The following is a 71114-nucleotide window of genomic DNA, read 5'->3' on the forward strand; positions in this document are numbered from 1 at the left end:
ACCAGGCTCCTGGCCCTCCCCTTACTTCATCCTTCCCAACTTAATAAGGACCATGGCTTATTAGCTCTTCTCCTCCAGCTCCCCTTGTTCTGGGTCCACACATGTGAGACTAAAAATACCCACGGCTCCTATTAGAGGCTCTGCCCCCAGGGAAAGGCAAGGCTGGAGTCCACGCTGAGACTGAAAACTGGCTCCCTTGTGCCCCCTGGGATCCAGGCCACTGGGCCTGTCCTGCTTGGGGCAGATGGCCAACAGCCTCCTCCCAACAGTGCCCAGGGGTCTCCAGTAATAATCAAAGGGCTGTTCTGACTTTACATGTCTTTTTGTTCAGATACTCCAAAGCCGTTTTCTGGGTGCCTCCCTGCCACCCCATCAGACAGCCTCCCACCACCAGCTGTGCCGGCTCTTCCCCAGGGACATGTATCACTGGGAACAGAGTCTGGGCCCCAATAGAGGGGGGGCCCAAGTTCCAACTGCTGCTGGGAAAGACACCTGTGCCTTTTCTGCTAAAAGGCACAGAATGAGAAGTGGGGGAGGCTTGGTGTGAGCGCTGGCTCGCCTAGAAGCCAGCAGTGGTGCACTGGGGAAATCATATGAACAGATTTCTTTCTCCTCTGTTTCTTTGTCAGTCAAACGGCAAAAAGGAGTCAGCCCAGCCTTGGGTTAGAGCGAGGACGACATGAGTTCACAGAAGTAAAATGCAGAATTCTGCACGGAAGAAGGCGACGCGGGTGGACGAACTTTGAAGCTGGAAGTAGGTGTGAGGTCGCCTCCCTTCCTTCAGAGAGAGAAGCGGCTCGAGGAACACGCAGGGGGCATTTCAATAGCTCGGCAATAAACACTTGGTGAAGCTGAAGAGGTAATCTCTCCATGGGCTTTCATGTGCCACTGGATACCTCTCTTGGCATGGCCTGAGATATTTTGGAAGTGGTGGTGAGAGACAAATTGATTTTCATCATGTCCATCCACAGGAAAAGGCCAAGAACGCCAGCGAGTATGAAGACTACAAACTTTAAACTACCTGGAACTTGGATGTGGTTCTTCCCACAGGCGCACATCATTATACGCAAGAAGAGGGGGTGGGAATGAGCCACACACAGAAAAATAGGAACAGGCGATGAGGGTGCCGTGGACAGAAATACTGACCCAGGGAATGGCTGACGGGCCACTGGGGAGAGACAGACGGGAAGGCTTGAGGATGGAAACAGAAATGTCACAGTTCTGGCTCCCGAGTGGGGTGGGGTGGGGGCGGCTGCGTGGGACTGCGCAGCGCTGTGGGAACCCAACTCTCCCCAGATCCGCGCTCCAGATGGTTCGGTCAGCAGCGGGGGAGGGGCCGTTAGCGTTGCTTGTCCCCGTTTAACCTCCTCCTCCATCCCCTGAAGGTCTGAGGAAAGCCCAGAAGATCAAACTACCATCTCTGGACGGCGGGTACCCTCCAGGCTAAAGGGAGAAGGCTCGCCGGCTGGGAGCACTCACTCTGCCCCATCTGATACAAACATTTATTGAGCACCTTCTGTGTGCAAGACACACAGGAGGGACTCGGGAATGAGGAAGACTATGACCCGGCCCTCAGAGGCCATGACTTCACCAGACTTTGGTAGTTTGGAAGAGTATTCTTTTTTTTCAAACTAATAGTTAAATGCTTGTGCCATTTCAGTAGGAAAAAAGAAACTAAGAATACAAACCACATGAGGTTTAATGATTTAACACCCATACACACATACATTTATATAAAAAATATTGTTCTATCCCAGTGGTAATTTAAAGATGAAAATTAGTTACCACGCATAGATTATATCATGGCCAAGTTTCACTCAATGACAGTATTCACCTCTTGTCGCAGTCTACCGCAAGGTGAACACACACAGCCAGGGACATTGTAAACAGGCACGATGGCTCTGGAAAGTGATTGGACAATATATCTATCTCAAGCCTTAAAATAGTCATAACCTTTGACTCAGTAATTTCACTACCTAGAATCTACTCTAAAGAAATAATCAGAAATGTGGTCAAAGGTGTAAGGTATAAGCACAAAGATATTTATCAACATATTATTTATAAAAGTCGAAGATGCAAAGCAAACTAGAAGTTCAACAACAAGAAAATAGAAAAGTAGATTATGGCACATAGGTATAGTGGGTAATGAAGCAGCCTTTTAAATTGGGTTTTTGAATACTTTTTAGTAAATTATTCATTACGTGTGAATAATATGTATTTTTTGGTGTTGAGACCAAAAAAGTCATGAGACCAAACTTTATGTGATGTGATCCCAGTTTTATTTTTTAAATAAGTATACACACACATTCTGGAGGAGGGCATGGCAATCCACTCTAGTATTCTTGCCTGGAGAATCTCATGAACAGAGGAGCCTGGCGGGCTACAGTCCGTGGGGTTGCAAAGAGTCGGGCATGACTGAAGCAACTTAGCAACACACACATGCACACACACACATTATATGTGTATGTGTATATATGGGTATACACACGCATTTGTTGTATATGTTATAATAATTAAATGTTGTAGTCTAAAGAAATGCTAAATAACAATGTTTAAAAGTGATTATCCCTAGGTGATAGAATTGGGTGGTTTTATTTTCTTCTTTATATAGTGCTGGCATTTCCTAAATTTTTAATAATGAGCAAGAGTTTAGAGAGCCCCTTGGACTGCAAGGAGATCCAACCAGTCCATCCTAAAGGAAATCAGTCCTGAATATTCATTGGAAGGACTAATGCTGAAGCTGAAACTCCAATACTTTGGCCACCTAATGCAAAAGAACTGACTCATTTGAAAAGACTTTGATGCTGGGAAAGATTGAAGGCAGGAGGAGAAAGGGACAACAGAGGATTAGATGGTTGGTTGGCATCATCGACTCAATGGATATGAGTTTAGGTAAACTCCGGGAGCTGGTGATGGACAGGGAGGCCTGGCGTGCTGCAGTCCATGGGGTCACAGAGTCAGACACGACTGAGAACGTGAACTGAACTGAACTGAAGAGTTTAGAAGGATGGCTTGTTTCACGGACACCCCCATGGGGCTCTGCAGGAGAGGAGGCCCCGCTCACCTGCAGTGTCACATGTGTGTGGGGAGTGAGCTGGAGTGGAGGCCCCTCGTTCCTCCACCAGTGCCTGGCCCCTGCTAGTGCTCCCACTCTGAGCCCAGGCGCACCTTACCTGGGCACTCAGCACCACACTCCCAGATACTGCTTTCCTCCCACAGCCCAAGGGCGGGACGCAGTGATCTCACAGTGTCATCCCCTTACCTAGCACCCTCTCCAGACACCCACTACCCATCAGGCCCACCCCCTCCTTGTTCTCTTGTCCCTGCTGACATTGGTCCTCATGGCTCAGCTGGGCAGCAGGAGCCTCACCTAGCACAGGTCTCCCCTTTCTGATCCCTTCTGCTCTTGGGCTCCCCTCTGAGCCCTCTTCCCTATACCACAGCATCAACCAGACCGTCCTGGTTTCACTTCCAGAAAGGTGTCATTTCTTTCACCTCCAGCCCTTCCCTCATCCTCTACCCATCCCCCCCCCCCCCCCAGGCTGCTCCTCAGCCTGGAAAGTCCTCGTCCTTCTTCTGGGGCTCTGCCTACTCATTCACTCCCAAGAACCATGTTCTGAGGTCAGCTTCACTTCATAGCGTTCCTGGACCCTCTTCTCTAGGAGGACTGGTACTCCCTCCTTATATGCTTACTGTTTCACTTAATCATAATGGCATTTCACATAGTAGGTCTCAAGAACAAGATGCTGCCTGCGCTGGGCAGCATCCCCATGGCAAACCCAGCAGAAATGCAAAGTCTTCTTTACAGTTTAACTATCCTCGCCACAGCATACCTCAACAACTCTGCAGATGGCCTGCCTCTGCCTCCCTCTCCATCCTTCACTGCTCCTGGAGGCTGCAGAATGCTCCCAACCACCAACTTTTATCTACTGCCAGTGCCACCAGTTCTCCCCTAAGATGCCACAGAGCCTAAGAAATCCATCCCCAAAGGCTCAACTCGGGGCTTGAGCTCAGAGAATTTTTCCAAGAGCCTCAACAGATGTCTTGGGCCCCTGGCTCAAGGTGTTTTCGTCAAGACAGTTGAAAGCATCTCCCCTGCAGGCTGATGACCCTGCGCTTCCCCTCTCTAGGATGGTAGGCAGTCTTAACTCATAGACATGTGATGGTCACAGGGGTGGGGATTGTTTCAGCACATGAGCTTTGGAGTCATACAGGGTAGGGTGTTAAGGGTTAGGGCATCATTGCTATATATGTGACATTGTGGGACACTGTATAGGGCTCCTTTGGTCTCTAAGCCTCAGTTTTCTCATCCATAAAATGGATATGATACAGAGGCACTTTCCACTGGATTCACAGAGTGTTCACAGAGTACAGGGGGTGGGAAGGAAGGAGAGTTGTGTTGAACCACACTCTGCTGCACAGATCTGATGTCAGTTCTGCAAAAAATGGATTCTGTGGCTCACTGAGTTTCTCTGCAATGGCAGAATAGCAACTGAGAACAGTGACACAGGAGGGAAGGCAACTTTCTGCTCCATGAGAGAGTCAAAGATGCCTCCAATTTCTTCTGTTCTTCCCCTTCCCAAGTGTGGAAACACATCCACAAGAACCTCCTCAGACCAGAAACCAGACTGGAGTCTGACCAGAATGCAGGCAGCTGCTGTAGGTTTAATTAAGCTATTGCTAAGCATTTTATTTCACTTAATCCCAGCAACACCCTCACCCATTTGACAGATGAGGAAAACTGAAGATCAGAGAGGTTAAGTATGTTGCCCAAGGTCACCTTGCTAGGAGGTAGTATGGAAACATACATTTTCTTGACATAACTGCTCCAGTGGGAATTGACAGCTTTTCTAAATTTGATGAGCATGAGACCAGAGCTGGGGAAATCTTCCAAGTTCTGTTAACCATTGGAATGGACACAAAGAGAAGCATCAGAGAGCTGACATTCTTTAGGAGCTCCAGGAGCTAGAGTGACCAGGAAGGCTTCCTGGTGGAGGTGAAGGCTGGTGTCAGGCCTTGAAGGATGGTGAGACTGTACTTGACAGGGAGGTCCAAAGAGGTCTTTTAGGAAGAAGTGAAAGCAAAAATAAACACTTAGAAATGGAAACAAACCACGCCAGGCTGGTCAAGACTCCTGGAGAAACTCACATCTGCTGTAGAAAAAGTTTCTGGGAAAGATGTCTTATCCCCCATGTAATGGTTTGCCCGTCTCCAGGGAAGAGAGAGTGTTAAGAGGTGGGGACCTGGTCTCCGCTCTTCACTGAGTCATCCCACTCTGTGTGCCCCTTCTCCACTGTACCAATGGAGGAAAGCATGTTATGTCTACAGATTGCCTGCTAAGAGCCTTTCAAGGGTTGGCTTGCCTATTAGGTCTCTATAGAAAAGGGGAAAACTTGCCTCTTGGAATACCTAGAGAGGTAAGAGTTGGGTGGTCCCTGGAGAACTATTATTTCTGAGGAAAAACAATATTATGAGTTGGAGCACATTCTCTTCTGGCAAGAGCAAGCCTCCTCCCATCCACCATCCCCCACCATCTTGCAAAATCAGCTTAAGGCTCAGAACCATTCAGCTAATGAAGTCCCCCTTCAAGAAAGGGGTGAGAACAGTGTAGGTGACAACTGGACATGTCTGGGTATTAAACATGACAAGGATAAAGGCGAAATGCAGTCATTTGACTGCTCTTTGACTTTTGGAATCCTGAAATTTCCAACTCATTGTGATTCAAATAATTAAAGTTCTGACCTACAATGGAGATATCCCCTGGCTTGTCAGATCCTAAGACAAGGGTGTGGACTAATTAGTTGGGTCAAAATACAGAGGTCCTTGAATCCCATGTTGTTCAAGATGGTGGCAGGATGGAGGGGCTAGAATGTGGAGCAAAGCCAGGAAGCAGACGAGCCAGATGTGCTTGGGGAGCAGTGACATGGTTGTGGCTGCAGCATGTATGGGTTGGCAGGAGAAGAGGAAGGCAGGGGTCTGCAGAAGGGGGTTGGACCAGGGTATCAATCACAGGCTGTGTCTGTTCTTTGTTCCTCTGGTTGTGGGACCAACTGGAGGGGGATTTTAAGCATAGAGATAGACCCTCTGCCTGATAACTCATGGCCTCAGTCTTCACTCCTGCTTTCCCTTCCCCTTTCAAGATACATCCAAATGCCCTCACCCACACCATCTTCCCTTTGATGTCTCCCTCTCGGCCCAAAACTAATGAGGCTCTAGATAGAGGTATGGGTCACCAGAGACCAGGGATAGGGGAAGGGTGGGGTGAGGAAGGCACCCCATCTCACCTCTTCTTTCTGCTCCAGCTCCTGGAAGGAAGTAGTTCTGTGGGCCTCAGAAAGCCAGCTGCTGGACTGGGGGCTGTGGGTGGGAGCCTCTGCAGAGTGGGTCCAGGCTTTGGGCAGCATCAAGATCCAGGAGCAGCAGCATCTCCCAAAGCAGTCAAGGCAACGTGGCCTCTATTTTCACGGGTTTGTGCCAGTGTTTTCACTGCATTTTTGTTCCCCAAGAAACATACGTCAATGTCTAGAAATGTTCTGGGTGTCTCAAGTGGGATGCGGGTGCTCCTGGCATCTAGTAGGTAAATCTCAGGGATGCTGCCAAATACCCTACAATGCACAGGACATCCCCCTACAGCAAAGAGTTCTCTTGCCCCAGATGTGCATCAAACCATGGGGGAGAAGCCCTATCCCAAAGAATCTGTCCTCAGGTAACGTAGAGAAGCAGGGGGCCTAACACCATCTTCCTGGAGCTCAGACTGGCCACCCCCCCCCAACCCACCTCCAGGTCATCAGCCCCTTCTATAAGGCAAGTTATGGTGGAAGGCAAGTCACTGTGAGTGAGTTCCTAAAGGTGACACTCCCAGCAGGCAAGTGAGTGTGGGAATGAGAATGCAATGTCTGGTGAGGGGGCTTCAGCTCCCTGCCCTCCCCAGCCAGCCCCATTCAGGTGCTGTCCAGGAGCTTCTGCTGGGATCTGCACCCTCAAAGAACTTAGCCCCAAGGATGGAGTGACGCTGAATAAACCATAGTTCTTACTTCCCTGGTCATCTGACTCAGCCAGCCTCCCAGCCGTGTGTGTGTGTGTGTGTGTGTGTGTGTGTGTGTGTGTGTGTGTGTGTGTGTGTGTGTCTGTGAACGTGAACACATACACACAGGACAGGGAAGGACAGGGTTCCCTGTATAAGGAAACTGCCTTGGGAATCGCCACCTTTACTGGTTCCATGCTGAGCCCTCTCAAGCCTCCAATCAGTACTGCTGGAAGTCAGTGACTGCTCCTTTCATTGGGTGCCCAGTGGGCAAGGGGGCGGCAGTGATGCAACGAGGTGCCGGCATTGTGAGCCACAGTCAACAGGGAAAGAGTTTCATGAGTCTGAGGTTCAGCTGTGTGACCCCAGCTCTACTACTGACTTGCCACGTCACCTGTCCCTTTCCTCATCCTTAGAGTGAGGGAAGAATGACAGCTCCCACTTGAAGACCACTTACGATGCATCAGGCACTTCACCTGCACGTCACTGTCACAGCAGCCTGGTGAGGGTCTGAATTATGCCCATGGCACAGGTGACCAAATGCAGGGGAAGTGGCTTTTCCAAGGGAACAGGGGCAGCAAGTGTAGAACCCAGGCCTGTGCTGTCGAGTCTGCCTCCAAGAGGTGGGGGAGCTTCCAGGGGCCATGGTGCAAGGTGGGGTCACTCAACTCCACAGCAAAGAGGGTCCCAGAGCAAAGGCCTCCAGCTGCATGGTATTTCTTAATGGTGGAAAGTCAAGTTAGGGTCTGGCCCCAGGCGGGTAGGCCCACAGTGCCAAAGGCTACCAAGTAGATGCGCTGTAAACACTCCTGAGTCCCAGAGCCAAAGCCCGGCGGTGCTACTGGCTGGGCAGGCCCGGCCTCGCTAAAAATAGACGGGCCTTCAGGTCCAGCTCCCTGACTGCGGCCCAGGCAGGCTGCTCCCTGTACCCAGCCTCCTCCTCTCCCCCTCCCCTCTGCCAACAGGGCTAGAGCCAGGCTTCTAGAAGGTACAGAGATGTTAAGACTTTCACTTCAGGCCAGAGAGGACGGTTAGGCTGATGTCCAGTGGGCAAGTTCCAAGTTCTTGTGGGGCCATAATGGGGCAGGGGTCCTGACCTCAACATCCTACACATCTCCTTCTAACGGAGGGAGCTGTCGACCTCCAAGCCCACTCGGGGAAAGAGTGGCGCCAAGGGCAAAACTCGGCCAATTTCGCCGCATCTTGCAATGGAATCTGAAGCCCCCTTGCCGTTTCTCTTTTACTGCACTGATTCTCCCCGTTGACAGCACTGCGCGGTTTCTGTGTTTGCTGCGGCTTTCTGAGGTCTTCTGCGGACTATCTCGGGGAGGCCCCGGGGATTGCGGGATGAGGCAGTGGCCGGGAGGCAAGGGGCGCGGGGAGGGAGGCTCCGGAGCGCGGACGGCCAGGGATTTCCTTTCAAAGGTGACTTAGAGCCGCTTCATAAGGGTAGCGCCCTCCCGGGCGGGCCCTAATGGCGAGTTTGGCAGAGTCAGCGAAACGCAGCGCCGCGGCCGGGCGGCGGGGAGCGCCCTCTCCCGCGCCCTCGCGGTCTCCCGCGCAGGGCAGCGGCACGCACGGGCCATTTGCAGCGCAGGCAGGCTCGCGAGCGGCCGCCGCGCACCGGCCGGAGCGGGGGGCACCATGGAGCTGAAGAAGGACAGCAACGCTGTGTCCATCGACATGCTGCTGATCGTGCACTCGGAGAAGCGGCGCGCCGCTCAGGGCGCGCACTCTGACCGGCCGGCGGACCCGGGCGCGCCGCCGCAGCGCAGAGGAGGTAAACCGCGCTCGGGCCGGCCCGGCCCCCGGTCCCTCGACCTCCTCGCCCCAGGGCCTGCCCGCCGGGGGGCGCCCCAGGCGCCCCCGGGACGAGGTCAGCGAGGCCGAACTGCTCCCCAAAGCTGGCTGCGCCTCCGCGCTGCGGCTCTGGCGTCCTGTGGCAACGCGTAGCCCCGTGATTGCCCCGGGTTGACTCCCCGTGCATGCCTGCGGTGCTTCCGTCACCCCGGGAGCCAGTTTCCTCTTGGTCACTCTCTGAAGGGTGCAGATCAGGTTGGAAGATGCCCTGGAGGAAAAGGACCAGAGCCTCAGGCCTGAATCCTGCGTGCCCGAGGCCTGCTCCCCACGGGCCACATTGCAGGGCGCAGGGGACCCCGGGGAATTCGTGTACTGAGTCAGAAATTTTGAGATGGGGCCCTCCCTTGGTGTCCTTGCACAAATCATGGCCTCACTTCTTGAGCCCTCTCCCAGCTTCCAACAGTAGAAGGCGTGCAAGGTGTGAAAGGCACACAAGCTGGGGTGGCTGCTCTCCCCACTTTGGCTTAGCTATGATCCTAATTGTCCTGTAGACTTTCCGGGGAAGGAGATACTGGTAAAATAAAGCGACTGTTCCCAGAGTGGTTGTGGAAAGCAGGACCCTGGCCCCTGTACTCTCCAGAGAACAGGAAACAATGTGAGAAGGTGGAAAGGGATATTATTAGAGGTTAAATCGGCCCCTCAGACATCTGGGAGCCCCGAGTCCCCGTCTCTGAGGAAGCCCTCAGGAGCTCTTGAGGAGCCTGGAGTGCGGTGCCCTAGACGGACTGTGCCCTGGCTCTTTGGAAGTGAAGTTTCACAGCCCTCAAGGTAAAACTTCTGCCTCCCGTCTCCCTTCCAGCTCCAGTGCTCCTCGAAGTCTGTCCCCAACTCTTCTGTCCCCACAGCCCCTGTGCACATTGAATACGTGCCTTCCACCCACCCTGCGGTAGCAGCGGAGCCATGGATGGCTCTGCCCCCCACCCCCACCCCAGGCCACGCAGGCTGCAGCTGCCCCTTAGCTCCTGGTGATGTCCAGGGGAGGCAGGCAGGGGAGAGAAAAGAGATGGTGGAGAGCCGAGAATGTCGACAGGCACCCAGTCTCCAGAGGGATTTGAGGCCTAGCAGTTGTTTGGGTTGGTTGGTTCTGGTGTTCTCAGAGCTGCCCCTGGGAGAAGGGGACACGGCCTGCGTAGGGTATTTGTACTGAGGAAATTGACAGAGGCCGCCGGGCCTTCCTTGACAGAAATGTGGCTGCCCACTATTGCATGGACTGTGGTCCAGAGGGCCAGAGGCCCCCCACAAGGCACAGCTCCAGGTCAGCCCATGGGTCCCCACCTCCCTCTGCTGCTCTGATCACATTTCTCCAAAAGGTTCTGACACTAGAAAGAGGGTGGAGAACATAGAGAAGGCCCTGAGACACCAGCGATGCGGACTGCTCAGTGAAGGGTCCAACACCGGGTACAAACCCTACGTGACGCCAGACCAATGCACTTCACACTCATGATCACGACTCAGAGAAAGAAGACCCCTGTTTCCTGAGCCTTCTCTGCTGATATGTTGCTCCAAATATTTTCCTGATGGAAGTTTCTTCCAAATATTATAGAAGCAGAGAGACCGTGTCATTTATTGACAATCAGACAGTTATGAGCTGGAGCAGAGGGAGAGCACATGGTCTCCAAGGCCCGCTGGACAGTAGTGATGTCAGGAGACCCCTAGCTAAGCCAGCACATGGGCTTGCTTCTCAGGGCAAGCCAAGGAGGAGAAATGCTGAACAAGACCAGCTTGTTCCAAGGCCTCCTGCTGGTGCACAAAAATCCAAAACACACCCCTCCCCCTCTTCCAAGTGTGTCATGTCCTCTGGTCTGCTCCGCTCCAGGGCCTGCCAGGCAGGGAATCCTCCCGGCTCTACAAAGGAGGGTCTGTGCTCTCTGTCAGAAGAGCGAAGCTTGGTTACTTTCATGGGCAGAGGACCGACTGAGGGTGTGAGCAGGTGGCTTTCTGCTGTGTCCTTGTGGCAGAAAAGATTAAGAGGGACAAGGAGGCACGGAGTGTGTGCACCAGATATTGGGCTGCAAGGTAGCAGAGATGCCTTTTCCTTTTCTGCAGGGCCCTAGCATTTTCCAAGCCATTTCCTTAGAGCCACGCTTCTCCGAAACACTCCTGAAAGCCCTCAGCTCCTGTTGCATATTCTCCATAGAGGAGGTAGCCTAAAGCTGCCTGCACCAGGTCTGAAAAAGCTTCAATATCTCAGGATTTCTCCCCAGAGTCAATGGGACATGTGCTTTCCACTCCCTGGGTGTCAGTGAGGGTTCTGAGTGGTAGGTCCCAGATGCTGACTATGGAGGGCTCTACAGAAGAGAAGGGTGTCAAGAAAGGATTGGGGACGCTCAGAGTGGTGGAAAGGGCTGGAGATTCATATTGGAGGCTGAGCTTCCAGGAACGTGGCCATAGGCTGCAGAGCAGGACTGGCCTGGTGAGGAGGCCTCTGCTGCCACCAAGGAGCCCTCGATGCTCCTTCCACGCCAGCAACTTGATTTTATTGCAGCTGCTTGCACTGCCAGAATATATGACAGTTCTGTGCCAGGAACTTGACCTTGTGGCCACCACTTCCAGCCGCCGCCAGAAAGAGAGAGAGAGAACCACTTCCATTCCCTTCCCTGTTGCCTCACCAGGTCCCGAGATAGAGTGAGACACAGGTACATCTCAGCGGATGCCTCGGCCACTCAGGGTTCTTGCTCTAGCTGCAAGTGGCTGGGAGAGCAGGCAACCGTCACTCTCAGTTCCCATAAAGATCTATCACTTTCCATCTTTGCCCACTCCCCACCCTACCTTAGGACTCTCAAAGTGGAAGAAGGTTCGCCACGCACAGAAATAGGCAGGCAAAATGAATGTCTTCTAGCAGATGAAGACTCTAGCAGGTGTCTTCACAATAATGCTTCCATACTCATGCAGTGGAAACGTGGGCGTGACAAAGAGGCATCTCCATTGTGAAAATTCTCCCTGAATGATCCTGATAACCAACCACCGCCCCTGAAAACTACCATGGTAATGTTTTCTTTAATGTTTTAAATGTAGAGGGTTGCATTCATTCCTCTGAGCTCTTCTCATTTGCGGGCAGCCTCTCTCAGATCCCTAAAGAGCCACATTCCACCTTTAGCTCAGGTCCATTCCCAACTGGTGCACTTGGTCTGAGTCTCCTTCCACAGAGGGCCTCATGCTGGTCTTTGTCACTTCACAGGACTTCAAGGCGTCGGGAACGGAATCCGGAGATGGCAGAAACTAGAAGGAAATGATCTCTGTGGTAAATTCTCTCATCTTCATTTTATTTTCTTTCCAATCTCTTGAATTCAGCATATTGAAAAATGTCTATGAATGTTGGGTTTCACTTGTTTGATGACTGGCCTAGATGTCTAACCACTCAGACAGTGGCTGCTTGTGTGACTCAGCCAGGCCTCTGGGGCCACCATGACCCTGGAAGATTCCCCTTGGCATCAGGTCCCCCAGTTTCCTGGAGGCTGTTGAGGGGGCAATGCTATCAACTTGAGCACCCACTTGTTCACTGGCTGAGCTATAAAGAAAACCTTGGCATCGTTTGGGATAGTGGATTTGGATGTGTCCCCAGGGGAGGGGCTTCCCAGGTTATGCAGGGCATCCATCTTTTAAAAATATTTCTAAACAGGGAAGACAGTGGCCTGCCTTGGGTGGTGTTACTCAAGGCCTGGAAAGATGCCAGTCCAGGGTTCTTTGGCTCCTGGCCTGGAACCCAGAATACAATAAGATCTGAGAAAAATACCAGCTTCCAAAGCCACTTCTGTATGGTGCCAGGTGTCAGTCACCCTGCAAGCCCAGGATTTCTCTGGCAGTGCCATGCATGGACCATTCCACTGGGCCTTATTCTGGCCCTTCTGGATTCGTAAGCCCAGCCTCCATGGACAAATACTATGGAACTGCACTGGGGGCATGTGAGAATTCTAGCAAGAATAAGACCTCCACTCCCAGAGCCCCAGTAGGGGACTTAGTCAGACCCCAGCTATCTGAGCCCCAGGATCAGATGACTGACTCATCAAATGCCAGTGGGAAGGACCCATCCCCCATGACCCTCTACAAATGGAGAAACAAGACCCCAAATGAACAAGACTGAGCACCTACGTTCTGCCATCCTTCTGACAGTAACAGAAGGAGAGGACGAACTTCTAAAAGTGAATTCATTCATTCATTCCCTCAGTAAAGGTATACAGTGATTGCTTGGTTCTGGGAAGTGTTCCAGTTGTTGGAGATGAACCTGTGAATGGAATAGTCAGGAACGCCTGCCCTCCTGGGGCCATGTTAGAATGATTGCATCATAATGCCATTCACCCCAGCCAAGTCTCAGCACCCTAGAGGTGAAGAGCTTGCCTGTGTCCCCTGTGCTATGCATGCAGATAACTCATCCTCAACACACCCTCCCCCAACCAGGGACCATCCTCAGAGTCCTGGCTGATGGGCATGCATGCATGGGATGTCTTCCTTATCCTTGGGGTGGGACCATCAGATGGGAGACACACCAGTTCTGGCTCTACCTAAACGGACAGCTAAGTTAGCAAAACTGTGCTGTGAGTTCATGAGAATTACAAAAAGAATCAGACCTCCAAGAGACCTGACAGCCTCAGAAGCACATAGCAGCCCACGCAAGCAGGCGTGCCCCGCCAGTGTGCGGGTGCGTGGAGGGCAAGCGGGTCGTGTAGGAGGAAAAGGACACCACGTCTTTGTTACAGCTCCTGCTTCACCTGAGTTGTTGGAAATTCATCTTATGGCTTCTTGGGCATGTTATTACATTAGGAGAGGATTGAAGTATACTGAATTCATCCCCTTTTTACCATCTTTCAGGGTTCCTGGTTTGGGGGAAGATTAGTGGAAAAACATAACAAAACACAAAAAGATATGGTAACTATTACAAGACTCTTCTTAAAGATGTGAAGTGGGTACTAGGTGCTAGCTAAGAAAGAGAATGCTTGAAGTAGTTCTTGCAAAATCACCTAAGAGTTTTAGATAAATGCAGGGCTGGAGAGAGACTGCACAGAGGCCTTGAACTTGGGAAAGAGGATTCCACCACTCCACCAACATATGTAATTTAAAATTAACTTCAAGTAAAATTTTATTTATTTTTTCCAAGTGACATGCTTGAATGCAAGCAGAAGTTAAAACTACAGCTTCTTTCTGCGTTTTCTGATGGTGAGGTCCTGGGTACATACTTGCCTTGCTGGTGCCCAGGTCACGCAGCCCTGGTGACCAGCATGGTGCCCAGCCTTGGAAACTGGACAGCTTTCACCTGAGAAGGAAGCAGCTGCTGGCTTGTACTTGGTAGAGGGTGCACAAGTGTGGATGAACATGCTGTTGGTCCCCCCTCTTGCTACCCATGCACTCCTCTGGCTGAGGTGCTGGCAGGGTGGGGGGAGCCCAAGTGCTCCAAACTTTTCCGAGCAGCAGGTGTTTGGGCTGAGCCTTCAGCTTGCCCAGCAACGGGCTTCCCCTGCTGTGATTGGCTGCTTTCCTTGGTCCTGGCTGAAGTCTGCCTAGCAGCACAGGGACTAATGCCCCACAGCCACAGGGAAACCAGTTGTGCAGCCATGACTATAAATACCCTTACAGCAGCTAATGCCAGCCAATCATCCTTCTTGAGGATTCCCTTCCCAGATCCTGTTTCCTCCACCCTCCAGCCGAGCGGAGATTACAGCCAGCTGTGCCCACAGGAGGTGGCCTCTTTGTCTTCACCTGGGTCTGGCCTGGAGCTCCAGCCTAGCACATACTGCTTCACCCTGAGTTGGCACACACAGTGGTCCTGACCCTTGCCCAACTGACCAACCTCAGCCTTCATGGGGCTAACTGACCTGGTTGGTTGGGCCTGCTACAGAGAAGCCTAGAGTGGGTGGGCTTCCCCGGGCAAGACCCCAGCCCCGCAAGGAGAATAGCAGTCAAGTCCAGCTCAGTGAGTCACCCACCCACCATGACCGGCTTCTGCCTGGCCCACAGCGTGGAAATGCTGAGTGGCAGCTCTGGTTAGGTATACAAGCGATGACATATGAACAGAGCCAAATCGGGCCAGTGCTCCAGAGGCATGCTTGCACCTGTGCCAGTGGTCACTTCCAGGGACAGGCCCAGCAGCCTGTTTGCAGCTCAGCAGGAGGCCAGGGGAGAAGATGGCAGGTCGGGGTGGTAGTGGCCCTTCCCTAGTCTCATCCCTGCCCCTCTGAAGTAGAGGTTCAAGGGCAAGACCAGACCACCACAGCAGCCATACATGTGCAGCAGAGATGGAGGGGAGGCGGTGCTTCCCACGGGAGGGGCAGGGGGCACCCTGCCATGGTCTATGGCAGGAGCTGGGCATGTCTCCATAGCAGCCTGATTCCACTAGGCTCTGAGCATGGCTCTGTGTCCCAGGGACACGAATATCGCCAGTGCATGGCAGGTGCCCTGCAAATGTTGGTGAACCTGAACGAAACTGCAAGCACCCCAACTCCGAGGCTAGAGTAGGAGCAGGGTACTCTCCGTTCCTCTCAGAGAGAGGTAGGAGGCTGAGTTCAGACTTAGGAGACTTTGGTTCAAGCCCGGGGTCTCACCTGGCCATGGGGTCTTTAGCAAAAAGTTAACCAGTCAAAGCCATGGGCCCATGATTGAGATAAGAGCCTTCCAGGCTGCTCCGTAGAAAGGTGTGGAGATCAAGGAGGCCTCACGCTGTGCTATGGAAACTGGCCTGGCTGCACCAAAGTCAGGAGCGGTGGTCATTTAGCCCATGGGAGGCAGGCCCAGCTTTTGGAAGAGAAACTAACCTCTGCTACCCCCCACTGAGAGTGAGAGGCTGTGTGTACGCGGGCTCCTAGGCACTTGCCTCTGTGTTCAGATGTAAGATTCTACTGATTCACACGTGTTGATACCCAGCCTGGCAACTCTCTGCTCTGCCCAGGGAAAATTCCATCCTACCCTGGGCCCCATGGTCACTGCAGGCCCCTCTTGTCTTCCTTCAACAGGAAACCTGGTGGAGAAGCAGCATGCCCAGCAGACCCAGGTCATCACTTCCTACGACAACCAAGGTAAGGTTCTGCCACTACCTGTCCCCTCTCCCCCAGCTCCTGTGTGCCCAGATCTGCTGTCCTGGCCAGAGAGAGTGGGGCCAGGGCTCAGACTGTGGAGAGCAGGGCCCTCTCTGCCCTGGAGATGCTGGAGCACCCTTCCCTCCCCCACATCCCATGGGAAACAGTGAGAGGCTGGCTGTGCCTGGGATAGAGCAATAAAGTCCTTGGGCCACAGAAGCCGCTGCTGTCATCATCATCACCCTGGTTGTCATCACTTTCTCTGAGTGCTAACCTCACGCCAGGCACCCTGCCAGACCACGTACACGGTCATTCTCACGTGAGTTATGCCTCACAACAGTCATATTTGATTGGTACTCTTATCGTCCTCATTTTACAGATGAGTAAACCAAGGCTTAGAAAGGTGGTCTTCTGTCCAAGATTGCATGGCCAGTAAGAGTCAGAGCTGGAGTAGTCTGTTCCCAGCACCATCCCCGCCCCCCACCACCCCAACCACCGTCAAGACCTCAGCTGTCTCTCCTCTCACAGCACAGCTTCTACAGCCACCCCGGGACCCAGCTCCCCACGCCTGGCCCTCCCTGCTTCCGAGTCACAGCAGTTCCCTGGCCTCTCCCCCAGAGACAGAGCCTGCCCGGACAGGGCCCTCCACCCTGGGACAAGTTTAACTCAGCAGTGGGGATTGAGAGGGCCCTTCCTTAGGAATGCTCACTTTGCTGGACAGATCTTCCCAGAAGGGAGGGCAGGCGAGGGCGTCCGCTGCTGACTCTGCAAGGGACTAGATCTGAGAGCACCTCAGGGTGGAGGCAGGGTGGCTCACAGCTACAGCTGGAGGAGAGGCCAGGCTAGAGCCCCACCCAACGTCCACTCCCCCACTCACTCACCTCCCCTCCCTGCAGCTGTGGCTTTCTGCTCTGGATTGAAGGGCCTGGTGCCTGAGAGCTCTCATAGACTTGGGCCTAAGATGTCACCGCTGGTGCCCTCAGCGCTCATGTCCTAACTTGTAAGGTTATGTCCAGAAGGCAGTGAGCAGGAAGCCCTGGAGGACTCAGAGGTTCTAGGGGAATTGCTCTGTAACACCAGCTAACTCAGCATCCCCAAGGAAAGATGCTGGCAGATAGTGAAGAAAGGCCTGTCAGCTCGAGTCCCCAGCAGGAAGTGGCTAGTTCTTCTTACAGTCTAGGTCAGTATCCATCTAGGGCAGGATTCCTGGGACGATGGCTCCAGGACAAACCCAAGGTCACTCAGTGGGTTCACCTCAACCTGTTACCCCTCTGAGCACTACAAAGACAAGCCTGGGCCCCCCACTTCTCTGAAATGGACTGGCAGCAAGCAGCTCACCCCAAACAAGAGTGAGTGACACCTCACTAAAGTGAGTGTGGATTCAGTTCAGTTGTGTCCGACTCTTTGCCACCTGATGGACTGCAGCACTGAGTGTGAATTAGCAACTATTTATCTTGCTTGGTTCTGGCCATACCCCCTGGTTGGGTCGTGATATTATCCCTGTCTACAGAGGAGGAAGCTGAGGCTGAGGATGCTGTGGTCCCCAGCCAGGGTGCTCCTGCCAGACCTGTAGGATAGGACTAGTGAAATGGGGCCTTCCAGTTACCAGGACCTTACCTGTACATCATACCCTGGCTCTTGTGGGCCACTCACATGCCTCCTCCCTGGACCTAAGGCTTCCAGAGGTGGCCTTGGACAAGGTCCACTGAAGATCGGGATGGAATGAACCCTCCAGGTCTTATGGAAGCCTGGACCACAGCGAGGGAGAGGCTGCCCTGCTCTGGGGCTGAGGCAGAGTGCCCACTCATGCTGATTCATTCATTTCACAAAAAGCAGCTCTGGATGATAGCACTTGGGATCCATCAGAGAACACAACAGACAAGGTTCCCTCCCTGTTAAGCTGACACCCGGTGAAGGAAACTGATGAACCTGACTAGAAAAATGCAAGGTGTCAGATAAGGCTGGAGGAGAAAATAAAGCAGGAAGGGGCATGGAGGGGAAGTCACACAGCTGAGTATTCATTTCTGGTGGCTGCTGTGACACGTAATCTCAAACTCAGTGGTTTAACACAAATGTACTTATTGTCTTCAGTGGGCTTCTCAGGTGGCTCAGTGGTAAAGAATCCACATGTAATGAAGGAGACCTGGGTTCAATTCCTGGTTCTGGAAGATCCCCTGGAGAAGGAAATGGCAATCCATTCCAGTATTCTTGCCTGGGAAATCCCACGGACAGAGGAGCCTGGCAGGCTACAGTCCATGGGAGTCACAAAGAGTCGGGCATGACTTAGCAACTACAATATTCTCTTCAACAGTTCTGAGACTACAAATCCCATACCAGTCTCACTGGGCCAATCAGTCTCTTGGTCAGCATCAGATTCCTTTTGGAGGTTCTGGGTGATAATCTTTTCCTTGACTCTGCTGGCTTCTAGAAGCTGCTGGCACTTGTGGACTTGTGACTGCATCACGCCAGTCTCTGCTTCCATCATCACATTGCATTCTCTCTGTAAAGTAGTTCTATCCCGCTCTGTTTTGTAATAATCCTGATGATGGCATTGGGCCCACCCAGATGATCAGGATCACCTTTCTATCACGAGATCCTTAACTGAACCGCATCTGCAGGGTCCCCTTTGCCGTAGAAGGTAACATTCACAGGTTCCCGAATTAGGACATGGATATCTTTAAGGGCCATCATGCAGCTACCACAGGGAACAATTTAAAATAGAGTGGTTGAGAAAGGCATCCCTGAGGTGACATTTGAGTAAGGGAGGTGATGAAGGAGCAGGTCACACGGCCCCTGGGGAAGAGCTCCCAGCAGAGGGGGTGGTAACTTTATGCAACAGGTGACAGAATGATCATGGGAATCTTGGATCTTCACGTGGAAGAGGTCTTTGCAAGATTCATCTGTGACAGGCCTGTGCGTTGAATGAGAGGGGAGTGATTATAGGAGCCCCAGTGACCTCAGGCCCCAAAAGTTATTCTTGACAAATCAGATTTCTGTTGAGGCCTCCTTCCAGGTCACCTACCCTCATCTCCAGGCAGACTGTCTGTGCCTTCTTTGATCAGACCTGCACTAGGCTCCAACTGTCATGTTTCCAGACCTGGGACATCCCTGTTGAGCGCCATTCTGCAGAAAGAATCATGAGTGCCCCTGGGTTTTCAAGAGCCCCATGGAAGCCAGGGTCAGTCAGGCTGCAGGAGACAGCCTTGATCACACCTTCTGACTGGTGCCCCTTGGCCTTGGCCCTGGCCCTGAGCTCTGGCACACTCGCAGTCACCCCACAACTAGAGCTGCTGCTCAGGGCTTCCACCCTGTGTCAGACTGTACCTGGTGTAGGATCTGCAGAGCTGGACTGTCCCCGTCATCAGCCAGCTTGCTGTTCCCAGGGTGTCAGAGCTTACACTTCCTGCACTAATGCTGACTACCACACTCTGGGCAGAAACCTCTGAACACCCAGCCCAGGGCTGTTTAAGAGTTGGGCTTTTTTAGAAATACTTTAACTGAGATTTTCTGACTCATCTACTGCAGGAAAAATTTGAGGGCACAGAATCCAGGTTATAAAGGTGACAGCCGGTTATGAAGAGAGTTAGGAGCATCTTAAGTCAATGATGACAAATATCTGACATGAATGCCATACCACCCCCCTCCAGCACACACACGAGAATACACCCACGCATGTATGCATACACACACTCACATTCATATACACACGCACACACCTGACAGTCTTTGCTAATTGATAAGCGCTCCAGGCAGCCACTTCCAATCAGTCAGAGTTAATGAACAACACAAAATCTATTTGCCATCTCTGTATTAGGTGTTCAGAGCAAATTAGGTCTTCAGACAAAGCCTGATTCAAACCCACAGAGACCTGGAGAGAAGCTGTCATGTGGGAGGACTCTCCTGATGGGGTAGAAGGCAGGCCCAGGGCCGCAGGTCGTGGACATGCTTAGGCCTGCCTGCTGCGTCGCCACTTCTCTGGGGGTGGGAACAGGGTCTGGCAACCACTTCTCAGGTGTAGCAGAAAATAACCACTAATATGCTTTTACTAAGACAGCCAAAGTTTCAGCTTCACAAAATGCTGTTTGGGTGATAGCTGGTGGAACTGGGAAGCGGTAACATGAGAAAGTCTGGGGCAGCTGATCCGAAATCCCAGAAAGGCCTCCTTTGGGTATACTTGTGACTAAGATTAGCGTCATGGTATCTGACTGTGCCTAGGGCCTGGATCTCACTTTAAAGTTTGTCCAAATGATATTTCACTTTTTATCATTGGCAAATTAATGTTTCTTTAAATTAAGAGTTTTATTTGGTAAGGAATGTTGTAGTTGGCAAACTCTTAGCACTTCACACCTTTAGGAAGCATGGGGTGGTACTGCAACCCTGCTCACTGGGGATAGTGTGCCCAGGTCCAGGACCATTTGGAGCAGAGAAGCCTCCCAGAAGTGCCCTTGCACACCTATGAATGAGAGCGAGAATAACACCCATCAGGGATGGCCGGGAGCTTTGCTATTCTCTTCAAGGGAGTGACGATTAACAACACCACTTGGGGCAGAGCCAGGAGGGGGCCTCAGGAAAATGTCGGATCCCAGGAGAGGGGGCCAGGGAGAGGCGAGGCAGTGCAGGAAGGGAGAGGTGAGAAAGGGTGACTGATGAGTGAAGGGGTGACTGACTGGTGAGCTTCCAGCCAGGCGAGTGCCCAGTGGGAAACCACCTCAGCACCCACCTCGGAAAGGGCTTATAGAGTTTCGATTTTCAGCTCACTCATTCTCTGACAGAGTGACGCGGCTGGATAGGAGTGGTTGGAAGTACCTGGACATTAGGAGAAGTTTGGGAAAGAGGTTTGTTGTTGAGCCCTGGTAGTTCAGCTGGTAAAGAATCCACCTACAATGCAGAACCCAGTTCATATTCCTGGGTTGGGAAGATCCCCTGGAGAAAGGATAGGCTACCCATTCCAGTATTCTTGGGCTTCCCTGGTGGCTCAGGTGGTAAAGAATCCTCCTGTAATGCGGGAGACTTGAGTTCGATCCCTGGGTTTGGAAGATTCCCTGGAGAAGGGAACAGCTACTCACTCCAGGATTCTGGCCTGGAGAATTCCATGGACTGTATAGTCCATGGGGTCGCAAACAGTCAAACACAACTGAGTGTTTTCACTTTCAAACCAATAGTCAGGTCAGCTTTGCAGCTTCTCTGTACTTCTAGAGACTGTTGCAGCCCAGCATTTTCCAAATTTTGTTTGATGAAATAATGCTGGGTCAAGTAGACTTCTGCAGAACTTCTCAGATCGTTGTGTGATGCGACCTACAAAAGGGGAGGAAGTGGACATTTCTCTCAAATCCTTTTTTTTTACAAAACATCTAGTGGGCAAGTATAGCTTGGCACCCACTTTGAAGACCAACTCTGAGTGTTCAGGGGGAGAAAGTGGAAAGGCAGTGGTGAGTAGACCCATGCCCCGGGGCATTGTGGGAAGACACACAGCTGTCATTTGCTGCCATGGCGATGGTAGCATATCCTCTGACCACAGCTGAATGACGCTTTGAACTCTGAAACACTTAACATCCTAATTGTCAAGTCACAGGTTGATTTTCTCTGCCAGTGAATGTGCTAGAAACTACAGTCAAAATGAATGTTAACCCCTTCAGAGTAATCCCTTGGAGGCCACTTTGTACCTTTTAAACTTGTTTAAGAATTTCTATCCTTAACATGCAGAGCAAGGTTATGAACTACACAAGAAAGTCAGTATTGTTATTCTGTGAAAACACATTTAGCAGGCAAAGGATTCTAAATGGAGCTCTTATGAAATCAATAAGGAAAAAAATACCACATCAGTAGGAAAATAAGCGATTCACAAAGTAAGTTTAAAATGGCAAATATATGAAAAATACTATACTGAAATTTTAATAAATACACAGAAACAGTGAGATGTCATTTCATTTTTTAAAAAATCTTAAAGGATTAATGACAATCAAGTGTCAAATTTTTGCAATACAAACCACCCCAAAATTCAGTTCCTTAAAACATTTAACAGCTCTCAAGTTTACGGGTTGTCTGGGTGTTCTTGTCTAAGCCACACATGGCTGCTTGCAGGTCTTGGCTAGCCTCACCACTGTGTGTGGTCAGTGGGAGGGCTGGCTGAAGATCAGCTGGTCCGGGGTGGCCTCACCTGAGATGGCTCTGCTCTGCTCCCTGTGGTCTCTTGCCCTCCGCAGGCTAGGTTAGGCGCAGTTACACGGCAGCTATGGCTGGAATCCCAAGAATGGAAGTGGAAGCAGCAGAGTCACTTGGCATAGGTTCCAAGCCTGCACAGCATCATTTCATGCTAACTGGCCAGACCACATCATCAGGCCAACCCAAATGTGGGAAGGAATAAATGACCTCTTTTTGGAAGGAAATACAAAGTATTATAACCAATTTTGCCACCAAACACAGAAAGGATGAGCAAAGTAGACACTCTCTTACACTGTTGAGAGAATCATAAAATCATTCAGGAGATTTTGCCAATATCTAACAAAAGCCTTAAAAATCTCCATACCCTTCAATACATGTTTAAGAGTTTATTTGAAGAAACCGATTTGGAGAGTGTGTATAGCAGTGTGTCAGAATGTTTGGGTTTCTCTGGTGGCTCCGTGGTAAAGAATCTGCCTGCCAACACAGGAGATGCAGGTTCATTTCCTGGGTCAGGAAGATCCCCTGGAGGAGGAAATGGCAACCCACTCCAGTATTCTTGCTGAGATAATCCCCTGGACAGAGGAGCCTGGTGGGCTACAGTCCGTGGAGTCACAGAAGAATCAGACACAACTTAGCAACTAGACAACATCAGAATGTTCATCACATCATTGTTTAAATAGCAGAACATTTGGGAAATCTTAAATATCCAACAAAAAGAAATTTCTTCTTATGATTATAAACCATCTGTAGAATAGAGTACTATGCAGCCATTTCAAATGACTTGTGACTATATTCAGTAACATGTAATGTAAAGACAAGTGAAGAAACAGGATACAAAAACATGTTTATTATTATCCTGCTTTGCATTGTCACCTATTTTACATCGTTCTGTATCACATAAGTTCTGTTTTAATTCTACTTTTGCTTTTGCGTTTGATTGGTGTTTTAAAATTTTTATTTTAATTTAAATTAGCATAAAGTTTTGGATTTCCTGATGTGCAGTTCTATGTGTTTTAACTTATGCTCAGATTCATGACATCACCACCACAATCAGAATACAAAGCAGTTCTGTCACCCCCAAAATTCCCTGGTACAGACTCTGTATAGAGTCACATCCTCCCATCACTCCTAAGAGGGTTGTTGAGAAGTATCGCTTGATATGGCTGTACTGAAAGGTGTTTATCCATTCACCCGCTGAAGGACATTTAGATGTTTCCAGTTTGGGATAATTATGAATAGAGCTTCTATAAGCATTTGTGTACATGTTTTTGTGTGAATGTAAAGAGTTTCATTTCTCTGGGATAAAAGCACAAAATTATACTTGTTGAGTCGTATGTTAAGTACCTGCTTTGTTTTTTAAGAAACTGCTAAACTATTTCCCAGAATGGCTGCATCATTTTACAATCTCACCAGCATCTGGGAGGGATCTAGTTTCTCTGCAATCTCATCAGCATATAGCATTATCATTATTTTTTATTATTGCTCTTCTAATAGATGTAGTATCTCATTCTGCTTTCAGTTTGCATTTTCCTAATGGTTAATCATGTTGAACATCCTTAATTTCTTATTTGGTGAGATATCCATTATTTTACCCATTTTCTAATTGGATTGTCTTCGCACTTTTGTGAAAAATCAATTTGCCGTATTTGTGTGGGTCTATTTCTTAATTCTATTATGTTCCATTGAGCTATATATCTATCACTTTGTCAATATCACACTGTGTGATTACTGTAGCTTTATAGAACATCTTAAAATCCATTGGTGTTCTCCTTTTTCTCAAAATTAACTTGGTTTTTCTAGTTGCAATATCTTTCTACCTAAATTTGAGAATCATCTGGCCTCTATTTACAATCTACAAAATTCCTGCAAGGAGTTTAATTGAAATCGCATGAAATCTATAGATGAATTTAGGGAGATTTGCCAACTTGAAGGAAATGGCAACTCACTCCAGTGTTCTTGCCTGGAGAATCCCAGGGACGGCGGAGCCTGGTGGGCTGCCGTCTATGGGGTCACACAGAGTCGGACACGACTGAAGTGACTTAGCAGTAGCAGCAGCAGCCAACTTGACAATACTGAGTCTTCCAGTTCATGAACATAACATATTTTCCTGTGTATTTAGTCAGTCAGTTCAGTCCCTCAGTAAGGTCTGACTCTTTGTGACCCCATGGACTGCAGCATGCCAGGCTTCCCTGTCCATCACCGACTCCTGGAGCTTGCTCAAACTCATGTCCATCAGATCAATGATGCCATCCAGCCATTTCATCCTCTGACATCCCCTTCTCCTCCTACCTTCAATCTTTCCCAGCACCAAGGTCTTTTCCAATGAATTTAAGTCTGCTTTAATTGGTTTGATCATAATTTTTAGTTTTAGCATAAAATTCCTGCTTTTTTTTCTTAAGATTTACACTTAACTATTTCATTTTTTGGAGCCTTGGGAGATAGTAATTTTAAAATTCAATTTCTAATCATTTATTGTCAACATAAATATAATTGATTTTGAGGTGCTGACCTTGTATCCTGTGACCATTCTTAAACTTACTTTTTAGTTCTAGGAAATTCTTGTATAGATTACTTGGGATTTTTCCATGTAGACAGAAATGTCTGTGAATAGGAGTTTCACTTCTTTCTTTGTAATCTATATGACTTTTCTTTCTTTCTCTTTTATTTCTATTATTTCACCAGGCAGAATTTCAGTACAGTGTTCATTAGGAACAGTGAGAGTGGCCACCCATGCCTTGTTCCAAATCCCTGGGGGAAAGATTTCCACTTTTCACCATTAAATATGCGGTTAGCTCTAGGTTTTTGGAAGGTGCCCTTTTCCAGATTAAGAAGCTTCCTTCTATTCCTAGTTTCTTGAGAGGTTTGTTGAGTGGATGTTAAATTTTGTCAAATGCTTTTTCTGTATCAATTGATATGATCATGTGGGTCTTCCTTAGCCTGCTAATATGATGAATTACAACCACTGATTTTTCAAATATTGAGCTAACCTTGCATTCCCAAAGTGGTACGTTATTCTTTCACTATACTGCTGGATTTAATTTTCTAATATTTTTTGAGAATTTTTATGTTTATGTTTACAAGGGATATGCTCTATAGTATTCTTTTCTTATACTGTTTTTGTCTGGTTTGGGAATCAGATTGATGATGGCCTCATAAAATACATATGAAGTATTTGCTGCTTTTCTATTTTCTGAACGATCTTGTGCAGAATTGAATTTTAAAACTACTGACAGTTTTGTTAGAATTTGCCAGTGGAACCTTCTGGACCTGGTTTTGGTTTGGTTTTTGTTTGTTTGTTTTTGAAAAATTTTGAACTACAAGCTTAGTTTTAAAAATACATATGGGAAAATTCAGGTTATTACTCCTTCAGTGAGTTTTGGTAGTTTATAGCTTTCAAGGAAATGGTCCATTTCAGTTGCAGAAATTACCTGTAAAGAGTTATTTATACTATTCCTTATTATTCTTTTAGTATACATGGGATCTATAGTGATAACCCTCATCTCAGCTGTATTGGTGTCTTGATTCCTGATTTGTGTCTTGTCTCTTTTTATTTGGCCACTCTAGTTAGAGGTCTATCAATTTTACTGATTTTTTCAATGAACCAGCTCTTGGTTGTGTTGATTATTCTGTCATTATTTCTTCAAATATTTTTCTGCATCACACTATTTCTTCTCTATTTCTGGGGTCTCAGTAACATGAGTGTTAAATCTTCAGGTACTATCCCACAGGTTCTGTTCACTGTTTCTCTCTGTTGTTCTTGTTGAGTAATTCTATTGCTCTCTCTTCAAGTTCACTGACTCTTTTTTTTTTTTTTTTTTGGTCATCTCTATTTTGCTACTGAGTATATGCAGGTATTTTTTAAATAATTGTATTTTTCAGTTCTAAAATTTTTGTTTCTTCTTTTTATCTTCCAAGTTTTGCTGGTACTTTGTATCTTTTCATTTATTTCAAGACGATTTACCTCACTTTTTAGAGCATGGTTATCATGGCTGTTTTAAAATCTCTGGCTGATAAATCCAAAATCTGTGTCCCCGTCAGGTTAGCATCTGTTTATTTTCTTTTCCTTTTTAAGTTGATATTTTCCAGGGTCCCTCTATACTGAGTAACAGGATTTTAGCCTTTGCCAGATCTGCCCCGCACATGCACCACACAGCGGCCAATCAAGGCATTGTTTTATACTGTAGTTTAGCTCGCAAAGACTGTGGTATAATGTTTAGGATAAGCGCATGCACAGTGTGAATGAGATCCATTCATGTAGAGGTGACCTCAGGAGTTCATCCATAACTTAATGGAATTGCTCTCTTGATTCCCTCCTCTTTACAACCCACTTGCCAGTCCTCCAGCCCTAAATCTTGGGACTTTAGCTTTCCTACTCTTCTGGGTGCATCTCTGTGTCTGCATCTGGAAACAACCAGTGGAGAACAGAGAGAGGGAAAGAAATCAATGAGTATTTTCCCCTACACTCTTGGGAATCATAGCTTCACTGGTAACCACCTCCCTTACAAAGACTTAGGTGTCTGTTGGGCCACCAAACTCACGGCTGCACTGATACCAGCAGAATTTCCCTGGGGCTGAGTCAGGAGATGAAAGAAAAAAGGGGAAAAACAAGAGGGTTTCCTCCACTATGACTCTGAGAGTCCTCCTTCTCACTCCACAAGCCAAAAGAGCGAGCTTCTCTTGGAGCACTTTTTCTCTGCATCCACTGTGCCCTTGTGCATTTGGGTCTGCCTTTGAGTCCAGTCTAGGTAATGCCACAGGGGAAGGGAATGGTCAACTCTGCCAATTTGATGATGCTTTAAATTCTAATCTTCTTCCCCAGTTTGCCTTCTATCATTTGCTTTGAAGTGTCCTCAAATAGTCAGTCTATTCATTCTTTCCAGTGCATTGAGTGGGAGAGACACGGTGGAAGTTGTTTACTCCATCTTGCCCAGACTTGAAAACTCTCTGCTTATTTCTTGCTTTGGGGTTTTGTAAACAAAATTATCTGCATATTCAAAAGAAAGGTCTACAATCAATTGTGTGCTGTTGTTCAAACATGTGTCATGAGACATTGCACCCTTCTCTGGCAGCGTCTGGCTGAGAAGATCACTTCCTATTCCCCTGCAGGAACACAGCTGACTGTGGAGGTCCACGCTCGGGATGCCATGCCCCAGCTGTTCAAGAAGTTCTCCTTAGCTAAACGTACGTGCATACAGGGCTGGTCGTGTTTGGAGGAGCGGCACGGAGGGCTGGGGCAGCTGGAAGGGCCAGAGCCCAACCCGGGGAAACTTCTGGGAGAAGGAAGAGTGACCTGGGCCTACACACAGGGAACCAGCAGAGCCATGGCAGCTTCGCCCTGGGACACTCTCTTCTCCACACTCAATAACCCCTGTTCTTGGGTCACACAAGGCATTTAGCTAAACACGAATTTCATCACAAGAATTTTGTTGTTCTTAGACGCCGTGTATTGACTGCCTAAAAAGTGGCATGCGCTGTCCATAAGCACTGTACACTCAATTGGTTTTTAACTCTTTGTTATACACCAGTATTAGCCCTACTTTTTAGATCAGCAAAGGCTCAGAAATGTGAGCTAACTGCCTGTCTCCCAGTTAGGAAGCAGGTCAGAAGCCTGGTCCAAATGAAGCCCATGCCCTTAGCCACCATGCTTGGCTGCCTTCCGTGCTCTGCGCACAGACCCAGACCCAGGCCTGCGACGCCTCCTCTGCTCCCTTCATGGTCCTTACCCTGTATCTGTCCATCCTGGGGCTACACAGGGGCCTGGGGAAACTCCAGCCAAGGAACAGAGGCTGCAGAACAGCCCAGGCTGAGGTGCACTGCACGTCCACTGAGGCCTCAGCAGCCAGGAGACCGGGAGGGCAGGCCCTGGGAGTCGGCTAGCTGGGTTCAGATCTCAGCTGTGAGACCTCAGGCAAGTAGCTTAACCTCTCTTGTGTACTCAATTTCCTCATGTACCAAAGAAGGAAAATGATTCAAAGTCCCTCAAAGGATTGCTGTGAGGTTACGTGAGACAGTCAATAAAGCACAAGCCAGGCAATAGTAAGTACACAAAACATCTGGCTACTATTTTGAACCCCTGTCACTCTACCGAAGAATGTAGATGGAAACAAAATATGAACGTAAGAAAGACAAGGTCCACTGTTTCTCAGAATGACCTATGTACGTTTGCAACCTTCTATTTTTTTATTTACAGCCAACAATGACCTTCAAGGGCAAAGAATAACTTCCCTTGGCACCGCTATCCCCAGCTCCTCCTGGTTCCATCAGGGACCCCCATCTTCCTGACCTGGTTTCAAATCAGCAAGAAATTATCTCCTGTTGTTTATGGAGTCTAATGACAGTTAGTGACCATTCTGCCTTACTGGGCTTCTCTGGTGGCTCAGATGGTAACGAATCTGCCTGTAATGCAGGGGACCCGGGTTCAATCCCTGGGTCATGAAGGTCCCCTGGAGGAGGGAATGTATCACTACCTACTCCAGTATTCTTGCCTGGAGAATTCCATGGACAGAGGAGCCTGGTGGGCTACAGTCTGTGGGGTCGCAAAGAGTCGGACATGACTAAGCGACTAACACACACACACACACACACACACTGCCTTAATCATCCTGCATTTATAGATTTGATTGCCCTTGAACCTTCCTGAGGAATATTTCCCCTCTTTCCCCTTTCATGTCTGCTCGTGGTCAGTTCTTCTCCTGAGATCATCTGGCAGTGTGAATTGACTGACACCCTCAGGATCTCCAGCTGTGGTCCAAGATGGCAGGAACATCCAGTGTGGAGGCAGGAACAGGGACTCCAGGCCAGCCTGCTGAGTAATCCCAAGCCTTGATGTTCTAGAAAATTCTTTCTCTGCTCACAGACTGAACTCTTTCTTGTCATCCCCCATTGGCTCTCAGTCCTCCATATCTCACCAGAAAGCCCAGGGCATTCCTAGCAGTAGTTTGGTGGTGGGTGGGGATGAGAGCAAGAATACTGTGAGATGGAGAGTGAAGATGAGGGGTCAGAACCACCACACAGAGAATCATCCGTGCTTGCCTTTCTATTTCTTCTGAAGTGTCTCAACTCCTGACCTTTGGGATATTGTAGGTTTACAAGTTGATAAAAATGGAAACACAAGACCCCGGCAGCCTGGAGGGAAAGATACCCATGGTAAGTTGCAAAGCCTTCTTGGGGTTGTTTTCTGAGACTGGGTTAGCCTCATGAGCCAATCTGCAGTCAGTTGGAAATGGCTCCCTGGAGCAGTCCAGCTCCTTAGAGCTGGGTATCTGGGGCCATCTCAGGGCTCAGGAGACAAGAGTATCATGATTGACTGACAATGTCTGCTATGGACACAGGTGGAGAAGTGAAAAGCTCACACACCAGATGTGATCCCAAAGCTAAAGCACAAACCCCACCAATAACAAGGCAGCCCATTATGGGAAACATTAGAACAGAATTCAGAATTGAATTAAGTTTTAAAGCAAGTGTCTGTAAGGTAGGAGGCATGTGAATCAGCAAAGTGAGACAGGGGAAGAAATCCTGAAGGGGTGATGGACAGCCTGTGTTCGAATCTTAATTTTGTTCCTTACTCACCTTCCCATAAAGAAGGCTGAGCACCAAAGAACTGATGCTTTCAAATTGTGGTGTTGGAGAAGACTCTTGAGAGTCCCTTGGACAACGAAGAGATCAAACCAGTCATTCCTAAAGGAAATCAACCCTGAATATTTATTGGAAGGACTGATACTAAAGCTGAAGCTCCAATACTGGAAAAGACTCTGATGCGAGGAAAGATTGAGGGCAGGAGGAGAAGGAAGTGAACAAGGATGAGATAGTTGGATGGCATTACCGACTCAGTGGACATTTGAATTTGAGCAAGCTCTGGGAGATGGTGGAGGGCAGAGGAGCCTTGTGTGCTTCAGTCCATGGGGTCACAAAGAGTCAGACACAAGAGCAATAGCAGCAACACCTTCCCTGGGCCTCAGTTTCCCCCTCAGTAGACCAGATGGCATCTAAGGCTTAGTACAGTTTGTTACTTCTTCCTATTGTTTTGCTTTAAAATTAGAATAATTTAGTTAATGCCACTGGTATTTTAAATGTATTTATGCAAAATCATATTCAAATCTTACATAATCTGCTCAAAAAGTAAATTTAATGAGGCATAAATCATTATGGGTATTTTTAATGTTCAGATATTGTAAAATGAAACCAAGAAAGGGTAAAACTAATAATAGGGTTTTCAGTCCCATTTTAGAAATGCCATCCTTCTTCGAAATGGGGGCAGGGGAGACCTCATTTGCAGAGCTGAAGCTTGTTAAACGTGTAAGTCATCTCATATCCACTCAGGTCACCGTGATGGCCCTCGTCAGAGGTGCAGGAGCCAGAGTCCACGGGGGGAGAGGACACTGAGAAGGGGGGAGCTCAGCAGGGCCTGCCGCTGCATCCCCATCCCTTCTGAGAGCCCAGCTGGGTGAGGGCCCCATGGTGGACCACCCAGGATGGCTCTGAGGTGATCTGAGTGATCAGAGGGGAGAAATCCCAGCTCTGGCATGAGACAGGTGAGCCGTGATGGCACTGGGAGCCTCTGGGTAAGACTGTGCAGGACAGAAGGCTGGAGGCAATCAGAGGAGGGGAGCCAGGGAAGGCCTTGGTCCTTGTAGAGGAGCAGAAAAGGAAGGAAGAAGACGCTGGATTGCTGAGCAAGGCTGCACCCTCAAGTAGAGTGTGTGCTGTCTCCCACCCACCGCACACCCTGCCTTCTCTTAGGACAGGAATAGCCTCAGATCCTGGCATGTCAGAGGCTCCCCACCTTGCCCCATGTGAGGACTACTGCAGCAGGTCAGCAGGGACTGAAGGAGCAGACAGAGGTGGCCAAAGCCAGTCTGAGCTTGAGAAGGAAGTAAAAGGCTTTGGTCCTATCAGGAAGGGGCCTGCATTAGTGGGGACATGCAGAAGGGTCCATGTGGCCTGCTCCTGATGCTGAACTTGACTGGAGCCTGGGATCTCCTCTGTGGCTGGACAATGGCCAGCTCCCTAACCAGCTGGCAGTGCCTCACATGCAGTGCCAGCCCTGGGAGGGTTGCAGAGCAGCTTAAGCCAGAGCTGGTGGTGACACCTTGTCCCCATCAAGGAAGCCACTGCATCTATCTCGGTGGGAACAGCAGCTCTGCCTCCAAAATACTGTCTCCAACTCTTTTACACTCTGACTTGCAGCCCTGGTTCCGACTGCGCAACCTCCGTGCTTGCTGCTCTGCTCCTCCTGTAGCTTGTGTACTTACTTAAAAACATTTAATAAGTTATTCTTCTGCTTAAACTAAAAATAGAGGGGGCTGTCCTCAGCGGATGTGTGGGTTACACACAGGAACAGCTCCGCACTGGGCACAGAGATATTATATCCCTGTTCTGTGCTTGCCTGCAAAGGACCCCTCTTTGCACCCTTCCAGGGAGCAGAGCACCTCTAACCTTACCGCTTGATCCACTATCTCATTCACTCCCCAAGATACCCCACAGATACATGCTTGAGGCCAGGCTACTGGATTCAGCAACTCCCAGTGAGGGGGACGTCAGCCAGCCATTCCAGGCCGTGTGTAGTCCCACCAGGCACTTTCCCCATCCCTCTGCTCCTCCCAGACTTGCTGTCATGTCCTGTGGCCCCCAAAGCACCCCTCACTCATCCCTCCTCCATCAAGACATGGCAGAATGAGAGCTGACCCCCTGGAGTTGGGGGATCAGTGCCCCTTTGGCTCCATCCTCCTCTCACTCCCTTCCTGACCTCCCACCCAGGTTGCCTGACTTTGGTCAGCCTGGGCCTTGAATAAGAAAGACCCAGCCAAAGCCCAGGCTCTTCTCTGGGCTGGGGCAGGGGTTTGCTACCTGTCCATCCTTGGGTGGCTCTGACCATTGATCAGTTAGCTCTGCAGTAGCTACCTGAGTCTGCCCTGTGTCTGGGCTCCCTCTGAGAAAGGCTGGACATAGGTGAGGGATTCTGAGACCCAGCCTCCCTTGGGGGCCCCCCACCTTACCTTCGGCACCTGTTGCCGGAACTCTTAACTTTCTCATGGTGCATACAGTCTCCAGCTGATCACGGGCAAGGGAAGAAGCCTGACTGGGTGCCAGATGCACCTCACCCCATGGAGGCCCAAGTGGCCAAGAACCACCATGCCCTCCTCCAACACCCAGAGTGCCCTGCAGCACATCCACCCGGGGCACCATAGCCAGGGCATCAGGGGCCAACAGCATTGCCTGGATCCTTCCCACAGAGCACTGTTTCTGGAAAAGCTAGCAGAGAATCTGCAGAAACCTACCTGGTGGGAGAAGGGATTCTATCGCAGTCTGCCTGGGGCTGCTGAGTTCACTGAGGTGCAGTCTCTATACTGCTGACTTCCCGGGTCTCCTTAGGGTCCCTGTGAGTCTCCCAGAGGACTAGAGGAGTTGCGACAGTTCCCAAAGAGGGACCGTTCTAGGAGATCTAGCTCTTGAGAGCAGTGTTTCAGTCTAGGAGTCATGCTGAAGGTCAGGCAGTCATGGCTCCTCACAAAGACAGGGAGGCCTGATCCAGGCGGTCCTGCTGGCCAGTCTCAGCCACTGACCAGCGCCCCTGTGTTTCCAGCCTACCCCTGGGACCGCTCCAGCCTGAAGTCCATGTCCCTGGACCTGCGGCAGTTTGAGAAGCTGGACACCTATGCCTCACAGGTAGGAGAGCCAACCCCTCTGCTTGTGTGCCCCCCAACCCTCAAGACAGCTTGGAGTGTCCTAACCCAGGGTGGCAAAGCCTCTGCCCGACCCTTGTAAGTATATCCTGAGTCCCTCGGGTGGGTGGTCCTGAGTGCCTTTCCACAGCGTGGAAAAGGATGGGGGATAAAAGGCCAGGACACAGGCCACCTCATTTCCCCCACCCCACTTACAGTCCTGATGCTCTCATCCTGGGCCATACACCTTGTCCCATCCCCTTGATAGACTCCTCTGATTAGCCCTGTCTGTCCTCACCTACCCATTTGGGCATTGCTGTTGCCCAGCCCTGTCAGCCCCAGCCCATGCACGGAGGGCACAAAAGGATGGGAGAGGACCACGAATGCCAGCACCCATGTGACTCCAGCCGTCCTCACCCCTGGAGCACGTGGGCAGCTGAGCTTCCACACCTCTGGGCCTGGGCGCATCTGGGGTGGGTGCGGGGCAGCTACAAGCGCTGAAGCACTAAGGACACACCGGGGTTCTGGGAGTCAGGCAGGAGCCTCACCACAGATAGTCTGATTGGAGCAGCCAAGGAGCTGGACCCATTGCTAAGGTCACAGTGAGCCGCCTGGGCTAGTAAGCCAGGAACTCATCGTTGCCCTAGAAAAACCACCCTGGGGTGAGCACACGGTGGGTACTCAGGAACCTTGCTTGTTGAACTGATGAGTGATGATGGGCGCTTGGATCAAGAGAGTCCGATTCGAGGCAGGGACGTCAGTAGGAGGACATCCAGCTGTCCAGGCAGGATGAGGCATCCCTGGATGAGGCGGGGACGTTGAGAACAGAGAGGAGCTGGAGGCAGAGAGGGGGCCCCTGCCCAGTGTGTGTGCAGTGAAGGGAAGATGGGGAGAGGGGCTTGCCCGTCTCTGGGCCGGGTAGCGGAGGACTGGAGGGCAGGCACTTGGCACAGGGAGCAAGGAAGCAGGAGCCTGTGTTAGGGGATGATGAGTTTGTTGGGATGCAGTGAGCTCTGGTGCCTGCGGAAATGACCACTGGGCAGCTGCATAGCCAAGCCTGGACCCGTATCCTGGCTGGAGAGAAACCCTTGGGCCAGAAACCCTGCCTTGGGAGCCATCAGATTCATTTAAGAGTTGAAGTCCTAGAGGGGACATCATCTTGGGGAAGACAGGCCGGGAATCCAAAGGGCCTGGATCTGCCTGAGGCCAGGCAAGATCTGGAAGGATCAGTGTTCTGGAAAGCACAGGCATGGTCAACAGCATGGGCTGTTCACTCTGGCCAGGCAAGGCTAGCACAGGGTCCTTTCCATTCTTCTACATTGAAGTCCTTCTTACTTCTTGGTAGGGGGCAGCTCAGAGGAAGGCTGGAAGTCTCAGCTAGGCTCCAGCAGGCTGAGGCGCAAATGAGGGGGTGAAGGAGGAGGCAGTGGAGAGAAGACCCCACAGGAGCCTGGCAAGGAAGGAAGGCTAGACGTGGGCAGTCCAGTGAGAGAGACTGGGAGGTGTTTTGAAGAGACACGGCAGACAGGAGAGGATGGGATGCCCAGGATAGGAAGGAAGAAGTCAGAACACAGCCAAGCAAGGGCACCGCTTGAGGAAGGAAGAGCAGGCTCTGCTGAGGCAGAAACCCGGACTGGAGGCCTACAGAGAGGCTGGCTGAGCAGGAGGGAGGTCTTATTGGTAAGGAAGCCATGCCTGGGCCTTGCAGAGTCTGAGGCCAGGTCTTCTGCGAATTAGGGAAGGAAAGGGAGGACATCCAGAGTCTGAGCAGGGTGGGGTAAGTTGTCACAGCCTCCAGAAGGGATAGACAGACTGCTGGACAGGCCCAGAGAGCAGTGCATGAATGGGGACCAAAGGACCAGAATCCACAGAACTGAAGCCATGGGTTAAGTCAAGAGTCAGCCAGACTATCATGTGGGCCTACAATGTGTCGGGTGTGGTGCTAGACCCAGGAAGGGGACAGAAACAAGGACCATGCGGTTGGAGCAGCTGACCAAGGGGGCACACGGGAGGGGCCTGGAGGTCTTCCTGTGGTCAGAGGGTGGATCCTGGAGAGCCTCGGAAACATGCCAGGAGAGAACAGGTCAGGAGGATCTCAGTGGGGGCTGACCGAGGTGTGCACAATCACTGCAGAAGTAAGTTCCCAGGTGCCCCTGCTTCTCTAGAAAGAGTGACCAGGGCTGCCTTTCAGCAATGCCAACCCTGAGGGCCCCTGCTGGAAAACCTAACTTGTTCTTTTTTTCTAAATTATAGTAAAATATATGTGACATAAAATCTACCATTTGAGTCATTTTTAAGTGTACAATCCAGTGGCATTAGTTACACTGCCAGTGTTGTACGATCGTCACTATCGCCTTCTTCCAAAATCAGCCTAAAGAGGAACTTTGTACCCATTAACCAATGACTCCCCATTCTGTCTCCTCCCAGCCCCTGGCAACCTCTAATTCCATTCCTAGGTATATAGGCCCAAAAAACAAAGACTGATCCTCAGATACTTGTTCACCAATCCTCGTAGGGGCAATATTCACAATAGCCAAAAGGTAGAAACAATGTCAGTGGCCATCAGAGATGAATGGATAACCTATCTACTATCTCCATGAATTTATCTAGTATTTCATGTAAGTGGAATCATACACTGTGTCTTTTTGTGTCTGACTTGTTTCACTTAGCATCATGTTTTCAAGGTTCATCCAAGTTGCAACATGTAGGGGAACCTCATTCCTTTTCATCAGTTCAGTTCAGTTCAGTTGCTCAGTCGTGTCCGACTCTTTGCGACCCCATGAACCACAGCACGCCAGGCCTCCCTGTCCATCACCAACTCCCATGGATGAGTAATATTTCATTGCATGGATATACCATACTTGGTTATCCATTCATCTCTGATGGCCACTTACATTGTTTCTACCTTCTGGCTATTGTGAATATTGCCCCTAGGAGGATTGGTGAACAAGTATCTGAAAATCTGTCTTTGTTTTGGGGGTGTATATACCTAGGAGTAGAATTGCTGAGTCACATGGTAATTCCATCTTGAAATTTTTGAGGAACTACCAAACTTGCCCACAGCAGCTGCATCGCTTTACATTTACAGGGATTCTAATTTCTTCACATTTTTGCCTTTGTGTGTATGTGTGTGATTGCCTACCTTTTTTTAAACTACAGTCATCCTAGTGGGTATGAGGTAGTATCTCGCTGTAGTTTTGATTTGCACTTCTCTAGTGACTAATGATAGACTTCCCCGGTGGCTCAGAGGTTAAAGCGTCTAATGATAAACATCTTTTTATGTTTTTATTGGCCATCTAAATTTTTGGAGAACTGTACGTTCACATCCTTGGCCCATTTTAAAATTGGGTTTGCTTTTGTTGTTGAATTACAGGAGTTCTTTGTATATTCTGGATATTAAACCTTTATCAGATACATTATTTGCAAATTTTTTCTTCCATCTGTAAGTTATCTTTTCACTGTCTTAATATTGTCCTTTGATGCACAGAGGTTTTTATTCTTATGTAGCTCAATTAATCCATTTTTTCTTTTGTATCCCATGATTTTAGCATCATATCTAAGAATCCATTGCCAAACCCAAAGTCATGGTGATTTACCCCTGTGTTTTCTTCTAGGAGTTTTATGGTTTAAGTTCTTATATTTAGGTCACTGATTATTTTTGAGTTAATTTTTTATATGGTATGACGTAAGGGGTCCAGCTTCATTCTTTTGCACATGAATATCCAGTTGTTCAGGCCCTGATGTAGCGCACCCCTCCCACTCCCCAGGTGACAGTCAAGAGTGGCCTCGAGGAGCTGGTGAGCGACCTGCTCCAGGAGGCCCACAGTGACCTGGAGATTGTCCGTGCCATCTGGATCTGGATCTGCCACCACATAGGTAGGCCCGCCTGTGGAGCTGCTGGCTCTGGGACACTGTTCCCAGAGGCACATCTCTGGGCTTAATTCCATCACCAGTGTGTGTGCAGTAAGATGGAAGGTGAAGGAGAAGGACTCCCAAGGTTCAGTAACCAGACTAAGGAAGGTTAACTCATATGCACCAGCTGCCCATGTTTACTCCCCCAAGTCTGTGCGCTCTGTGAAGCGCCAGGGGTAGGGATCCCACCTGGCCCTTTGCCCACAGCCAGAGCTGAGGCCCCTCACCTAGCCACAACCTTCCCTCAGTCCTGCCTTCCTGGTCGACCTGCTCCACAGAGATGAGAACCCAGAGCAGAAGGTTGTTTCAAGGAAGCAGGTGGCTGGGGACGAGTCAAAGTTGTTTGAAAAGTTACTGCAGCACCAGAGGTTTCTCAAAGCATCCATGCCAGGAAGGGTGGGCACCCCTCTGCTTGTTCCTTACTCCCACACCAGTGACCTCGCTGCCACTCAGCCTGGTCTCCAAGTTCTGAGAGCCAGGGGCCACGCAGCTTTCCCCAGCTCTGCACAGGACCCCCTCAGCTGTCTGACCAGCTCAGGCCAAGCCCCAGGAGGTTGCTAAGGGGAAGCTGGCTGCTGCCTCCTACAGTCCGTGGAGAAGCAAGTGGCAGGATGGACTTCTAGTGACTTCCCTGCGACATAGTGACCAGCAGAGATCCCCTACCTGCTGTCACTGGGCTTTCCTTTTGTCCTCCCAGAGCGGCAGTTAGGGATGCAGCTTAGAGGATGAACTCACCTGACTCAGGTAGGCCATCTGGCCACAGGACCTGAAGGGCCAGCCTCTGCCACGTCAACCTCAGCTGTTCAGCCTGGGCCTAATAAGGGGGCAGGATGGGGATCGGAACATCTGATATGACATTGTGTGTGGCCCCCACCCTCACACACACACACACACACACACACCCTCACACACGCACACGCCCAAACACACACTCACCCTCACACACACACCCTCACACACACACATCCTTACACACACACACCCTCACACACACACACCCTTACACACACACCCTCACACACACACACCCAAATACACACACACATGTCCTCACACACACTCTTACACACACACACACCCTCACACACACATCCTCACACACACACACCCTTACACACACACCCTCACACACACACACCCAAACACACACACACATGCCTTCACACACACCCTTACACACACACACCCTCACACACACACACCCAAACACGCACACACCCTCACACACACACACCCTCACACACACACCCTCACACACACATCCTCACACACACACATGCCCTCACACACACCCTCACACACACACACACACACCATCATACACACCCTCACACATGCACACCCTGACACACACCCTGACACACACACACACTCACTCTCACAAACACACACGCTCACCCTCACACACACAAACACACTCATCCTCACACACACACACAAACACCCTCACACCCTCACACACACACACCCTCACACACACACATACACCCTCACACATACCCTCCACACACCCTCACACACACACACACTCTCTCACACACACACATACCCTCACACACACACACCCTTGCACCCTCACACCCAAACACACACACACACCCTCACACACACACACACCCTCGCACACACCCTCACACACATCCTCACACACACACCCTTGCACCCTCACACACACCCTCAAACCCAAACACACACACACACACCCTCTCTCACACACACACCCTTGCACACATCCTCACACACACCCTCACACACAACCTCACACACAGACGCACCCTCTCTCACACACACACACCCTCACACACACCCTCACACACACCCTCCACACACCCTCACACACACACCCTCACATATACACACCCTCACACCCTCACACACACACACACGCACCCTCACACACACCTTCACACACACACAGCCCCACACACACACACCCCGTGGGCACACGTGGGCACACACACACCCTTTGTGCCCTCAAAGGCCACAGTACCTGCCTCAAGGCCTCACACAGGTCTTAGGCTCTCTCGTTAGCCAAGTAAAGTGGCCTGTCTTCACTTTCGGGGATGAGTGTTAACAGTAACTCAGCATGCTCCATGTGGGTAGTGTGAGGCCTTGGCCTTGGAGCTGCAGCAGGGGGCAGCCTCACTGGCTCTGCTTACAGAGCTGCGTGCTCGTGGGGACGTGTGGGCAGAGCTCCCAACTGCCCAAGTGATGTGTTGGCCCCTCCCCTCCCAGCCCCTCCTCAGACCTAAAGAGCCAGGTGGTCCCTTCTGCCAATGCCTTGCTCTTCCTCCCACCAGCCAAGGGTACATTTCCCAGATATCACCCAGCCTGGGGCCCTGTTCCCTTCAGTCCACAGCAGCCTCTCCTGGGCCCAAGGGAGGCCACCCCAAGTGATGCTGGAAGCAGAGCAGAGGGCGGGGGCAGTGGGGTGGACCCCTCTCTCCTCTGTACCAGCCTGCTCATCTCCAAGGACCTGGTTCCTCACAGCCTCCTCCTCTGCTCTCCAGAATACGACATCGAGGCTGCCCAGGAGAAGGACCGCCAGGCCTTCAAACCCACCGCCATCCTGCAGACCCAGAAGACCAACTGTGATGGCTATGCTGGGCTCTTTGAGAGAATGTGCAGGTACAAAGGGCTCCCAGGCTGACCACCCTGACCCAGCGCTTCCCCCTGCCACCTGCCCTGTGCCTTCACCCATGCACTGGGCCGAAATGGGAGTTTGCAAACTCTACTCTGAATCCAAGTGAGTTTTGAAAAGGTCAATTTCTCCCTTTTTAACACCAGCATAATTGACTTTGTACCATCTGCCGGGCTTCGCGATACATTAACATAATGGCAGATGAATGCACAGAGATAATTTGGTTATAAAAGGCCCTTTTTCCACCTTCTCCCATCTCTGTGCAGCTGAAGGTTAGAAGAATGGCAGATGTGGGAATGCCAGGACCATGGCTGCAGGCGCCAGGCGGACTATGAAAGGCTGTCCTCGGGGCTGGCGCAGGGGCCTCTTGGGAGAACAAAAGCCCCCCCACCTGAAAAAAATTTGTCCATTGGAAAGGCTGAATCACTAGGCAGCAGCTCCTCTCTTGGAGCCTTTGGGGTCTGTTTCCGTTGCTCTGGGAGCGAGCACCTGGCCAGGATGCCTGAGGCTGGGTGGGGGGAGGAGGAGGGGCAACGCAGAGGTGGTGAGAGCAGGCACGAGGCTGGTAGGGAAGGCGTTGCTGTTTGGAGAACTCGCTGCTGGTTTTGTGTGACCTGGAGACGGACTCCAGGCTGGGGGAACCCTGCTGACCCCACAGTTTCCTCTGCCCACTGTCTAAGTTCTGCTGTGTTCCCCCAGTAACAATCAGCCAGCCCTGGGGGCCACTGCAAAGCCCCTCCCCAGGGGGGTAGACAGACTGCACCCACTGCCCGCGTGGACCTCTGGGAACGAGTCTTCTCAGGCTCCCAAACGTCAGCCGACCAGAACTGCAGGGGGCAGTTTGTCAAACCAAGAGCAGAGACGATGATAACTAAGTGTCCACAGGAGGTAATAGAGTGACAGTGTTGTACCACGGCCATACGATGTCCTGTTCCCAGGGGGACACGCCACCCACTCTGGGCCTGACCCCCAGCCCTCCAGGCTCCCATCCGCATCACCACCACCCAGCACAGACACGCTGCTCCACCCCTTCTGTTCTCTCTCTGCTCTTCCATCCCCTACCTCCGAGCCCACCCCTGAGACCACAGCCCCAGAGGGGACCCGAGGGTCAGCGGGCAGAGGATGCCAAGCCCTCTGCAACCCACCCACCGCCCCACACATTCCCACGCTACCCCAGACTTCAGGGCTTCCAGGAACCCAGGTCCTCAGCAGCCCCCTGCCCTGGCTCCCGGGCCCTAGGTTCCGAACAAGACTAAAAGCTCACACTGTCCCCATGACGTCCTCCAAACTGCAGCCTCGCCTCCCCTTCCAGCCCTGCCCCCTCTGCCACTGCCCGCACTTCACACTTTGGCTAATCCTGCTCCATCTGCTCACTTTGCCTCTCAGTGCTCTTCAGGCCCCTCCCCTCCCTCTCCAGATGCCATCAACATACCTATACACCAGCTCAGGTCTTGCTTAGGCTTTTATTTAATCACTTTTCTAAATTAAAAATAAAACTTAACTATAGGTGATTTATGAAGTGCATAGAAGAAAACAGAAGAAAATTAAGCTACCCTGAATCCTACCAGTTAGAGAACACTTAACATTGTGTCCTATTGCTTTCTGGACTTTGTTCTCTCATATAGCCTTTGCCTGTGCTCATTTCTTCTTATAGGTTTTACATGTCTTCATGTCTCCCCCCACCTTCCCTTTGAACATCCATCTCAGAATCCTATACACAGGTAGGCCCTCAGTGACAGGAAATGACAAGATATTCCTCGCAGACTTGTATGAGTTTGACCTTCTTTTTTAAAATAAGGGAATAGCCCTCCATCTATGCTCAGCTCTATTTGAACCTAGCATCTTTCAGAGTGTAATTATTTTCATCTTAATTTGCAAATTTGAAAACACTCGGGGTTTTAAGTCACAGAGTATATTTTTTTTATCCAATAGAAGTCTTCCTAGCATGGTATGGAAGGAGTCCCAGATTCACAGCCAGAAAGACTCTTCCAGGCCTCAGTTAGTTTACCAGTCCTTGATTCCCAGTCCTTAACGTCCCACTCATTAGCTTTGCTCCCTTTGGAAGGCACTAAGCTTCTGGGTGCTGGGAGGGATTGGGGGCAGGAGGAGAAGGGGACAATAGAGGAGGAGATGGCTGGATGGCATCACCGACCCAATGGACGTGAGTCTGAGTGAACTCTGGGAGCTGGTGATGGACAGGGAGGCCTGGCGTGCTGCGATTCATGGGGTCTCAGTCGGACACGACTGAGTGACTGAACTGAACTGAACTGAACTGAAGCTTCTGGGAGCCTCGGTTTTCTCATCTGTACACTGGGGGCTCCATTGCCTACTGGCAGAACTAAAGGAGAACTTGGGGGCTGTTATTTTTAACCCTCCCTGTCCTCTTAGTATTGGAGTGTCTTTGCTGTGTAGAACTTTCCTACAGACCACATAGACTCACATAGGCTCAGAAAATTGACATTGGCCTTGAGTGGAACTGCAACTCTTTGGCCTGGTCCAGAGGCTTAACAATGGCCATTTTCTGGCTTGAAGCCAATCATTAAAAGCCCAACGTTTTGCATCATTTAAAGTTATGTTCCCACCTGGCAGTTACCCTGTGAAATACTCTCCACATAGCCTGGGATATTTAACAATAGCTCACAGTTCTCTGAATTCCTTTAACTTTGGCTTTAAAGATCAGTAACCTCGGCCATGCGTCTTTCCTACATCCTCTTCTCTTTAAAATAACTGCTGAAGGTTTGGTAAATTCATTAGCAGATCCCTTAATAACCAAGGACGTGTAATCCACACTTGCTGATTTATCCCTGCTTAGTTGTCAGAGTGGCCTCTTAGCGAGAGTTGTGTCCACATAGCTGGCATTACTTCTACCAGTCCAGTCTGCCTCCTTGCAATGGCCTCATTAAAGACTGATTTAATAAAGTAGTTTGGTGGGGAATTCAGATATTTTTGCAACATCATTTCCTCATCGTCTTTCTCAAGTAACCAGTGTGCCTTTTTTGTTAGCGCTGCTGCTTGTAACTGCTGGTCCAGTTTCTTTCTGACTTTCTCTCGTCCGGCATTCACGTCTCTCCTTTTGCCTCAGTTCCCCGACAGCCTTCACGAATTCCGCTTCATTGCTGTGCAAGGGTCATGCTTGATTCCCCGGAATTCTGCCAGCAAGTCAGCCTCCAGTGCAATTTCTTCCCCTGTTACCACGGTGCTACCACCACCAGCTAGCAGATTTTCCAGGGACTTTGGAGAAAGCCAAGAGCTTATTACCAGTTTCAGGCTCTGATGCGGAGGAGACTGGCTGTCACCAGTCAGATGTCAGTCTGTTTCCCATGCATCTTCCAGCTGTCACAGCGGTGTGCTGCTGCTCCGCATCATGTCCCAGACGATCCCAGAACCTCACTTGGTTCCAGAGGCCCCAAAGGCTGAATATACAGGATAACCTTAAATTATCTCCATCCTATATGGCCTCTGAAAGGAACATCTAAACCCCACCACCCTTTTAGATACATCGAAGGACAGTGCTCATGAAGATGAATTGCACCACTATAGCAAACCAATCTTTACTTTTACTTTGTATACCACCTGGAATTTTATGCCACTGCTGCTGCTGCTAAGTCGCTTCAGTCATGTCTGACATTGTGTGACCCCATAGATGGCAGCCCATCAGGCTCCCCCGTCCCTGGGATTCTCCAGGCAAGAACGCTGGAGTGGGTTGCCATTTCCTTGGATTGAAACAAACCTTGCTGTACAAAAAGTCTGGTGCAATGCAGATCCTCCTGAACTGGGCATCGGGACCCACGAGTCCTGGCACTGCCTTGCCCCCAAGCCTTCTGTGTGTCCCCAGGCAAGTCAGCTTCCCTCTCTGAACTGCTGACTCTTCACTTATCACAGAGGAGACCCTGAAGTCAACCTCCAAAGGCTCTAACAGGCCTGTGGAGTGAGAATTATTACCATGATTACAGTTACTGACCTCACTGTAAGCGGGGGAGTGGCACAAGGAAAGGAGAAGAGGACCATATACAGAAATATAAACACTGCCAACTTTATAACAAATCAGCTACATAAACTGTGAAACATAAGTCATGGTTATGCATGTCATGCTGCAGTGTAGAAACCACAAACTGGGCTCCCTGGTAGCTCAGCTGGTAAAGAAGCCGCCTGCAATGCGGGAGACCCAGATTCAGTCCCTGGGTTGGGGTGATCCCCTGGAGAAGGGAAAGGCTACCCACTCCAGTATTCTGGCCTGGAGAATTCCATGGGGTTGCAAAGAGTCGGACACGACTGAGCAACTTTTGCTTTCACTTTCGTTTTGGAATTATATACATACTTAGTTTTTATTGAAATATAGTTGGTTTGCAATGTGGTGTTAGTTTCAGGTGTACAGCAAAATGATTCAGTTATACATATATATATAATATTCATTTTTACATTCTCTTCCATTATAGATTATTTTAAGATATTGAATATAATTCCCTGTGCTATACGGTAGGACCTTGTTGGTTATCTGCTTTACATATAGTAGTGTGTATCTTTAATCCCAAACTCCTACTTGATCTCCTACCCCGCCTCCCCTTTGGGAACCATAAATTTGTTTTCTGTGACCTTCTTGAGGACCATTTTGGGAACTGCAGGCCCTAAAAATTCTAATTCATGTGTTTTCCCGGTTAAACTGGCCATTGGGCTTAAAGGTATTGAAACCATGTTTCCTAATTTTACTATTGGAAATCGCAGTGTTTTCCTCAAGACAGGAAAACAGCATGCTTCGCTACCTCTCCTACAGCTCCTTTCCACCCTCCCTCTTTCCCATGTGGCCCCGACATCCAGGGAGAAGTGGTCAGAGCTAAGGAAGCCCACTGCGGTCAGAGGCTGATGTGTGCAGGGTGCACTGTCCACCCCAGGCCACTCAGCCATCCTGCTGCTGGGGCCCGGATCATCGCTGGTTTTTGCTTTTTTTTTAATTGGAGGCTAATTACTTTACAATACTGTAGTGGTTTTTGCTATACATTCACATGAATCAGCCATGGGTGTACATGTGTTCCCCATCCTGAACCCCCACACCCCACCTCCCCGTCCCATCCCTCAGAGTCATCCCAGTGCACCAGCCCTGAGCACCCTGCTGTTTAAAGTGACAGTCACAGTCTGGATCCATTGTCTCCTCAGTATTACCCCCGGCGCTGAAGTTTTCCAAACTGTCAAAAGTAAAAACCAAGACTCTGCAGCCTGAGGTTATTAGACACATCTCCTTGGCTGATATTTTGGGCTCTATTTTGGGATGGCTGGTCAGGGTTCTTTAAGAGATGGAAGTGTTTCTCATCCTCTGCCCGTTCTTCAGTGCTCTCTCAGATCTTTCCAGCAAATTCCTCCCCCTTTGGGTTTCCTGAAAGAGCTATGCTTAGTTGTTCAGTTGTGTCCAGCTCTTTGCGACCCCATGGATGTAGCCCACCAGGTTCCTCTGTACATGGGGATTCTCCAGGCAAGAATACTGGAGTGGGTTGCCATGCCCTACTCCAAGGGATCTTGCCAACCCAGGGATCAAACCCAGGTCTCCCGCATTGCAGGCAGGTTCTTTACCGTCTGAGCCACCAGGGAAGCCCAAGAGCTATGCTTATCACTAGGATTTTTGTCATGGTTCACATTTTCTTCCTACTATGAGAACATCCAGGGTGGCCAGTGAGCTTTATTTTTAGAGCATCATAATTTATTATGTTAGAGTATTTATTATATTTCTAAATGATATGATATGGGATATTATTTCATACAGGGGATATGATCCCCTGTACAGTGCTTTGCAGAGTGTGTACAGTCAGCAATCTTTGGAGGCCTGAGGTGGTTGTGGGTCACCTGACCAGCAACTAGCAGCTGGAATGACTAGTTCCACATTTTTGCGTGAGAGTTATGGATTATTAACAATAATACTCTACATTATGACTGCTTTGTCCAACTCATCTTGCACACTGCTGCCTGGTAATAAAATATCCTCATATCATATTAAAGCATGGCAGAAGCTTACCACTGAGGGGATTTTTTCATCTTTATTCTGCCCCAGGCATTCCCCACAGCCCTCCCAGCTTCTCCTCAGCCTGTCAGTGGAGAATCAACCCCTAGAGATCATTTAACACCAACCTTTCGTTTTGCCCGTGATGAGCTTGGCAAGGTCACAATGGAGTGAACGGGTTCTCCAGGCTCAACCCAGGCCAGTCTCACCCCCTCCAGCCCCAAGCCCTCAGGGAGGACATCCAGACACTCCCTTCTCCCTCTTGCAGCCCTTCCCAGGCACAGGGTGGGGTGTTCACGCTTATTCCCCGACTTGGTGCTCAAATCTGACCTCCAGTTTGGCCCTGGGTGGGAGGATACCTCTGCCCAGGGCCACGGCTTCTCCCAGGAGGACACTTAGCTCAAGCCAGCCCTCTACCCGCATCAGCACCAGCCCATCTTTATCATAGCACCCAGAGGCCACGTGGGAACTCAGTGCCTCTCCTGCCTCCCCTGATGTTGGGTGGCTCTGAGTGGAGGACAAGCGTGCTCCTGAGGACCATAGCTCCCTTCCCTTCCCTGCGAAGCGACCCCTTCCCATCCTCCACGTGCCGGCCACTCATTTCTCCCTCCTCCAGTCCTAGAAATTCATGGGCACCAACATTCTGGCAAAGAAAGGAAAATAACTCACTAAAAGTGTCATTTTCAAGTAGCACTTATGATTTTTTCTTCCAATTCGAAAAGCAACACATAATCATCATTGAACATTTTAAAAATAGAGAGAAGTTCAAAGAAGAAAATTAAAATCATCCCAAATCCCATCACTAAGAGACCGGATGACTTTGGTGCTGTCTCTCGCACTCTGCCCTCCCCCACAGTTTCTGGTTCTCCATGCACACACACGCACGCATGCACACGCACGTGCGCGCACACACACACACACACACACACTCAGGGATTGTGCTGATGATGGGGTTTTGTAGAAGGTTGTCAATTAACAGTAAATGTGTCAGGAGCATCTCTTATCTCGCTAAATATTTTTCACCACATTCCTTCTCCTTATCCACTCTCTGAGTATGTGGAGCCCTACCTCCAATGGAAGGCCCCGCCTATCCCAGTATCTTCATCGCACCCCTCTGGGCTTGCATGCACCCCTCCCTTCTCAGGGATTCCCTGGTGGCTCTGCAGTGCTGGAGGCTGGAGTTCAATCCCTGGGTCTGGAAGATCCCCTGGAGAAAGAAATGGCAACCCACTCCAGTATCCTTGCCTAGAAAATCCCATGGACAGAGGAGGCTATGGTCCATAGGATTGCAAAGAGTTGGACGTGGCTGAGCAACTGCACTTTCACTGCATTTTCACTTTCTTTCGCTTTCTCCCCTCTCTAAGGCGAGGGTCTAAAAGACCTCTAAGTATTAGAGGCCTTTTTTCTCTAAGACTGCAAACTCATTCAGATCACACCTCCTGAGAACAAACCCCCTGGGCCTCGCGTCCCATTGTAGCTATGAGGAGGGGGCTGTCCCGGTATGCCTGCTTCTTCCCCCTACCCCCGCTCCGGCCTTCTGGACCTACCCCTGCTGGGCCTCCTGCCTCTGGGGGGCCCTTCTGCTCCTGGAGTCAGTGTTGGCTTGCGCCAACAGAATCCTGACATGGGATCTACTTTCTCTTGCTCTCTGCTCGCACTCCCAAGTGCTTCCAAAATCCTTCCCACGGGCCCAGCTGGTCTGTTCTCATGGAATTTCTTTGACAGTCTGGGGAGCCTGAACCTCCTTTTGTGAAGCGGTAGGCAGAAGGGACAGGGAGGTGGGGGGCATGGGGTGGCTGTGAAACTTCCCAGCCCATAAGGAGCCTTGGCAGGGCTGGGCAGAAGACGGGAGCTCAGGCCATGTGGGGACGTGAGTGGCGCCCTTGGCAGGGTGGAATCTGGTGATTTGCAAGCTCCACATCTTGCCCCACTCTCTCAACAAGTGATGTGTAAATGCAAATAAGTCATATTTAATCCAATATTCTGCTAACTGTTCGTTAAACATTCATTTTTATATGGATAATGTCCAATTTCTGTCCCCATGCCTATCCTATGGCCATTTCACCCCATTACCCTGAGGCTCCGTGACCTCTTGTTTAGAGCAACTGAGGCTGTAGACCTGCTCCTGGAGGGACCCCCACTAAGCACTTCCCGGATAGAGGCCCAGCCACACTAGGAGCGCAGCCCCAGTTCATTCGAAGGGAGGGCGGAGTCGGCAGACAGCTTGTGCTGAGCCCCATCTGATGGGCTGGTGCGAGCATCCTGGGTATCACCTGTTTGGGTGTTGATTACACTAAGGTTCCACAGTGAAAGGAAAGGGGTCTTGAAAAAGGAGTCCCTTGTTCTAACTCATACAAAGGCCCCAGAAAGGCTAGCACAGAGGGTCCCCTGGGTCAGAAGAGCAGCCCACCCCTCGACTGCCATGAGGGGGGACTGCCCTCATGGCAGGACTCTCGGGGTGCTTGCTGTAGCCGTGGGGCGATGCCGCAGCCGGGTCTGAGCCTCAGGGTCTCAGCTACACGTGCCCAGTGCACGTATAATTTGCCCATGTTGTCTCCAGAGGTGACCAGCGCCCACCCGCCACTGTCCAGGCCAGCTTTTTGCGAGCACTGGGGGAATGCATTGTCAAAGGGGTCTTGATAAAAGCTTGGCTGACCGGTCATCACTTCCGCTCCCGGAATGACAGCCATCAGGAACTCTGAAATCATGGCCAGGCCATTTAGTCAGAAAATAGCCTTAATGCACCATGGTGGTCCTGGCAGTGAGCCAGTCCTCTCCAGGTCCGGGCAGGGACCCCAGCTAGCCTGCCCCAGGGGTCCTCCCACAGCTGTCTGTGGGCTGGGCGTGGAGGGGAGGTGGGCTTAGCTTCCTCCTGCACCCTCATATCCAGCACCCCTCCCTGACACCTAGGTGTCACCTAGGCCCAGCTCCCCAGAGTCACTCTGGTTTTTCCAGCACATTGTCCTGCCCCTGGTTTCCATGTTCACCAGGCGGAACTCTCTGTTGCACCAGCGTCCTGCAGCTGCCAGCAGAGCCCCCAGGTCGACTCAGGGGACAGCCCCAAGGGCTGTGTGCAGGCTGGAGGAGCCTGCAGCCAGTCTGTCTGTGCCGGAGGTGGCGGGGACCAGCCAGCCCATGTCGCCTCCTGCCCCCACCTCTGCAGATAAAAGCCCTCAGGCTGTATGTGTGTGACTGTGTGAAAGGCAGGGAATAGGAGAGGTATGGAGGGGCTGACAGCAGACAGGCCTGAGGCAGGGCCACAGACAGACAGCCATGCGGGGCGGAGGGACCCCCGGCAGGAGCCGCCTCTCAGAGCCGTGTCCCGCCCCAGGATCGCTGGAGTGCAGTGCGTGACCGTGCCTGGCTACTCCAAGGGCTTTGGCTACCAGCTGGGGCAGAGCTTCTCTGGGGAGTTTGACCACGCCTGGAATGCCGTGTTCCTGGAGGGGAGATGGCATCTGGTGGACAGCACCTGGGGCAGTGGCCTGGTGGATTCCTCCACGTCCAAATTCACCTTCCTGTGAGTACTTCAGCTCTATGGGGGTCTGGTCAGTGGAGACGGGAGGCAGGAGCCTGAAGGAGGCGGCAGTGGAGAAGACAAGTGGAAGGGGAAGGAGAGCCGGGGGCCTCTGTGTGCTGCGGGCCCTCACCCCCTTCCTCTGGCTTCAGGGGCGAGCTAGCTCCAGGCTGGTGACAAGAGCCCAGACCTTTCTGTCACCTCACCTTTCACTGTCTCAGTCCCCGCTCCGGCTCCCCAGCACTCCTCTTCCACACAAGGGCTAAAAGCACAGTGTCTGCCCACAGGCCAAGTGCCAAGAAAGGCAGGGCTGCGAAGCTCCTTTAAGTGTCTGGAGGTTCCCATCAGGCTTTTAAAAAGGCCTAGTCGCTCAGTCGTGTCCGACTTTTTGCCACCCCACGGACTGTAGCCCGCCAGGCTCCTCTGTCCGTAGAATTCTCCAGGCAAGAATACTGGAGTAGGTTGCCATTTCCTTCTCCAGGGGATCTTCCCGACCCAGGGATCAAACCAGGATCTCCTACATTGCAGGCAGATTCTTTACATTCTGAGCCACCAGAGTCTCATAGTCGGGCCTTTGGCCATTGACTATGTTATTATTTGAGATGCTAGAATTCTCTCCTACTGCTTCTCCCCAGATACCAGGGCTTCTCCTCCTCCTCTCCGGTGTAAATGCAGCCATATCCCACCTCTGAGGGAGGGGGTCTGGCTTGTGGGAAGGGGTGTCAGGGTGCTCAGTATCCCTGTGGGTACTGCGGGGCAGGGTGGCTGGGAGGCAGGTCTGGAGCACATCTGTCCTCCAAGGTGCTGGCCTTAGCCTAGGCCATGACATTCACGCAAAGCTTGATGTCCATCAGCAGCTCAAATGCCTTTTCGTCCAGAAAAATGAGAGTGCCGCCCCGCTTGTGCAGCTTAAATCCTGACAGCTCTGCGTGCGGGGCAGACGCGGTGGGTACACACGCCCGTACTGGGGGGAGGTGTCAGTCACACCCGCCTTTGCTCCGTCGGCTCTGAGTGCTGCCCGCCTTGGGCTGAGTGAAGGCTCTCCCATCTCGGAGGGGTCCCCCCTTCTCCTGAGTCCCATCACTGACCTCTAGAGAGCTGCATCTAGCCAGCCCCAGGGACCACATCAGGGCCTCCCCGCTGCACAGCTGCCCACAACAGGTCACAGAGTGCATGGAGCTGGCTCCCCAGTCTCCCTGCCTGCCCTCCCTCCACGCCACTGGCACCTGGTCCCTGGGTCCTGGCTTTGCTCCCTTCAGATCCCTTTGTTTTTGAGAGTAGGGGGTACCCATTCTCTGCCTGGACACACACTGCCAGGGTGGTGGCCTTCTCTTAAAAGGGGGCCTCAGATCCTGCTTTGTCTTCTATTTCTGGAAGCAGTTACTGAGGGGGCATCTGCCATGCCCATGTCAGGGTCGGAGATGGTGCCTCTTCCCTTTGGGTTGTGGGTAGGACCCCCCCCCCCATGTGTTACCTTCAAGAAGGCCCCAAAGACCCTCTGTGGGCCCCGCCTGCCCCTCTGCACGGCTGGGGCCTGTGCCTCCAGCATGGCTTCTGACCAGCCGTCCCCTCTCCAGCTACAACGAATTCTACTTCCTCACCCACCCTGCACTGTTCATCGAGGACCACTTCCCAGACAACAAGAACTGGCAGCTGCTCAAACCCCCTCAATCCCTGAGGCAGTTTGAGAACAGCATGTATCACAAGAGTGAGTTCTACAACAAGGGGATGCTGAGCGCCCAGCCGCAGACTTCCATCATCAAAACAGGTAACCGGCGCCGGTGGGCTCATGGGCTGCCCTGCCAGTGCCCAGCTCAGTGGAAGCGGTATGTGCGGGCTGTGCAGGGGCGACTGAGGCCGCCTAGGCCATTGGGCCATCAGGGCAAGACGCACCCGCAGGTCACATTTGCAAGGACAGAAGCCCCTCCCACCAGCATAAACCAAGACAGAGCGTGCAGCTCTGGAGGGCTGAGCTTTGGGCCAGGCATGCTGGGGAGCCAGGGCTAGTGGAGACCCTCTCTCAGCTCACACAGCAGGGAAAGGACTGCTTCAGCCTGGCTTCCGCTGCCTGCCAGCTCAGGTGCGCGACAGAAGCTCCTCAACTCCTGGTGTGTGCATGCCAAGTTGTTTCAGTCATTTCTGACTCTGAGACCCCGTGGACTGTAGCCCTCCAGGCTTCTCTGTCCATGGGGCTCTCCAGGCAAGAATATTGGTGTGGTTACTGTGCCCTCCTCCAGGGGATCTTCCTGACCCAGGGATGGAACCCGTGTCTCCTCCATTGCAGGCGGGTTCTTTACTACTAATGCCATTTGGGAGGCCCCAAACTCCTCCCAACAGGCTCCAAAGGCCTCCCAACAGACCCAGGTGAGCTCTGGCCTTCTCTCCTGGAGCACACAGGCAGCCCTTGGTGGGAGTGTGGGGGGGCACTAACCCTGCTTGGCTGAGCCCTAACTGTGGTGCTGCCCCGCCTTGGGACCCGGCTCCCAAATGCCTCCCGGTCCACATCCAGCTGCCGGTGGCCCCTGTGGAGAGATGGGGAGCGAATGCCAGTCCAGGCCAGCCTTGGGGACAGCTAGGGGTCCTGTACACCCAGCCCAGGGGAAGTTGCCTGGAAAAGGCTGGCTCTGCCTGCAGGCAGGAAGGAGGCAGATGAACAGTCATCCAGGTGGTGAGGGGAGCCCTCAGAGGCCGAGCTGCGTCCCTGGAGCCCAGCCTTCATCTGGGGCACCTGAGCTCAGATGTGGGAGGCCTGCTGGGTCCTTTCTGAAACATGTCCGTCCCTGTCTCCCGTGATGCCTGCTCTCCTCCAGTTCCCAACACTGCTGCTCAGCAGCCACCTTCCTTATAAAGCCCCCAGCACTCTCTCCTGGGAGACGCCCACTGCTCCCCCACTAGCTTCTTAGGCCGCTGGCATGCAGAACCCGGCCCAGCTTGGCCAACGCATGCCCACACTCAGGTGACGGGGCACCCATGTTAGTCCCAGCCAGTTCTTCCCTTCAACCTCACGACGGTCTCCATAACCAGGCTGCCGAGCTCTGGGATAATTTTTAGAACGATGAATGCCTCCTGCTGCTAAAATAACAGCATGAGGCTGCTGTCTCAGAGAGCGTGCCCGTGCCCCCGGCACGCTTGTCAGACAGGGGCTGCTCCAGCCAGCAGGGGCCACAGGGAAGAGTGCGCCAGGCCACACAGATGCCAAAACAGTGCCACCAAGGAGCTCGCCTCTTTAAGAGACAGAGAAATGTAAACACTGGGTTTCTGAATATACAGTAACCCTAAAATTTGATTGCATATTCATGAAGCATATTTAAAGAATAGTTCTTTGCCGGAGCTAGTTTTGTTAAGAGTGGAGATGAAAAGAAAGCAGAGAGGGAAACACGTAGGCTAAATGCAAGGAGGGGATAGTGAGAGGGTGACGGAGGGGTGAGGGGAGGAGGAGGTCACAGGCTCTAACAGAGTCCCAGCGGTCTCCGATCCTTTATTTCCAGCCTTCCCAGCCATTCAACTCACCTTCACCAGGAACCCCCTGAGGTGGGCACCCCAGCCAGGCCCAGGACATGGCAAGAAAGGAGATAGGTGGGCCCTTCCCTGTGGTGCCCACACCCAGCAGGGAGGATCTGCATTACCCGTCACTGATACATTACTATGCTGCTAAGTTCCCTGGAGGAGAGGGAGGGCCGGGGAGCAGCTTCCAGGTCACTCAGCTGCCTGCCCTACCTCAGGGCATCAGAAAAGCCTTCTCTGTGGTCAGAACACTGCCTTGAGGTCTTAGCCAGGTTTGGGGGACACTGAGCATATGTGAGGGCCCTGGAACATGAAGGGGTGTCCCCGTGGAGGAGGTACAGGAATACCATGTGGGCCTGAGGATGGGCCTGACTCGGGCAAGGCAGGAGGGGACAGACCTCTCCACTGGCCTCCAGTTTGATGGTGACACACGGAAGGGAGCCCCAGGGTGACTGGGTAAATATTTTCAGGAGCCCTCGAGCTGCCACATGGAAATGCCAGGAGCCCTCCATCCATCAAAGCTGAATTGCACGGGGACCTCACCACTAACTGGGGCACGACATGGAGCAGGACAGGGTCCATGAGTGTTGAGGCAGCTTCTGCCCCTGAAGAGGGATTCAACTGGGAGAAGCTGACAGTGATCTGCTGTTCTTGGTCGCTTTGCTCTGGAGGTCACCATGTCTCATGGTGGCTGACAGCCATGGAGAAGGAGCATACACAAAGAAAACAGCACAAAAGCACAAAGAATTCCACCGTTCGTGTAACAGAGAGGAAAGGAGTCAGAGGCGGTGGGGAGGCTGGGCTGGGGAGGGGGGCAGATGCAAGACGAGCGGCAAGGTGGATGTATGATCGGCGGCCCAGATCCTCCAGGGAAGGCACTGAAGGCCTGGAGGATGGGGCCAAAGCCAGATTTCAGAGAGCTGAGTGAGTGGGAGGGAGCTGCCGGAGGGAGGGGCGTGGGAGGAGAGGCAGGTGAGGCGCTGGCAGCGCCTGAGAAGGCAGGGAACGTCTTCTGGGTGGAGGAGCCACAAAGAAGGTGGTGGGGAGGTGGGGGAGGCCAGAGGAGCCCCCTTCCCCGTGTGGGGATTCTCACTCCCAAGGTAGGAGGTAGCATTGAATGCAGCAACTGAGCAGCCTGGAGCTGGGCCTCGTGGCTGATTAGATGGGAAGTCTCACAGATACTCACCCTACAGCATCCTTGAGCATGGCTTTCTGCCTCCAGAGCAGGAATTCTGGACACCGATGGGGGAGAGGCTACTAGCCAGTGTGAATGAGACTAGTCGGAGGTGGCTGGGAGGAGGGGCAGGTGATCAGCTTCTGAGGGAGGGGAAGGCAAGGCTCTCAGAGAAGCCCTGCCCCTCCCTGTGGTCCTGCAAAGCAGCAGGGATCAGGGAGGGGAGTGCCTGTGGGCTGTAAAGACAGAGAATTAACCCCCACCGTACCCCACAGCAATGACCAGGACAGAGGAAGACAGCACTGGAGGGCAAGGGGCGAGGCGCGTGTGGGATGCACACGATCCTCTTGTGCACTCCACTCCATTCAGGAAGCATGGCCTGGAGTGAAGGGTGGAGGTGGGGGTGCGGGGAGGACCCGCAAGGAAGCGGTTCTGTCCCTGGAGCACAGTCTCCAGGAGGGAAGCATCCAACGAGTTGTTAAGGTGATTGTTGACATGCCAGCTGTGAAGGGAGCAGGATGAAGCAGGCCTTGAGACTGGAGGCAGAGTCAGAGATGGCTCTCCAACCACGGTCTTGGCCCTCCGTGCCCCTCAGCCCTCTCCCCTGCCCTGGAATCAGGTTAAGCCCCCTGGCAACATTCACCTGATGTGAATCAAATGGGCAAGGCAACACATATGACTGGGGGCAGATTTTTCTTGAGACCCACCACCCCCAGCCTGCAGTTCTCGAAGAGAACCACCCAGAGGGGTGGGAACCCCTCCAGAGGTGTGCTGCCACCGGCTTATATGATGTTCAGTGAGGTCATGCTGGTGGCTTAAAATTATTGGGTGAAGGTATTCCCACCAGGGATATGGGCAGACGCTGTAAGTCAGGGCTCCCCACCCAGAGATCCCTACACGGTTACCAGCATGTCAGCACAGGCCAGGCTCCTCTCACCTGATCCTGGCTCTCCCCACAGTGAATGGAAAGGCCACGGTCACCATCGAGAGCTGTGCTCCGACGCTGTTCATGTTCATGCTCAATGGCAAGCAGGAGCACGGGCTGCTGAGCCTCCGGAAGAACGGGATGAAGCTGGATGTGTACCCCCCGACCGCGGGCACCCACAAGCTGCAGATCTTTGCCAAGGGCAACTCGGAGATCTACAGCTCCGTGCTGGAGTACACGCTCAAGTGCCACTGTGCAGACATGGACGTCCGGCTGCCGGCTGAGCTGCACCAGCCCGTGGGCCCCAGCTGGTTCTCGGAGCAGATGGGCATCACCAAGCCGTCCCACCCCGAGCCCGTCATTTACACCAGCGACGGGCGCTGCTCCGTCAGCTTCGGTGTGGAGGAGGGCATCAGCGTCCTGGCTTCACTGCACGGAGACGATGGCCCCGTCACCGAGGAGACCCAGCGACGCTACATCTTCCAGCTGCACCGGGAGAAGAGGACGGAGCTGAAGGTGCAGCTGCCCCACGCCGGCAAGTTTGCACTCAAGATCTTCGTCAAGAAGAGGCAGGAACCAGGCAACTACCTCTTCGTCTTCAATTACCTCATCTGCTGTACCAACACCAAGGTGAACTGGCCCGTGTTCCCCGAGAGCTTTGGCAACTGGGGGGTGGACAATGAGCTGCTGGAGCCACTGTCGGGCGTGCTTCCCGCCAACCGCAATGTCCCGTTCAAACTGAAGCTGCACGGCGTCGCCAAAGCCCTGGTGAAGGGGCAGGACACGTGGCCGCTGACCCTGAGCCCCGAGGGCTACTGGGAGGGCAGCTGCAGCACCGCAGGCTGCCGGGAGGTGTACGTCATGGTGCTGGAGAATGCCAACCACAGCTTCTACTCCTACATCCTCAAGTACCAGGTCAACGCCCAGTGAGGGCCGCCTGCCACCCCCACCCCTGCCGGGCCGCGCACAGAGCCCGGACACCACTGAGTCTGCATGGAACCCCTTCTGGACCTCTGCCTCGTGTTCCTGCTCTGCCGGAGGCTGCGATGTCAGTGGCCAGGGGGACAGAGGCAAAGGCCCTTTAGACGACAAAGGTGCTATGTAAATCCAAGGTATTGTAACTGTATTCACTGCCCAGACACCCGCCTTCTCATGCTAACGCTGTCCTTGTTCTCAGGCTGGTGTGGGGAAGCAGGACTGCTGCCCGGGGCCAAACACATTTCCCGTGATGGGGAGAGAGAAGCGGGCGTGATCCATGAGGCTGAGTCATCCTGAATTCTCAAGCCCCTTCCCAGGAGCTGCACAGAGCTTCTCACCAACTCTCGGACCCCAGGGGAGGTCAGACTGTCATCTTCTTTCCAGACCTGACCATCTCCTGCATTCCTGATGCTGCTTCTTATTCTTCCAGGTCCTGAGAAGGAAGGTGCAGAGAGGAAGCTAACTGCCCCCCAACTAGCCTGGGGCCTGAGGGCCTCCACAATCCCTGTATGTGCCTGAAATGTGGCACCAGAAAGATCACGGGAGACTTCAGGGCCGAGAGCAGCCAGTGCCTGCTCTTTTTCTGGGTGGGGGCCAGAGAGGCAGGGACGTGTGGCAGTCCAGCCACCCTAGTCTCAGGATGTAAGACCCCTGACTCTGCTCTCAGAGAGATTAATTCCGTCTACTTGGTCTATTAGCAATTCACTCAGCTCCTGCAAGCCCTCTCAGACCCTGTGCCTCAGGCCCCAACCTGAAACCCACACTGGGAACCCCAGGAGGCTTCTGGGCCCTTAGAGACCCCTGGCAATAACCCTCAATAAAGACTTCAGGTAAAGCAGTAAGAACACTGCAGTGCTGGGGGCCCCCACAATAGCAGGTCCCACCAGCCCCAAGATCTCTACCACCACGGTCACACCTGGGGGACCTCGACCTGCCCTGGGAGCAGTTTCTATCCCATGTCCCTTCCTTCCTCTCAAGAGAGACCCCCAGAGTCGACCTTTGGTAGGGACCGTCCAGAGCTCCTTGTTTGCTCAGGCCTGAGAAGTCTCGCCTGCCCAGCCGGCCCTTAGCAGCACCTCAGGCCAGTGTTGCCATGGCAACAGCAGAAAGACTGGCTCCAGTGAGGGCAGCAGGAGGGAAGGATGGAGAGGCCCTGAGGGGCCCTGCATGGCCGCTGCAGCGCCATCCCAGCACGTGCAGAGGTTGGAGGTGGCCTCACCTGCCCTCCTGACTCCTTCGGCTCTGCAGCCCTGCCTACCAGGGCCTGGGCCTGGAAGGGCCAGCGCTGCCCAGTACTCCCCTCCCTGCACTGCCGCTCCGGATGCCCTGGGCTGGCTACAGCCAAAGCTGCTGGGGATCCTCACGGCGTCCTTGCCTTCATCCTCACATTCGTGTATTCAACAAATGTTTGTGGAGCACTTAACCAGGTACTGTATCAGCTGATCCTTCGTTCTGGGGCTGCAGCCCTGCCCCAGCCATCCCAGAGCAAGGGTGGCAGCTGCTGCTCTTGCCCAAGCCTGTTTCAAGTTCCAGGCTCCCAACACTCCAGTCCATCTTCTCCCTAAGGTCCCACCCCACAAAGATCCCCACCACCCCCAGCATGAACCCGGTCCAGAGGAATGTCTCAGGGGGCCCATCCTCCACCAGGCCGGGGGTCCTGGAACACGAGGGCAGTACACCACGGTGGGCTGAGCTGCCCTGGCCTGTGTCCAGCGTCCTCTGGCAGGCTCTGCCACCCAGGCATTCAGCACTGTGTCACTCACGCCTGGAAAATGCACAAAGGCTGCAGAGGCGGAACTGCTGTGCACCACAACAGGGAAACAAGAGGGGTTTTTACACCCTGGAAACAGCCTTTTCTCACCCCTTTGATTTTATGGGCTGAAAGAAATGTGCTGTGTTTCATCAAAATAATAACTGCCTTCTGTGACTCATGTCACTCACTGGACCCAGAGCTGGCTTGCTAGTCCTGCTGGGAACAACTTGCATCCTCTACAAAACAATATAATTAGTCTATACATTCTGGAGCACACAAAGGATGCCACCCAGCAAAACAGGAGCTGTCCCAAGCAGAAGACGGTGGCCCAGTCTCTCCAAGAGCCTGGGAGCATCAGCAACCCCTCCCTGCAGGCGCCCCTCCCCTTCCCCCCCACCCCCCGCTCCTTGTAAAGACAGCTGTAGGCATAGACAACACCTGCATTTCTTTCCACTGAAGTAAAAATACATGAAATGAAATCCAATCTTCATGAATTTTTACACGCATGCTGCTCAGGGTAGAATTCGGGGTTGTATGTTGAAGTCTTTTATTCAAATCCCCATCTTTGTTTCCCGATCGAGGCGTTCTAGCGGCCAGTGGAATGGCACGGGCGTCCCCTGCTGTCCGATATGCAGAGCTGCAGGTGCTGCAAACTCCCGTGAGGCTGGGGTTTTTACGCAGCATTTGGAAAAAATGCGGCCGGGATGTTTATATTAAATTCACCGAGTGCCTTCTCGTGGCTTCTCAGAGTTTTCTCATGTATACGTGGAGCACGTCGTTCCCACACAAGCTGTGAGGGAACTTCCTGGCATGGTGCGAAGACGAGAACGTGATAACGGTTTGGGAATATTTTACCCGGAAATCGGGTAGAAGTGGATGGGACAGTTTGACCACATTCATTAGTCAGTGAAAAACTGGAACTGACCGAACTCAGAAAACTTTTGCTGCAAGGCCTAGGATGGCAGCCCTGAAGCTATAGAAGGGCACAGAGGGTCGGGTAGGGTGGGAGAGTGGGACGAGGCAAACGGGCGAAAACCACAACTGCAATTAACTTCTGTTCAACCTGTTTTGGAAGCGCCACCAGCGCAGCTGGACTCTGCCTCCAGTCTGATTGTGATCATTGTGTGTTCCCCATATGTTACATTGTCCCACTGGGACAAACCCCTGACAGCCTGCTGAGATTAAGAGGAAATAAATAGATTAACTGAAGCATGAAGGATTGGGGCTAGACATAAAGAAGTATTTCCTGTTGTTAAGCAGGAGGGACAAGTTGCCAAGAAAGTTTGTGAAATCCTCTTCTCAAAGGACTGGAAAAGTAGAAAAAATTTCTCAGTGGTCTTGGGTCTTTGCTGCCATGCTAACCAGTTCTTTCCAAACCAGTTTAATTCTTGAAACTCACTGGATTACCCACAGCAAACGGGGGACCGAATAGCGTGGTAGCGTCCTTTGCTGTTGGCAAAGCTTTCAGAGGTGAGAGGTGGTGAGCATTTGCGTCCCCCGTCAGTTTATCTGAGGTCGATCATTTCTTTTCATTTGGAAGCATAGTTGGAGCTTTGAAGAGGTGATTACTTTTCATAACGTGTGCATTGAGTTGTGTGGGCCCACTGGCTGTTAGGTATGCTTTCCCCTCATTGTTGCTGGTGTTGTTTTTCAATAAAATTTATATTCATTTTTACCCAACAATGTAATTATCGATCCGTTCTTATCACTGTTCTCACAAGCAGGAGAAAAAAAAAACACTTTCATGTTCAAAGGGAACGTTAGGAAAAAAATCAATGTCCCAGCTATTTGGATGTGATGGTGAGATGCAAATAGAATGTCAGGCAAATAGCTATTTCACATTAAAGGAAACATAATTAGGTTAGCTCCAGCCCTTCTCCAGCTCACATGCCTTTGAAGAACATGAAGGCAGTGAATCTTGTTTAACTTGAAATTTTTTAAGTTGATCCTAATTTCGGTTTTTAATGGGAGAAAAAAAAATGTTCCCAAAATGCCCATCAGCCTACTTTTTGTTGTTGTGAATATATATAAATATATATTCCTTGATATTCATATACTTGTAGAAACTTTCCAGCAGGTTACCTAAACAGATTATTCATAAATTAGACATTTAGGGAAATACAGCAAATGAAAATCTAGACACCTCTGAGAAGCTGCTGTAACCATGGAAACCATTCTTGTAGCTGTCATGTGAAGGACAAAAAGAATTCGTGTTCCCAAATTTGGCCTTGTTGCGCTCCTCACTGCTAGACCCACAAACACGAGCCCGCGCATGCTTCTCCTTACCAAGGCTTCCACGAGTGACCCATATCTTTAACAGCATGTTAAAGGAACGTCCGAAGAAACAGTCTTTGAATAATAGAAGGAAGAACTCTCAAATTGTTAGAACAGTTTGAAAGTGCCAGCCCTGAGGCTGCCGTGGATGACCTCTAAAGTCCCTTCCAGTCCGGAGAGTTTGTGATGCTGTGTCTCTGTGAACAGATGCTGGCAGGCGGTAGGCCTGAGATTGTCAGTGGCGGAGCATCTGAAGGGCCCTGCTGTGTTAAGAGCCTGCCCTGCAGCCCCCACCAGACTGCGCTGCTGGCTCTTTTCTTGCCCGAGGGCAAGGGGCTGGAGAAAACCCAGCAGAGGGACCAAAGGGGAAGCCGCAGCCTCTGACAGGATGTTGCTTCTCTCTGATTTTGCGAACAGAACTAAAGAAAACCAAAAGTCAGGCAGCAACTGGGATGCCCCCTCTTGGATGTCCTGCCAGCATCCCTGAGTCAAAAGACTCTGAACCCAGGTCACTTCTCTCCCCCAGATTACCTCTGCCTCCTCCCGGACTGCCAACACAGTAAATGTATCCCCATGCCCAAAGTCAGACTCATGGGGGCCACTACTGACTCCTGATCCCTTTCAGTGAGAAATCTGCTCCATGCCACCGTGTTCCATATTTGACCTGCTCCTCCAACTCCGTGTCCACTCCACTCCAAAGCCTTTGTCATCATTCAGGCCCTCCTCACCTCCCAGGGATACATGCGATTGCTTCCTATAATGTCAAAAAGCATAAACACTTTTACTGGCAAAGTCTCAATATTTTCAGGGCTGCCTTCAGGAGGGTTAATGTCTCAGAAAACAATGGTCCACTGAACATCAGAGCTCCTGGTTCTTTAAGCATCATTGTCCCCAAGGCTAATCCTCTCAAGAGAAGTGCTTGCAGGATGGGACATAAAAGAGACAAAATGCCCTCAAGGTCCTTGAGTATCCAGTGGCAACACTGAGACATGAGGTTTTGAGAATGGATGAGAAGGAAACCTGGGCTTAAAACAGCTCTCCCGATGCTTGGTCATTGCTACCTGCGCACCGGGTTAAGGATTCTGAGGTCACAGTGGGCTCAGTAGGAAAGAGGACTGTGATTAGCAGGTGATCCTTAGACACTGGATTGAAGAGTGAGGTGTGCCATGGATTTGCTGAGTCTGACTAAAAGGAAGGCAAACCCAAGCTAAGATCAAATGACACGAGATTATTCAGACCAGTGGGTGAGTGCTGGCTTCCCAGCAAACTCACCCACCGACAGACAACCAGTCAACTCCCACGATAGGCGCAAGGATGCTCTGGAGGTATCCTGACAGCCTCTGGGCTCCACCCAACCCACTGCATGGAGCACCGAAATGCAGAGCACTCCAGGAAGAATGAGGCACCCTGAACTTGTGCACTTTTTCATCTCATGATGAAATGGTACCTTACATTTAGACTAAACAATCACCATGTATTCAAAGTGAACATCAGTTGTTCTTTCAAAAACAAAATTCTAGACCATTGGCTTTATTTACAGCATTGTTGACCCAAGAGATTTTTTTCCCAACTAACTAAAAAGTGTACGCAATGAGCGCCTTTGCCTCTGTGGGAAATGTGGGTTTACAGGAAGACAAAGATTGCCACCTGGCTGTGCGCACTCCTGGTGTTCACCTCCAGGAAGCAATCAGGGAACTGATTGATCTGAGGAGTGCCCTGCTTCCTGGGGGGCCTGCCGCCCTCAGCTTGCACTGGGATTGCTTTGTTTCCATCAGGGGGATGGCTGACTGCCTCCACGACACAAGGAATCAGCCATCATTTCACCCTGGCTGTGCAGGGACCAGGTAGGGACATCCCATTCCAGACTGGTGGGGAGGATGGTGGGGAGGTTTGTGCCATGAGGGCAGAGGGGCAGCCACACCGTGAATGGCCAAGAAGAACTGGTGCACGTGATTGATGGAGAACAGATGTCAGCAGTGAGGGGCCCCTGGCAGCTCCCATATGGACAGAGTGGTGATGGAGGAGGAAACTGTATATGGAAGAAATGACTGCAGGATGACAAATCGTCCAGTGAACACTCTGCCAACCTGTATTAATATATGTATTAGCGTGTATGTGAACACCAAGCAGAATCTGAAAGTTACCATTGATCATTTCATCATATTACAAAAAATTAAACGTAGCCAAGATACTGCAGGTGTCTGGAGGCCCGACTCCATCCTGTGTGGTCATCCCGCCCTCAGGACTGGGGTGAATGTGGATACCATGAACTTTTCATCTCCGTTGCACCCGCACCAGACCCCTTCCCCACCTCCCAGGAGAAACAACAGAGAGAACCTGATCCCATGAGGAGATCGCCTCTGTTAAAGCTTCACTTGACGTTTTTAGACCTCAGCTGCTGCTGCTAAGTCCCTTCAGTCATGTCCGACTCTGTGTGACCCCATAGACGGCAGCCCACCAGGCTCCCCCGTCCCTGGGATTCTCCAGGCAAGGACACTGGAGTGGGTTACCATTTCCTTCTCCAATGCATGAAAGTGAAAAGTGAAAGGGAAGTCGCTCAATCGAGCTCAGCAATAGTGTTCAAAGTCCATTTTAAAAAGAAGCCAATGGGCTTCTTCCTGGAAAGGTGACCTCTTAGCCGCCGGTTGCTGATGACTGAAAGCTGTCATGTGGGGTCAAGAGCCACAAATGTAGGATTGAAGCCTTTGTTTCTCTTTGTAAACCCTGGCTTGACTGGGGGCTCCCCAGACACCTCTTCCAGCAGAGCTCCCAAGGCTGGGAGAGGCCTGCAGCCCAAACCCCTGGATGACATCTGGATGGTACAAGAGTTAAAGGCACCAACTCTGCAGTCAGCCACCGGGCTTCCATCCCTGCTCGGCCCCCTACCGCTGCTGTTGGCAAGTTAGCGAGCCTCCCATCTCAGTGTCCTCAGCAGTAAAACGGGGGTAATCATGGCACCCACCATGGAAGCTTCTTACCGGGTTTGAATGAGTGAACAAGGGCGCAGTAAACAAAGTCCCAGCACTAGGGGGCGCTGAGTAAGGCTCAGCAGTCACCACCGCATCAGTCTTTCCCAGCCCGTGCGAAGATATTGACGTGTTGCGTGTTGTTCCCTGAATAATCTGAAGGTCGTAGGCTCCTCATAAAATCATACCAGCCCCTGACCTAATTAGAAGAAATCCTGTCTCCAACTGTTGGCCACCCTGCCTCTCCTAGAATCTTCCAGAGACCAGGAGTTCAGCTAGGCAACTGTTACATTATTGACACCTCTTGGAAAGGAGCCTTAATTGAGAACAGTCAGCCAGTCTGCACACTGGCTGGGGAACATATCTGTTACATTCCAGGGCCACCGTGTGGCAGCAGCCCTGAGCCCCCAGCGCAAGACCCATCTGAGGCACCCAGCCCCACTAGCCCTTCCCCACCGCCTGCTTCAGACAAAAGGGTGGGAATTCTTACTTTCTCTCAGTAACATTTAGTAAACTTTTGTAGACCCTTGAGTATCTTTTATCAGATGTATTTCTAGATATGCATGGATGTATTTTTCACGATGCAGTAAATGGTATCAATTTTTAAGTTCATTTTCTGCTTTTTTTCCCTAGTGCATAGAAACACCTGAAATCATGCAGTATGTTCTTTGTGGATGCATACAAATACAAAGATATGGTTGTGAAATGTGAACACCATCATGAAATTAGAAGGGGCACAGAAGTTTTCAGCAATCTGTTATGTTAAGTAAGTTTTAAAGCATATATGATGAAATGCTGGCATTTGTTAAATACAGGGGGAAATGAACCATCCATATCACCATCTAAGAAAAAGAATCATTGCCAAACTGAGATCATGAAGATTTTCTCCTGTTTTCTTCTAGAGGTTTTATCTCTTAATGGAAGTCACTCTGTTCTATGATCTCTGTTCTCTCAGGGGGATGGAAGGAGCATGTGGCAGCCAGCCAGCTGCTGCAGCGTCAGTGTCCCTCGGAGCCCTCCAGACAAAGGAAGATGGCTAGTCCTCCTGTGGTCCTACCCACCCCCTGTCCTGGGGGCCTTGGCTGTGGTGACAGATGGACCCTGGCCCCAGGTCAGCCTTATCACCCCCATACTGGTGTGGGCAGAGTTTGCAAATCTTACTGATCAGCCTGTACAGTGTTAGTTGATGTGAACATTTAAAAATCAATGGACTTCTCTGGGGGGGGTCCAGTGGTTAAGACTTCACTTTCCAGTTCCGGGGGGTGCCAGACCCATCCCTGGTCAAGGAGCTAGGATCCCACATGCCTCATGACCAAAAAATCAAAACATAAAACAGAAGCAATATTGTTACAAAATTCAGTAAAGACTTTAAAATGGTCCACAGCAAAAAAAATCTTTTAAATTTTTAAAAAATAAAATAGCATTTAAAGGACTTCTCTGGTGGTCCAGAGCTCCCAATGCAGGGACCCAGGTTTGATTCCTGGTCAGGGAACTAGATCCCACATGCTGCAACTAGAGACCCTGCATGCCACAGCAAAGATCCTGACTCCCACTGCTAAGACTCAGCACAGCCAAATAAATAAATATTTATAAATAAGATAGTATTTTAAATAAATAAATAAAAGTGAAAATTCTATCAAAATCTGATTGACAACATTTCCCAAGAAGCCTGTGAAAACCTCCACAAGGAAGAGAGCTGCAGTGTCCCCTTTTGGACAGGGCAGCTGCCCAGGTACCCCCACGCCTCTCCCTCTGACTGTCTCCCAGACCCTAAGGCCACCCACCCCTGAAGGGATGCTTTCCTACAGCTGCCCTCTACAGTGGTGGGTATTACCTGTGAGGTCCCATCTACAGCTTTTTGATTCTCTTCCCTATTCAGCATCTCACCTGGCCTCACGACAGCCTTGCTGAGTGAGTATCAGAGTCTACATTCTGCATATGAAGAAACTGCCCAAGGGTGTACAGCTGCTAAGTGGAGAGCTGGCTTTGAGGCTTCCCTCTCCGCGCCCAGACTCATTTCACTCAGCCCATTGCCCTGGGCACTGGGGCCGTCTTTACGCATTGATGATGCAAATTGCTAAGGGCGCAGGTGTGTTACTAGACCCTCTGAGCACACTTGTCAGAGGTTCTGGGAGCAAGAAGGGAGCTGGGGTCTGTGTCGCCAGCATCCTCAGGGAATTGCAGGAGCTCATGCTGCAAAGATGAGAAGTTTGCTTGATTAAATATTTGATGAATGAATTAATAAATGGATGAACTGTCATCTGAGTAGCCCACATACATTTAACCATTAATCAAAACACATTTTAGCTGCAGAAATATTTTAGCTCAGGCATAAAGGAAGGGAAGGGAGGGTTGTATACCAGCTCCAGACCCTCCCTCACCACCGAGGTCCTTTCTGCTCATTTAAGGGAGGACTTTCCAGGAAAAGCATAGACAATAATATGTGCACAACCCTCTGGGGTAAACTGGAAAGGATTTAAGGGTGTCTGTTTGAGACAAAACTCATTAGATTTTCTCTCCAATATGTAATTAAGATGATAAAAATAAAATGCAAGTATTAGGAAAGACATTGAACTTATATAAAACTTTTAATACGATCATTTCAAAAATTTTAATGAAAGCCCTGAGATTTCTTTCATGATCTTAACATTTTTATTGAAATATAGTTGATTTATAATATTGTATTAGTTTCAGGTGTAAGCAAAGTAATTCAGTTATAAATTTTACAGATTATGTTCCATTATGTTAATATAAAATATTGCATACTGGTCCCTGTATTACACAGTAAGTTCTTGTTTCTTATCTATTTTACATGTAATAGTTTGCATCTGTTAATTCTACACTCTTAATTTATTCCTCCTATAAGTTTGCTTTCTATCTCTTTGAGTCTGTTTCTGTTTTGTAGATAAATTCACTGTTTAGATCCCACATATAAGTGATATTGTATGATATTTGCCTCCCTCTGTCTGACTTGCTTCACTTTGTATGATAATCTCAGGTCCATCCATGTTACTGCAAATGGCAATATTTCATTTTTAATGGCTGCGTAGCATTCCACTGTGTGTATGTACCGCCTTTTCTTTACCCATTCCTCTGTCGATGGACACTTAGGTTGCCTCCATGTCCTGGCAATTGTAAATAGTGCTGCGATGAGCATTGGGGTGCATTGGTCTTTTGGAGCTAGAGTTTTTGTTTCTTCCAGATATGTGCCCAAGAGTAGGACTGCTGGAACATACGGTACTTCTAATTTTAGTTTTTAAGGAACCTTCAGACATTCTCCACAGTGGTCAACTCAGCTTACATTCCCACCAGCAGTATATGAGGGAATCCCTTTCCTCCACGCCCTCTTCAGTATTTATTATTTGTATTCTTTTCGATCATAGCCATCTGACCAAAATGGGATGTTGTGGTTTTGATTTTCATTTCTCTAATGATTGGCAATGTTGAGCATCTTTTCACATGCCTGCTGGCCATCTGTATGTCTTAAGAGAAATGTTTCTTTTGGTCTTTGCCCACTTTTTGATTGAGTTGTTTGTTTTTTTGATATTGAATTGTATGAGCTATTTGTATATTTTGGAAGTTAACTCCTTGTTGGTCACATCATTTAAAAGTATTTTCTTCCTTTTTGTAAGTCGACTTTTCAGTCGGTTGATGGTTTCCTTTGCTGTGCAAAAACTTTTGTTGATTAATGACCTTAACTTTTTATATCAGGATTTGTGCTGGAATTTGTTAAAAACAATTCCTAAGATGTTTTTAGCTAACAGTGTCTTTAAATTCTTTCTAGTCTACTTTGATGGGAAACTTACGAGAAACTTATTATTTTCACTATAAAGTAGTGATAATTTTCTTTACAACATTAATTTGAAGATTACAACACCACAAAATGTATTTAAAAACTAATTGCAATTCCTCTTCTTTAACTGAAAGATTTATTGTTGAAGTTTCTAGTAACATTATGGAGAGATTTTGAATCCAATCAAACGTTTTAGAGCAACTGTTAATTTATGAGAAACACTAATTTCGGGAACTTCTGTTTCTTGTTGGAGCAGTCATCTTGCTGCTGGCTTGGGATGACAGGCAGCAGACACAACAGAGAGGTGCAAGTACCTGACCATTGCTGGCTAAAACGTTTGCTTTGTCCATAGGATTTAATTTTAGGCCAAGGGTCCAAAATGAATGTCTTGAGATTCAGAGACAACTGGATTATTTTGTGAAGAGAGATTCAGGCCTGCCATCTAGAGTGGTATCCACAGGAACATCAACTGGCTTCTCTGTTACCAACCAGAGCTCTTGGCCTCCTTAATCAGTAGAAATTGATCAGAGGCCAGAGGAGACATTCAGGAAAGGCTTTACTGTGGCCCCTGCTGCAGGAGGGAGGAGCGAGAAGTCCCCTTGCTTGTTGGAGCGGGCAGAGGTGCCCAGGGTGGGGGTTAGGGCCAGCTGGATCTTATATCCTTATACTGGGTGAGGGTAGGGCCAGATGGGTGGTTTAGGTGGTCTGCCTGCCCCTTGGCGGTGCTGTGTGGGGTTTTGGTCTTTTTGTATTTTGTTGTTAGTAATTTGCCCCAGTTGAGGATGCACGCTCTTATTTTTAGTCCTTTACAGTTTCTTTGCATTTTGGTGTTTGAGGAGACTTGTCCAGGTGCAAGCCCTGCAGCAAAGGGTCCCAGGTGTCTCACTCAGCCTGTCTCACCTGCACCAACTGCCCTCCCCTTGTCCCCTGCCCTGCAGTCCCCAGGTGGGTGCACTTGGGCCACGCAATTCTCCTTGCATGCACAGAGCCCCAGCTCCCCCATGTGTCTAGGCTCCTCGTCCATCCTCTGCAGCTCTGTTGGAGGAGACATCTGAGTGGTCCAGCTTCTCCCTGATCTCCCACTGGGCTTGTCACCTATAGTGACCATGGGCCGCTTGACCAAGCCTAGTTTTCCCCCAAGTAGCCCCAGGTCAGGAGCTCTGACCCTCCCAGGCTTGACCTGGCTGTCCTAAATTCTGAGGGCAGCCAAGGGCCCAGGGTCCCCCACAACTCGGGTGGAATGATCTGACCTGTTGAGTGATGACACTAGCTCTCCAAGATTCCCAAAAAGGGCTCCCCTTGCACAAGTCAGTTTGTGATCTCATTCATTTAAGGACTGAGTTCTTAGAATCGCAGGTGACACTAAGCACAAATATTGCCGCCACCACACAAGTGAATGTTCACAGGTAACCAGACTGACCAGGGACAAGGGGAAGCATGAGTGAACTCTAAGCCTCTAAATTCTTAACCCAGAGTCCATGGACTCCCTGCCAAGGGATCCAAGGAGAGAATTTAAGTTTCTATGAACTTGGATAGAAAAAACTTGACGTCCTTATTCTCAACTGAAGCTCTAATTGAAATTTAGTTTCCATTCTATTAGGAATCTTAGCAATAAACTACAGCAGTGTTAGCAGTACCTGCAGCTTTATTCCAAGAGAAATTAAGATACGTCCACGTCTTACAGCAATTGTTGCAGACACTCAGAATAGTGTGTTCATGCATCATTGCTTCGAAACCTAGTGGGCAATGGACCTGACCTCAATCTCGTCATTTAATGAGTTAATAAAGAGGTGCATGTCATACCTTATTACAAATTTATTTCTTATTAGATTTTGAGAACTGAATGTCAATGTAATTGGTTTTCTTTTTAACACTATATATTTTATTTTGTGGACTTCGTCACTATTTTGAGGGATCCATAGGCTTCATCACTCTGCCAGAGAAGTCCCTGGCACACAAAGGCTAAGGACCTTAAGTGTATAAGGCCCCAGCCCCAGGGGCCTGGGAAGTAGAGGGGGGCCATCAAGGGACGGGAGAGCCAGCAGGAGGAAGAGAGGCCGCTCCCTCACTCCATCCCGGCATTGAGTGGATGCTATGCAGCCTTTCCCGTTCTGCTTTGGTACATGTCTAAGGAACACTTATCAACACTTTGAGGACTTTTAGATCTCTAGAAAACAGCTGGAGAAATGTGGATTTAAGGAATGACTTAACGTGGGAACACACGGGAATTGAGTGGTAGTGTTAAACCATGTGTTGGAGTTACACCTCTTGGGAATAAAATAAAGAGCTCCGTGATGCCTTCTTCGTTCAAAAGTGGTAGCTCATGAAGGAGACAGCAGTTGAATACATCATCCATCTAGAACTTTCTCCACCCTTTGCTGTCGGTCCAACACTTCCTAATATGAACGGGCTGCTGCCGTGTCTCCACGCTGGGTTGAGGGGCCTGTCACCCCAGAGGGGCATCACTGGGGAAGCCACAGGGCTCCTGCCCCAGCCACCGCTGTCAGGCTACACAGGGACATACACGGCTGAGCACACGCTCCTGCTGGGCATGAGGGCTGCGCTCAACCATGGCTGAAGGGATTAACTGGTAGAAAACACTTGCTGCCTTGTTTATGGCTTTTACTTTTAGGCTGAGGATCTGAAATGCAGGCCCTAGACTACAGAAAGATTCAGACTGGTGAGCTGTTTATATTATACATCAGGGTCAAGACAGATCGAAGAGACGGTCCAGCGAGCAGCCCTCGTGGCTTCCTCAACCAGGACAGCTCTGGGGGCTGGCGGCCAGCTCGTCCACACCGGCTACCTCCCAGAGCGCAGCCAGTCCCTAAGAGCAAAGTCTTGTGGGGCAGCGTTGCCTGATCTGCTTCCCACAGCTGAAGATATGGGCAGCTGTATGTTGTGTGGCTGGCTTTTCTTACTCTGGCCACCACGCTTGTAGAGGCCCCGGGGACTGGCCTGCTTGGGGCACAGTCCCGTACTCCCACACTTGCCGTCAGTGGTCAGGAACCACAGACATTGTGGTCAGGGCCCTCAGCTCTCCTGGAAACCAGCCCCATGGTGGACAGCATGAGCCCACGCTCCACTGCCAGGAGAGGTGCCCTGGGTGCCCCGGCTCCTGTCAAAGCCCGTACCCATGGAGCCTCAGTGAGGCTCCACCTTTCGGCCCCACGCCCCACAAGCAACTGTTCAGGCAGAGCTGGATGTCCACCCCCTAAAGAGGGGCACCACTGTTACTCCTGAGTGTGAAAGTGGAGAATGTGAAATTTTAGAATAGCATGTGTTATATGTGCTGTGATGTTTTCTGAATATAAACTTGACTTTTTTTAGGTGTTGCTGTGCATCAGAGGGTTTTTTTCTGTAAGAGCTTTACTAAAATATAATTCACGTGCCATTTAAGTTACCCATTTAAAGTGTACAATTCAGTGGTTTTCAGTTGTGCTATATTCAGAATTGTGCAGCTGTCACAATCAATTTTGGAACATTTTCTTAGCTCCCAAGAAATTTGTACCCTTTCGTCTTCACCCCCGGCCCCTCCACACCCCCAGCCCTCAGCAACCACCAACTACTGTCTCTATAGATTGCCTATCATAGATTTTTCATATAAATGAATGAAGCCACACATATGTGGTCTTTTGTGACTGGCTTCTTTTGCTTAATGCTTTCAAGTTTCATCCATATTTTAGAATCATACTTCATTCCTTTTTATTCCCAAATAGTACTCCATTGTATAGATATACCATGTTTTGTTTATCCATCTATCACTTAGAGGACCTTTAGTTTTTTTCCATTTGGGAGCCTCTTATGAATAATCCCATGAACATTCATGTACAGTTCTTTATGTGGACATGTCTTCACTGAGCTTGGGTGTATACCTAGGCTTGATATTGCTGGGTAATATGGTAAATCTAACTTTTTAAGGAACTGCCAAATTGTTTTCCAAAGTAACTGAACCATTTCACATTCCCATCAGCAATGTATGAGTGTTCCAATTTCTCCATATCCTCATCAACACTTATTTTTTATCTTTTTATTACAAGCGTGTGTGAAGTGTTTTGAGTTGCATTTCCCTGACAACTAATGATGTAGAGCATCTTTCATGTGCTTATTAGCCATTTGTATATTGTCTTTAGAGAAGTGTCCTTCAGATCCTTTGCCCACTTTTAAATTGGGTTGTCTCTTTATTATTGAAAAGCTTGAATTTTTCATGACTATTCAACTGCACTTTAAAACTCAGCCCCAGTAGGAATTGGTTAGACGTCTCCAATTTTGTATCTCTCCCCAGGAAACAGAACGCCATTCTGGGAGAATTCCAGCCCCTAAAATTGTGGTTCTTAATCTCTTTTTGGCTCACAGATATCTCTGAGAGTCTGGGAGGAATTATGGATCTTCTCCCTGCATTTAATATCAGGGAGTTCCTGGACCTTCCACTATTCAAGCTTCGCCTTAACTAGTTTCTTTTCATAAGAAGAGTATAAACCTACTTCTGATTGGGTTTTCAAATCATTTGAACTTGGCCTTAATGGGCAATGTTAGTTTCCCAAATTCTAGGTTCCCACAGAAAGACAGAGTGAACTGTTGTTCAAATGATTAAAACTGCACAGTGGAGAAATAGCTTTTTATAGGAGATTGCTTTTATAGATGATTGCAGTCCATCATGCCTCTAAATTTTCCCTTTTCATCAAGCCAGGCTACAAGAGCTTCATGCTGTCATGTTGGTGACTTCTGAAAACTGGTTCCTCAGTTGCACTCCAGCATTATGCCAACAGCCTGCACTGAAGCCCCCTGTAAGGAAGCTGTACTGATCCTCTTATTATTCAGTTACAAAAATGCTATGGCCCACTCCCACTGCTCAGACACACATAGACTACTTCTCTTGAACCCATGGTGTGTTTCAATTTTGTAAGAATTAATAAATAATGATTTAATTATGTACTTAAGTAATAAATAATAATGTTTTCTCTTCTGCTTTGGCCTTTA

General features: G+C 50.4%; 1 protein-coding gene across 3 annotated transcripts; it reads left to right on the plus strand.

Annotated features, from left to right (window-relative positions):
• Window positions 1-8668: 8668 nt before the first annotated feature.
• Window positions 8669-55300, plus strand: KY (kyphoscoliosis peptidase). Of its 3 annotated transcripts, XM_068982796.1 has the most exons (11): window positions 8669-8804; window positions 12063-12125; window positions 15826-15888; window positions 27157-27231; window positions 29134-29196; window positions 32633-32715; window positions 36479-36587; window positions 39134-39251; window positions 48582-48770; window positions 50345-50535; window positions 54405-55300. In XM_068982796.1, exons 1-11 carry the CDS (start codon window positions 8669-8671, stop codon window positions 55298-55300), a joined length of 1986 nt encoding a protein of 661 aa, XP_068838897.1. The 3 variants fall into 3 exon arrangements, with proteins under 3 accessions (XP_068838897.1, XP_068838904.1, XP_068838912.1); XM_068982803.1 differs by lacking the exon at window positions 15826-15888 and having other exon boundaries at window positions 27157-27246; XM_068982811.1 differs by lacking the exon at window positions 15826-15888.
• Window positions 55301-71114: the final 15814 nt, after the last annotated feature.

The sequence above is a fragment of the Capricornis sumatraensis genome, chromosome 1, assembly GCF_032405125.1.
Source record: "Capricornis sumatraensis isolate serow.1 chromosome 1, serow.2, whole genome shotgun sequence".
In the NCBI taxonomy this organism is placed as follows: domain Eukaryota; kingdom Metazoa; phylum Chordata; class Mammalia; order Artiodactyla; family Bovidae; genus Capricornis; species Capricornis sumatraensis.

Excerpts from the sequence above, each read along its gene's own strand:
- KY (XM_068982796.1), top strand. The coding sequence starts at position 8,669 with ATGGAGCTGAAGAAGGACAGCAACGCTGTGTCCATCGACATGCTGCTG. Across the intron at positions 15,889-27,156 it reads CACTTCCTACGACAACCAAG|GAACACAGCTGACTGTGGAG; the intron begins GTAAGGTTCTGC and ends ATTCCCCTGCAG. Across the intron at positions 27,232-29,133 it reads GAAGTTCTCCTTAGCTAAAC|GTTTACAAGTTGATAAAAAT; the intron begins GTACGTGCATAC and ends GGGATATTGTAG.